Source organism: Nicotiana sylvestris, chromosome 6, assembly GCF_000393655.2.
Source record: "Nicotiana sylvestris chromosome 6, ASM39365v2, whole genome shotgun sequence".
Taxonomy (NCBI): Eukaryota; Viridiplantae; Streptophyta; class Magnoliopsida; order Solanales; family Solanaceae; genus Nicotiana; species Nicotiana sylvestris.
This window is the reverse complement of record NC_091062.1, coordinates 141,001,139-141,073,227: the sequence shown is the minus strand read 5'-3', so window position 1 is coordinate 141,073,227 and position 72,089 is coordinate 141,001,139. Positions and strand designations below refer to the sequence as shown.

The 72,089-nt window shown below is 40.9% G+C and overlaps 2 protein-coding genes across 5 annotated transcripts in view; both read left to right on the top strand.

Annotated features, from left to right (window-relative positions):
- The window catches only part of LOC104247051 (BAG-associated GRAM protein 1-like), an 18,065-nt gene extending 13,987 nt beyond the window's left edge, over positions 1–4,078 (top strand). For all 4 annotated transcript variants that reach the window (XM_009802985.2, XM_009802984.2, XM_009802986.2 and 1 more), the window contains 8 exons: positions 438–544; positions 1,691–1,834; positions 1,915–2,019; positions 2,370–2,516; positions 2,594–2,647; positions 2,773–2,836; positions 3,687–3,748; positions 3,838–4,078. In XM_009802985.2, coding sequence (XP_009801287.1) covers positions 438–544; positions 1,691–1,834; positions 1,915–2,019; positions 2,370–2,516; positions 2,594–2,647; positions 2,773–2,836; positions 3,687–3,748; positions 3,838–4,038 — 884 coding nt within the window. In that variant the 3' untranslated portion in view covers positions 4,039–4,078. The remainder of the gene's footprint in view (positions 1–437; positions 545–1,690; positions 1,835–1,914; positions 2,020–2,369; positions 2,517–2,593; positions 2,648–2,772; positions 2,837–3,686; positions 3,749–3,837) is intronic.
- Positions 4,079–38,407: 34,329 nt separating this feature from the next.
- Positions 38,408–45,815, top strand: LOC138871394 (replication protein A 70 kDa DNA-binding subunit A-like). The gene is made up of 11 exons (XM_070149268.1): positions 38,408–38,476; positions 39,447–39,475; positions 39,975–40,099; positions 40,176–40,260; positions 40,345–40,480; positions 41,098–41,261; positions 41,335–41,455; positions 41,595–41,714; positions 41,824–41,874; positions 42,162–42,287; positions 45,492–45,815. Exons 1-11 carry the CDS (start codon positions 38,408–38,410, stop codon positions 45,813–45,815), a joined length of 1,350 nt encoding a protein of 449 aa, XP_070005369.1.
- The last annotated feature ends 26,274 nt before the right edge of the window (positions 45,816–72,089 follow it).

Sequence of the window (72,089 nt, the reverse complement as noted above, 5' to 3'; positions counted from 1 at the left end):
AGATTCTATGATATCACCATTGGCACTGCTAGCATTATCATGCAAGACTAGAAATTCTACCTAAGTATTTTCTCCATCCCAAAATAAATGTTCTTCTTCCACCATTGACACAAAATAATGTATACTTCTCGAGAAACTAAGATTTTACCTTACACTATATAATACAAGTTGGGTCCCAGTTATTTTTTAACTTCCGAATATTCTCAATATGACATGTTCCTATTTCTGCTAAAGAAAGACTGGCTCAACCTATCAACCCATGTTTCTCCATTATCGAGAAACCACTTTCTTACAATCTTATCAACTGAAAACTAGACATCCAATTTGGAGACAAGGGAAGTGGTTTGTTTTGCTTATGTTAGATAGTTGAACTTGAAATTTAAATTCTGGATGTATTACGACCGATATGCTAATCACCTAGTTTTCTTCACTTTCAGGTAGAGTAAGATATAAATTCGCATCTTTTTGGAATAGGAATCATGCGTTAAGAGCCTTGCAACGTTCAGCAGATAACTATCATGAAATGCTAGAAGCTGAGAAGAAGGTTATATTTTATTTTCTTTCTGTGCTTTTAGTTGGTCCTTTTTCTGATTATTATCTGAGACAATAAGCACTCCTGGTTATCATATATCCATAGTGAATAGTGATACAACCACCCATGAATCAAATTGAATATTTAACCTTAGCTGTCTTAAAAACATTTATGTATTCAATAAAAGAGGTATTCTGAAAGCTGAGATGTACGACAGCGTTGAATGCATTAGCATTCATCACATATGGGTTTTCCTTCTGTCAATGAAATCCCTAGTTAATGGCACCACTGAGCATAAACAAAGATGTTTTTTGTGTTTATGGAACTTCCTTTTCTAATTCTTTTTATCAAAAAAGTTGCACGGCATGGTTACCATATTTATTTGTGCTCGAGGAAAGAACCTTCCATATGAAGATTAGTTTGATTACCATATCCAGTATTTCAAAGAGCTCTCTTTTGGTAGCATAAATTTATTGTAACAACGCTGAAGCATGTCAGTGTCCCTTCTGGGCACCAAAATCAGGAAAAAAAAGAAACAGCAAAGAAAGAGACTAGTATGAATGTATTGAGCTGGCATGGTCTGTCTTATTTCTTTGGGTTCCTTTTGTTCATAATGAATTCCCCAAAGCCTCCATATTAATTGCATCTCTATCATGGATTATAATCTTTATGCAAGTTATCCTGGACGTCTATGTTTAACAAGGGGAGAAGAAGCATGAGGCCTTTGATGTTATGAACAACTTGGCTTACTGAATTATCTCTGTTATGTGAAGGCTTTACATTTTAGTAGCTTTCTGTCATCGTTCTTTGCCTGTTTAGGCAGCATGCTAGTAATCATTTTGCAAAATAATACTGCTTTGTCTACTAGATATCCGTTTCCTGATTGCTTACTTCCATTCTACGTCAATGGTGCTATGTAGTTATATTTTATCTGTAAGCTTCTTGAAGCAACATGTTCTGCAGATTCTTTATTAATCTCGGCATGTTTTGTATTCACCGTTACAGCTAGAACATCAGAACATTTTCTTTACTTTAGCTTTAAGTTGTCTCTAACAGCATTTTTACTTTTTAGGTTTAAATTGTCTCTACCTTTTAGACTTTGGCTTTGCATGACTTTTCTTTTAATATATCTTAAATTTCCCTCTTTTCTCTCTGTAGGAGATGGAACAGTCGGCACTGCGTGCACATAGCAGCTCGGTCAAAGGATGTAAAAAGATGGAATTAAATCAGGAAGAAAGTGTGACCAAGATTCAGAAATGTCAACCATTTATTAAAGAAGAAGTCCTCTCTGGTATATATGATGTATGTAAGATATTTAATCTCTTACATTTTTGGGACTAGGACTTCTTTCCATGATTTATGACGCTCTTAAATTTTGCAAGGATGTTTTGCCATGCACAGCCGAGCAATTTTTTGACTTGCTATTGGCTGATGGTTCAAATTTCACTAATGAATACCGTGCAGCAGGGAAAGATTTCAATCTCAATGTAAGCCCCATATTCTATTTAGTATAAAAAATGTTTATGACTCATGCTTCTTTATACGTTTCTCATTTGAACTAGATTATGGAACTTTTTGTTAGAGAATATGCATTATTTTGGGTGGCATATGAAATATTGTTCCAGGAGTAAACTGTTCTGCACGCAATTTATGAAGTTTCGGGGTTATCTTTTGCCTGGAGATATTACTGTGTTTCATTTAGTTCTGCTCAGAGATTAGAATAAATACGAAAATAAATTACTTTAGCCTCATTATGCTTTTCACATCTCAACAGAAATTGCTTTACTTCAGTTGCTTTCGCTTGACTCAAAATATTGAATGTCTTTCTTCTCCGTAGATGGGTGAATGGAATTCTGCTGATGAATATGATGGTCAAATCAGAGAAATTACTTTCAGAACCATATGTAACAGCCCTATGTGCCCTCCAGATACAGCAGTGACAGAGTATCAACATGCTGTTTTATCACTGGATAAAAAAGCTCTTGTAATTATCATATCTCACCTTCAATGTTGTATGTTACTGGTCATGTTTATGCTTACCATTTTCGTATTTTCCCTTAGGTATTTGAGACTGTGCAACAGGCCCATGATGTGCCGTTTGGGTCATGCTTTGAGGTACTAATGACTTTGGGTGTCAGGCCATGATCTTTTCCCAGACTACTCTATGGAATTCCTTATACATTAACTCCATCCTAGACTGCTCCTCATCTTAATCCTGATTGGATTTGCTATTCAATCAGGTACACTGTAGGTGGTCGTTCGAAACAACTTCTGAATCATCCTGCACTTTGGACATAAAAGCCGGTAAGTTTCTTCCATCCGGGTTTCTTGTTCTTCTGGATGTGTACAAGCCACTATCCATTGATCACCTTTGCTTCTAGAAATGAATCTATTGTTCCTGGTCACTTTTCGAATGATGTGTATTTTTCACATTCTACAGCTGCATTGAAAAAGCAGTTTGGGGGGGGGGGGAGGCGCTCTTTGGCAATGAAGGATTCTTGCAATAAAAAGAGAGCCAGAATGTCGTTTCTAAATGGCTCAAGTAGTGATTTATCACCAGGAATATGTCTACAATTTGAGTAGTCGAACTAGCCTACCACTTAAAGGTATCTTTAGGGTATCTTCTAACTTATCATTTTGCTTATCATCTATTATGCTTTTGGGCAAATCATCTGCCTATCACTCTAATTTACATTCTCACTAGACTCTTACAGAGAATTGATACCCTCGTCATTCATCACACTTGGATTTAATTAGATAGGAAGCTATTTTCCTGGTGCAATGATGAGTTCAGGGCTTATGAGTGCTTTCACAGATGTTGTGCTTGACCAAGTTTCACCTTCCAAGCTTGTTTGATCTAACTTGCTGTTGGATTCTCTCTTTGAAACCCTAGAGATATCATATTTATGTTTTCGTTCGGACGGGTAACTACTGAATCTCTAGTACGTGACACTGTAATCTTCTTTCTCTTTATTCTATTTTTCTGGTGAGTGGCAAGCATGAAACAGTTGAATGCATAATTCGGAGCTGTGATTTTCTTGACCTAAATTTCTCTACTTGAATGATCCTGAAGATTAGTTTAAAAGTCAAATTTGCACATCCTTGAGAGTGCGGATGTGATGCGAAGTTAAGCTAACTTCAGCAATTTCAACAGGTGCACATTTCAAGAAATGGTGCATTATGCAGTCTAAAATTAAGTCAGGAGCTATTAACGAGGTATTATTTAGCGTCTGTTAGTTATTATGTTCATTCGTTTTGTTAATGTGATGACTTTCCCCCTTTACACTCTTCAATCACTTATGCAGTACAAGAAAGAGATGGCAATAATGTTGGAGGTGGCTCATTCATTGGTTAAACCAAGAGTATCAGTGAGCGAAATAGAAAATGTCAAACCAAGAGAATCAGTGAGTGAAATAGAAAATATCATCTCCACAACACAATCCTTGTATCAACATTGTAACCTATCTCCACCAAGGAGATCCAATGTCCGTCTTTGTAATACGTGAAGATGCAACTTTTTATTTAATGGAATACTATTTTATCTGATATCTGCAAATCTTGTTTTCCAAAGCTGCTCTCTTCAAGGGAAATATCAGTGCAAATCTTTTATTGTTACAGGCTTAGCAACTCAACTTTCATCTCATTTTCATTTTCATGTCTTCCTATAAACTATTTTAAGGCCCCAAAATTTTAGACACTTGTCGAGCATGTCCTATGAATTTCAAAAGGATAAGCTATGCCTAGCAAGGGAGTAAATTATCCATCTTTGTAAGTTGGGATATCAGGGAATTACTTTTTCTCCTCTACACTTTTTGATATATAATCTAGATTCTAGAACCTAAAGAATCTATTATAAACAGTGTGAAAGAATAAAGTGGAATGAAAGATGATGCAACAAATGGATATGAGCACTTTTTGGTCAATCTAATGGTATTCTAACGAATTAGCCAAATGAAGCAGAATTGAGCAATGATATCTGATGAACAAAAGCTCTGCTCAAATTATGAGACCGCTATATGTATATAGAATGCTTGTACGTAGATTACAAGTGTTAGGGATATATTAGATATGCCCTAGATCCAATCTCATGTTTGATGATTTGAACATATTTTTCATGAATGTTATTTCATATAAAATATATATGGCATTTAATATTCTTTTATCATTATTATTAATTGCTTGATTAATTTGATAAGGTCCTTGATTAAATTTGAGACTTGTCATTGTGATTGAGATCATGATAATGAGAGTGAAGTTTCTTATAATTTAATCTAAATTTTGTTCTTGATCATAAGTTTATTAATTTGGACATTAATAATCCGGTTGGATCAATATCTATGTGATCGTCTTTATGAGATAAAGATTAGTTGGTCTCATTAACTAAATCACATAGATAGATGATGCATATAGAGATATGATCATTGAACCGACTCATTGGATAATTCCTAATGGTTAGAATTACCATAAACTGTCAATGGGATATTCTCCGGAAGAATGTAATGTAAGAGCTTCCTTTGACCTGATATCATCATAGTAATTGACAAGTTATTTATTGTACTTTGATGCTAGACACCTATGGCCCTACGACGATAGTTGAAAGGATATTGGGTATGATTAAATACTTGAAGAATTAGTGATTGATCAAGATGGAATCTGTCAACTCTTGGTAATGAGTTTAAGCTTCATGTTATCATGAATCATAGCCGACCAAATCAAGACCTTGGCCAGGGCGATTGCATGAAAGAAGAAAAGAGTTTCTTAGGTCATTCAATGGTCGATTATATTTGACATGAACACATAGTTGGTCGCCTATTAGGATTTGACAGTTGAACCATATCCTAGGGTGGCCCAGAGCTATAAGGACAGAAGGAATTAATACATTATTTATTCTTCTACAGGTTCTTGAGAGTAAATTGTATACTTCATGTTATCCGGTCGTTAAGGAGTGTTGCTAGACGCCACCCTTGATTAGTATATTGATGTGATCAATTTACTACCGGCTTAGTATTGAACCTATGAGGTCGCACACTAACGGGTGTTCTGATCTTTGCTAAAGGATTAATTACTTTTTATTTGATAATTAAATTAAAGAATTAAATTAGTCAAATAAATTTAGTTATTAGTCCAAATGAAATATTTTATATTATTTGCTAGCATAGAGGATATAATCAATAATGTGGACAAATTAAAATTTTCTATTTGAAATAGAAAATTGAAATGATATCTCTTAGTTAATATATATATATATATATATATATAAATATATATAATAAATTGATATTGATCTATATAAAGGTTATCTATAATATTAGTTTATTCATATAATCCAATTTGAATGGTTTTAAAAGGACGTGAAAGTCAATTTTGGATTAACAAACGTGCAGCTATCACAATTGGACTAATTAGTATGGGATTGGATTCTTTTTCCAAAAAGGAGGTTTATGAGAAGTTCAATTTGAATGAACTCTAAAAGACAAAAAGTAGCCACAATTTTTGAAGCCTCCGTCTTGGACTTACCCATTAGAAAAATGTTTTCATTTTATATATATACACACATACTTGTGAACAATGAGAAGTAGTTAGAGTGAAAAATCACAAGCTGAATGCACCGTACGAAATTCTAAGAGAAATACGTTCTTGACAAGAAAATAATTTTCTTTGTTCTTCCTTGCTGAAATTTTTTAGAAAATTTTCAGTACATAATTTCGTTTAATTTGTTCACGGGTTTCATTGATCAAAGAGTTGATAGCAAGGATTGGTCTCGGTGTGGATACGCATAGGATCTTTGCACTATCGAAGAAATTTTGAAACAAGATTCTCTTCACCAGGTATGTCTTAGATCCGATCTTTGATATGTAAATAAATTTTAAACACGAAAAGTTCTACCGAGGATTGTTATTGTCTTCCATTGCGTGTTATGAACACCTCTATGCAATCCTACAGTGGTATCAGAGCCTTGGTTTCTCGTGTCTAAAATTTATTTACGAAATATTTTTGCATTTGAAAAGTTCAAACCACAATACATGTATCTTGTGCAATAGACAAATTATTTGAATACATTGATTGATATTATTTTATTGTGAATAAAATATGTATTTATATAAGTTAAACTACTAAGATAGTTCGTAACTTGAATTTAAAATTTCGTATAAGATACGACGGTAATCTGTAATAGGTTATTAGATTATACATTGTTTTAATTGTTATTAGTTTATAAGGTATTAACTAATAATAATTTTCTGGCATGTATTATTTTATGTGATATATTATATAAACATGTTAGAAATATGTTGAATTTCATTTATATGTGACATACTTGTTCGATATATAATTTTAAATTAGTTATTACATGTGATGTAAATTAATTTAAGACAAAGCATGCAGACAACTTAAGCCAAATTCATGTGCTATGAAAGATTTGATCATCATGTTATTAAAAGTTGTTTTAGTAACAATTCCCACTTACTAAAATTTGAGTTCTTGAATAATAAAATATACGATATTTTATTAGTAAAGCTATCCATCAAAATAAATAATTTTAGTTACTTCTTGTTTATAAGGAGTGGCCTGATAACCAGGAGACTTATAGTTCGAGAATATGTTAAAATTATTTATTGCATTAGGTGCATGGATTGAAAGAATTATTTAATTTTACACTAGACGCCTGGACTACCCGGGGAGTATAAAATTTAATAAGTTCTTTGCTATCATGATGATTGAACTCAACTATGCCAATAAGATTGACCCGACTACCAGGGGACTAATTGACATAGAGCTATTTAAGAAAATTGTATGGGGATACAATTGGTAAGTGTACCTACTTTTAAAATATATGTGAGAAACGACTTGACTTCCAAGTGGCTCATACATATTGTTGAAGGATTCCTTTACCCCACTAATAGAAATAAAGATTTCTTAAACTATAATGAGGGAAAACAATTTAAAATAATTAGTGGAAATATCATTTAAATAAAAGTTCATGTCTTTATAATATGTTTAATATGTTCTTATAATATTGCCTTTTCTTTTTTAATTTTAGATTTCTCAATATGTCTGTTATATCACTGCGTGGAATACTTGAGACCAACAAGTTGGTAGGACCAAACTTCGATGATTGGTACAGAAATTTGAGAATTGTTCTCATGCATGAAAAACTTATTGATGTGATCGATAAGCCTGCCAAAGAAGTCCCAGATGAGAATGATGATGATGCCACCAAGATTTATCAGAAATACTTGGAAGAATGTCTTACTACTAAATGCATCATTCTCGCTTCTATGAGTTCTGAGCTCCAGAGGAAACATTAGGATATGGATCCAACTACAATCATTGAACATCTTAAGAAGATGTTTGGTACACAAAGCAGGACAACAAGATACCAGCTATCTAAGGCTTTATTTGGATCCAAATTGATTGGAAACTTTCCAATTGGACCCCATGTCAATCGTATGATTGATCTTATTGAAGAACTTGAGTAGTTGGGGTGCAAACTAGGTAAAGAGCTTTCTCAAGAGTTGATCTTGCAGTCACTCTCTGAATCCTTTTTACAATTTGTTATTAATTTTAATATGCATAAAATGGATTGTGATCTTCATGAGATACTTAACATGCTGATTGATTATGAGAATCGACTTGCATCTGAGAAGAAGAAAGGAACTGTCATGTTGGTTGGAAACTCTTCTAAGAAGAAGGGTAAGGGTAAAAATAAATTATCACGACCCAAACCCGGACCCGGTCATGATGTCACCTCTCGTGAAGACAAGGCCAGCTAATTAAACCCAATTCACTTTTTAAACAGTTAAATAACATAAAAGCAGTCTGAAACATGATATAGCAATAATACTAAGTAGCGAATAATGCCAATAAAGTGCGAAAGTACAACCCAACAAAGCCCTAACCGGAGTGTCACAAGTCACGAGCATCTACTAGGATATAAATACAACTGAAAGTCTGAGTGTACAAATACAGACTAATGAATGAAGAGAGAGAGAAGCAGTGCTGCGAACGCCGACAGCTACCTTGCTAAACTCCGATGACTTTGCCTCCGATCAGCCAAAACCCACTACCGGGTGTATAAATACCTGAATCTGCACACAAGGTGCAGAGAGTAAAGTGAGTACTCCAACTCAGTGAGTAATAATCATAACAAAAGTCTGAATGGTAAGAAATCATGTAAATCATATCAAGGTGCCGTATAGAAGCAGTTCAAAAACCAGTAAGAAAGCACTGAAGCTGTAAAAAATCTCTTAAAACATCTTAGCTCGGTTTAAACTTCTTTGAAAATGACTTTTTTTTTCAACAGTTACGCAAATGAATACAAAACAGTTAGTGCAGATAAGCACAAAATCCGCCCCTCGGGCACAAATCCCATAGTTTAACAGGTAAATGACAAGTAAATATGAAAGATAAACACATAAAGGTTCGCCCTCGGGCACAATGTCAACAACTCCGCCCCTTGGGCAATATCTCAGAACAATAACAGCCCTTCGGGCAATCACATAGAACGGTACCAGCCCCTCGGGCAAATCACATAGAACAATACCAGCTCCTCGTGCTATCACATAGAACAATATCAGCCCCTCGGGCTATATCTCACATCACAATGGGTACCCGCACTCACTGGGGGTGAACAGACTCCGGGAGGGGCCCCTTACGGCCCAAGCACAATATCAAGCCATCTCGTGACATCATATATAGGCTCTCAGCCTCATATCAATATCAAGCCACCTCGTGGCGCACAATCTCAGGCCCTCGGCCTCATTATCATAATCAGTATCTCACTGCTGCGGTGTGTAGCCCGACCCAAAAGTATCCTCACAATATAGGCCCTCGGCCTTACTCTGTCAAAAATCACATAAGCCACTCGGGCAATAGTAAAACATAATGCTCAGCCCAAAATATTATTTAAAATATCATTTCAAGTGTTAAAGCAGAGTAAACATGGCTGAGTTTTGAAAATTGTGGAAAATAACATGACTGAGTTCAAGTATAAAGTCAAAACAGTGAGGAAATATCAACAAAAATCCCCGAAGGGTTCAGATAGATGGCACTAGACCCAGATATGGCTTTCAGCCCAAATAATGATGATAGCAAATAGTTTTCAATCAAATGCACGGTAAAATCATCAATCGAGACGGACCAAGTCAAAATCCCTAATAGTGCACGACTGCACGCTCATCATCAAGCGTGTGCCTCACCTCAATATAGCACAACGATGTGCAATCCGGGGTATCAAACCCTCAGAGCATCATTTACAATCATTACTCACCTCGAACCGGCTAAATCTCTAGCTTGCGATGCCTTTGCCCCTCAAATCGGCCTCCACGCGCGCCGAATCTATCCAAAATCAGAACGTGGACGTCAAAATATGCTAAGGGAACAAAGCCCAAGCGAAAACAATCAAAATATGACACAATTCCCGAAATTACCAAAACCTGAGCCCCGGGTCCACGTCTCGGAATCGGGTAAAATTTACATTTTCAAAATCCTCATACCCTCACGAGTCTAACCATACCAAAATTATCCAATTACGGTACCATTTGGTCCTTCAAATCATCATTTTATATTTTTGGAATATTCCACAAATTTTCTTCCCAAATTTCATCCCAAATCACGAATTAAATGATGAATTCAATGATAGATTCATGTACTCTAGCCAAATCTGAGTTAGAATCACTTACCCCGATGAATTTCTTGAAAAACCTTCGAAAAATCGCCAAAATTCGAGTTCTCTAGGTCAAAATATTAAATAAAACTCAAAACCTCATATTTATAGAGTACCCCACAGATTTCCACCGCTACGGACCGCACAAAAACGACTGCAGTCCGCACAAAAACGACTGCGGCCACATAGGTTTTCATCTGCAGTGACAAGCTTTAGTATTTTGGCCATAACGTTCGCTAAAAATGTCCAAATTGCAATATCTTTACCTTTCTGGAAACTAGACACGAAGGGCTACAACTTTAGTTTTTGAATCATCTCAAAATTCCTTGTTGATCAAAAGATATGAGCTTCCAAATAGGACTAGTGAAATATTCCCCACCGCGGCCGCACTGCCTTTTGTGCGGTCCGCACAACACCTACCGCGGACGCACTTCATTTTGTGCGGTCCACACAGCACCTACCGCGGAAGCACTTCTTTTTGTGCGGACCGTGTTGGTGGGTTCTGAGGCCTGCAACCCTTCTGGACCTGCTACAGCTATGATTTTCGGCCTAAAACATCCCGGAACCCCCGGGACTTCAAAGCAATTGTACCAACACATCCCGTGACATCGTTCAAACTTGTTCAAAACTTCGAAATGCTCACAACAACATCAAATCACCAATTTAATATAGGATTCAAGCCTAAGAACTCCAAGAACTCTTAAATTATGCTTTCGATCAAAAAGTCTATCAAATCTCGTCCGAATAACCTGAAATTTTGCACACACATCACAAATGACACAACAGACCTACTCCGATTTTTGGGATTCCATTCCGACCCCGATAGCAAAGTCTCACCTATCAACCGGAAAATGCTGAAATCTCAATTTTGCCAATTCAAGCCTAAACCTTCCACGGACTTCCAAAATGCATTCCGATTACGCTTCTAAGTACCAAATCACCTAACGGAGCTAACCAAACTATAAAAATTCTAATCTGAGATCAAATACACACAAGTCAAATCTTGGTCAAACCTTTTAAATTTTAAGCTTTCAACTGAGACTGTTCTTCCAAATTCATTCTGATTAACCTGAAACCCAACACCAACGATTTATATGTCATAATACACCACACGGGGAAAGTCATGCTCGAGAGCTGGCGAGCAAAGTGCAAAAGCTCAAAAAGACCGGTCGGGTCGTTACATCCTCCCCCACTTAAACACACGTTCGTCTTCGAACGTGCCCAGAGTTATTCCAGAAGCCAACCAATTGCTAAATAACTTTACCATGCATATACCCAGAGGTGATCCCACATCACCCTATCTCATATAGGTCCGATAACATAATGCAACTAACATTTCACAATCCAACCTAGCCCATAAACCTTAAAACCCCATTTCCACTTCCAAAATCATCCACAAGATCAGAATCTCACATCTATATTCAGAATAAACCCAAACCAGCTATAATAACCCATACCTGCAACCTCAGGTGCAATTACATGATAAACCACGTAACTCAAACTGTGACGACCCAAAGGGTCATCACCTATTTTCTTACCCATTATGTGCTTTCGAGGCCTTGAAAACCTCATTTAGAGTCGTTTCAATTTGCATAGGCAGTCCGGGTGCGTAGCTGGAAAGCTTAAATATGAAATTATGTGAAAAATGTTAAGTCTTGACTTTAAAATGAATAAATTTGACTTCGGTCAACATTATGGGTAAACAAACCCGGACCCATGATTTGACTATCCCGGAGGGTCCGTAGAAAAATATGGGACTTGGGCGTATGCCCGGAATCGGAATCCGAGGTCCCTAGCCCGAGAAATGAATTTTTAAGTGAAATTGTTTTCAGAAATTGTTTAAGGATATTTGAAGTGAAAACTGATTAGAAAGCAATGGTATCGGGCCCATATTTTGGTTTCGGCGCCCGGTACAGGTCTTATATATGACTTGAGTCATTCCTGTGAAATTTGGTTAAAAACGGATGGCGTTTGACGTGATCCGGACCTTAATTGAGAAATTTGATGTTTAAAAGAGTTTTGAGAAATTTTATTGATCTCGAGGTTTAATTCGATGCTCATGATGTTATTTTGGTAATTTGAGTACATAAATATGTCCGTAGGATGTTTTGAGGTTGTGTGTATACTTGGGTTGGAGTTTCGAGGGCTCGGGTGAGTTTCGAGTGGGCTCCGGAATGCCTTAGGCTTAGAAAGTCAGATGTTGCAGGTTCAGGAAATTGCTGTCTCTGAACCCTCTAGTGCGGTCCGCGAGAAATCGCGTGCAACCGCGGAGGGGCCAGCGCGGCTGCAGTCGCCTTTGTGCGGTCCGCGGTGGAAGTTGTGTGGCCGCAGTCGCCTTTGTGCGGTCCGTACAGGGTGCTCAACTGCAGGTCTTCAGGGAGGGGCCAGCGCGGCCGCGGTCGCCTTTGTGCGGTCTGCGGTGGAGGCTGTGCAGCCGCGGTCCATTTGATGCGGTCCGCACTGGGGGTCTGAGAGGGGTATAAATAAACGGGAATTTCAGTTATTTTTCACTTTTCAAAACCCCAAAACATAAGAGGCAATTTTTCAAATAACCTTTCTTCTCCAAAACGTTGGTAAGTGATTTCTAACTCATTTTCTTCACTCCTTAACATCTTTTAACATGATTTCAACTTCAAATCAAAGATTTTCATGGGGGAAATTGGGTGTTTTGATTAGAACCTAGGTTTTTCTAAAATTGGGGATTTGGACCTCAATTTGAGGTCTGATTTCAAAACAAAATATATATTTGGATTCGTGGGGGAATGGGTAATCAGGTTTTGGTCCGAACCTCGGGTTTCGACCACGTGGGCCCGGGGGGGGGGGGGGGGTGATTTCTGACTTTTGGGTAAAACTTTAGAAAATTCATTTTCATGCATTGGAGTTGATTCATTTAGCACTTATTGATGTAATTAAGGAACTTGTGACTAGATTCGAGAGGATTGGTGGTGGAATCAAGGAGTAAAGCTATAGTTGAGACTTGAGTGGTGATCAAGGCATCGAGGTAGGTGTTTGGTCTAACCCTAGCTTGAGGGATTAGGAGTTGAGTCATACTTGCTACTTGCTTCTTGTTGAGTACGACGTATAGGCCTGATGACGAGTATTTATACGTTGGTGTCAAGCATGACCGTGAGTCTTAAATTGAAAGTTGTTGTGTTCTTAAATGACATTTGGGTGCTTTACTTAATGATCTTCGATGATTGAGCATTTTCAATAATTGAACTGAGTACAAGTTGAGTTGAGATTGGTTATAGCTGATTCTCCCTTGCCGGGATGACTAATTCAATATTGTTGTTCCCTTGCCGGGAAAATTATAATATTGTTGTGTTCCCTTGCCGGGAAGTTATTATATTATTTATGTTCCCTTGCCGGGATTTCTTATGATTGTGTGATGAAATGTAAAAGGGAGCGGATGGTACGCCTACCACAAGATATAATGAAATGGGAGCAGGTGGTACGCCTACCACAAGATATAATGAAATGGGAGCGGGTGGTACGCCTACTACGAATGTAACGACCTGACCGGTCGTTTTGAACTTTTGCACTTTGATCTCCAGTTCCCCGGCATGACTTTCCCCGTGTAACGTATTATGACTGATGTAGATCGTTGGTTTTGGTTTTCAGGAAAAATCAGAATGAATTTGAAGGAACAGTCTCAGTTGAAAGCTTTGAATTTGAAAGGTTTGACTAAGAGTTGACTTATTTGTATATGAGCTCGGATCGGAAATTTTATGATTTGGATAGCTTCGTTGGGTGATTTATGACTTAGGAGCGCGATCGGAATGCATTTTGGAAGTCCGTGGAAGGATTTGGCTTGAATTGGCAAAGTTAATATTTTGGCGAATTCCGGTTGATAGGTGAGATTTTGATCCGAGGGTCAGAATGGAACTCCGAGAGTTGTTACAACTTCGTTATATCATTTGTGATGTGTTTGCAAAATTTCAGGTCATTTGGACGTCGTTTGGTCGACTTTTTGATCGAATTCGGATTTCGGAAGTTTTGGAATTCTTAGGCTTGAATCCGAGGGTGATTTGATGTTTTGATATTGTTTTGAGCGTTCCGAAGGCTAGAACAAGTTTGAATTATGTTATGGGGGTGTGTTGGCATGTTTGGTCGGGGTCCCATGAGGCTCAGATATGTTTTGGAAGAGTTTTTGGAAGATTTTGTCGTTTTGAGCATAAACATGTAATGATCCAAAGGTCCATTTTTAGTTTTAGAAATCGAAATTTGATTTCAAGACTTCCAGAATTTTGATAATGAATTATACGACTGATCTGAAAAGTTTGGTCTAATTTCATCAAGTCGCGATTGAGTTTTTGACACGAAACATGAGTTAATTGTTTAACGAGCGAAATGGGTATTTAACTGAGCAAATGAGCTCCGAATTGAGTTTTGTCTAAAGGGCTATGTTCGTATTATTATTTGTGACTCATAGGAACAAGAATCATCGAATTCCGAGTTCGTATGATGAAGTTAGAGCCTTTTTAGTGAAAAGAAAAGCTTCTGCAATTTTCTGGGCAGTTTTTGCATTTTTCGCACTTGTGAACAGTGACCCCACCTGCGTGAACAGTACCCATGTACAGTACACGTGAACACTGCATGAACAGTAAAATCGTATGAACAGTACCCCCGAAATTTTGGACAGTTTTAAGTCCAGCAGTCCGGTTTTTGGTCTTTTTTTGACTGCCAAGCTCGGGTTTTGGGCAATTTTGAGTGAGAAATCACGGGAATTCTTGGGGTAAGTGTTCTTGAATCCCTTGTGATTATATTTCATGAATAAATCTTCATTTTTGGCATTAGATTATTGATATTTGAAGAGAAATGGAGGAATTTTCTAAAATTCCATAAAGATGAATTTTTAAGATTTGAAAGCCAATCCGATGTCGGATTTTGGTAAAATTTGTTTGGTTGGACTCGTGGTTGGATGGGGGTTTATATTCCGTGACTTTTGTCATATTCCGAGATATGGGCCCCACGGGTAAATTTTGAGTGCAATTTCGGATTTTTAATGGAAATGTAGAATTTCATATGGAATTAATTCCTATAATTTTTATTAACTGAATCGAATTATTGTGGCTAGATTCGAGGCATTCGGAGGTCGATTTGAGAGACAAAGGCATCGCGAGCTAGAGGATTAGCCGGTTCGAGGTGAGTAATGATTGTAAATGATGTCCTGAAGGTTTGAAACCCCGGATTTGCACATCGTAGTGCTATATTGAGGTGAGACACGCACTGGATGATGAGCGCGGGGTCTTTTACCACCGGGGATTGTGACTTGGTCCATCCCGATTGATGATTTTACGCATATTTGATTGAAACTTATTTGATATCATCATGATTTGGGCTGATTGTCATACTTGGGCTTCGTGCCAATTATTTGAATCCTTCGAAAATTTTTATCACTATTTCCTCACTATTTTGACTTATATTTAAACTCAGTCCTGTTTATAATTATTGTTTTACAAACTCAGCCGCTTTTATGCAGATTTGAAAACTCAAATGATATTTCTAAATGGTATTTTGGGCTGAGAACTACTATTTTACAAATGCCCGAGGGGCTTATGATGATTTTTGGACTGAGTAAGGCCGAGGGCCATATGTGAGGATATGCCGAGTGATATGAGGTGAGATACTTTATATGCCATGTGGTGGCTTGAGAGATGTGAGGATATGCTAAGTGATGATGCCACGAGGTGGCTTGATATAGCGCTTGGGCCGTAAGGGGCCCCTCCGGAGTCTGCACACCCACAGTGAACGCGGGTACCCATTGTTCTGAGTGATTGATACTATGCCTGAGGGGCTGATATGAGTGATTGTGAGGTAGCCCGAGGGGCTGATACTATTCTGAGAGTGAGCTCGAGGGGCTGTTACTGTTCTGATATTGAGCCCGAGGGGCTGGCACTGTTCTGATATTGAGCCCGAGGGGCTGGTTCTATTGATATTATGCTCGAGGGGCGGTTTGTTGGACATGTTTTGCCCGAGGGGTTGTTTACATTTATATTATTTTCCTTACTCACTTGTAAACTACTTGCTTTACTTGTTGGGAAAAAAGGGATTTTCACTTGATTTCTCACTACTTTATTGTTTAAAGTGATTTTACTGCTTCAGTATGGAATACCTTGTGTTTTTGCGTGATTTCTTGCCTTCAGTCTTTATTTATTATTATTACTCACTGAGTCGGAGTACTCACATTACTCCTTGCACCTTCTGTGCAGATTCAAGTATGTTTTGGTTGATCGGAGACAGAGTCATCAGGGTTTAGCAAGGTAGCTGCCGGCGTTCGCAGCACTGCTTTTCTCTCTCCTCATTTTATTAGTCTGTATTTGTACACTCTAGGCTTTTAGTTGTATTTATACCCTAGTAGATGCTCGTGACTTGTGATACCCCAGTTAGGGCTGTGTCGGGTTGTGCTTCCGTTAATTATATCATTAAATCATATTTAAACTGTTTATTAATGTTTAACTATTTTTGAAAAGGCGATATGGGTTTGTTGGCTAGCCTTGTCTTTAGGAGAGGCGCCATCATGACCGGAGCGGGGTTTGGGTCGTGACAAGTTGGTATCAGAGCCTAGGTTACATAGGTCTCACGAGTCATGAGCAGGTTTAGTAGAGTCTTGCGGATCGGTACGGAGACGTCTGTATTTATTCTCGAGAGGCTGTAGAACTTTTAGGAAAACTTCACATTCTTGAATTCTTATCGTGCGTCCTTTGATTCAGCTTGAAATGTAACTCTTTGAATTCCTTCCACACGTTCGTATGCGCGCATGAGCGCTCAGTATCAGATGTGCCTTGATGGTTTGTGATTTCCCGATCGAGGGGCGATGTGTGATCTCTGTAAGTTGATGTTGGGCCAGTCTGAAGGACTTAAGGCCGGATATTTGCCTATGGCTTGAGCACCGAGGTGCTGATTGTGTGAGCAAGTGTTTTGAACTTATATGTTCGGTATTGTCCCTATTAGTGGAAGTGACGGTTGAGTAACTATGTGATGAGTATGTTAGTATTGCGAGATGTATTCATATGATTTGGAAACGACAAGAAGGATCTGCTGGAGGATAGAAGAACTATTAGGTGCTTGAATTCCATCTTGATTCGAGGTATAGCCCCGAGTTATAGGCGTGCGAAGAATCTTTTCATGTGTTCCCAGTTGTGAGTGAATTAAAAAAAAATTCATGTTGCGGTATGAGTTCAGACTCAGGAAGACTAAGTGACTGCGTACAGTTTATGATGGTGGAAGGTATACATAAATGTTAGTTAAGGCGAAGCAGGTGGGTTATCTCCTGCAAAGTGTTCTGGAGTTGTATGATCTTTATGTTGTCTGTTAGAAGATCCCATTTACAAGTGAAATATATATGTGAATTTAATTTGGGTCGCTTAAGAGAGTGAGTTTAATTGTTATGAGAGTAAATACGAGATTTGTAGAAGATATGAAGTACCAGATGGTCTGTGTTCCACGAGCTTATGAAGGATTGAGTTAATCTCACTATGGTATTATGGCAGCAATAAAGCGTATGTGTTATGAGTTATGGTGCGTGTTTGACCTATGGCTTTGAGCCAAGTGGGGGAGTCTGCTATTGAATAGTTGATTGCACGGTTATGTGCTCTAATGGTCCCAGTTCGAGGCGTATTTGTGAATCAGTTATGGCTTGAGTAAAGGAAATTTCAATAAAGGCTATGTTATGCTTTATAGGTGTACGAGAATAGGGGAATGACTTGAGTTGTGGTTGGTAACGAATGCTCGGTGCATAGAGCAGGAAGTTGCTTGGTTATATTGGAATGAGATCACATTCTGCAGTGTCGGAGTGCTAATGAAGCACAGGTTGTTCGGTTCGTTTAATCAATCTAACTACGGTTTGATCAGTGTGGATGACTCTAGAGAATGATTCTATTGTGTTCAAAACTCTACATGCAATAATTGGAGGCTTCTAAGTTGTACTTATGGATAGAAACTGAGTTTTCAGTGGAAGATGGCAAGACTTGTGGTATTTTCTATATTAATTATGGGATTCTATATATCAGTATCGAGAAGGTGAAAGTAATGGCTTTGGGGAACACTTAAAGAGTATTCAGCGGCTTAGGAGCCTTAGACGATGTAGCTTTATGCTTGGGTTTCGTGTGATAAGCCTAGGTTGAGGAATTTGTGGTGCTACAGCAAGAAGGAATATCAAGTTGAAGATGAATTAGAAGGAATTTAGATAGATGGGGTATCTTGATAGTAGACCAAATCGGTATGGTAAGGATATGATTAATTCCTTGTGTATGTTCGAGGTAATGAGTTCCTACAGCTATTTTGCAGCAATGCTCTTGGGTTTTGATGGCTTGCTTAGCTTGGTCTAGTTAGAAGGATTCAGTCCTGGCAGTTGAATTTGTGCAAATGGAATTGGGAGAGTTTTTATTGATTTCTACCGTGGTTGGAGAGGTGCAATTTCTCCGAGTGTGAGAAGCATAGGATATGTAATGATTTTTCTTCTAGATGGGATCAATGGAAGTTCTTGGCTAGATGAGTTACAGTTCAGTTCTGAAAGGAAGTTCATAAAATTCTTAGGTAGCGGGTAGCCTCAGATGATTAAGGAAATGGTACTGCTAATTGGAAATGATTTGACGAGAGTCTATGTTTTAGTAAAAAGGCAATGTTATTAAGTTGATAGCACTTCTGTAGTATTGCGACACCTTCTTTTTAGATCGACTGGTAATATTCGGGATTGCTTGGTGGCATAGGGAAATTTTAGAGTATCTATAGTGGAATGATTGGGTATTAGTGGTGTGGCATATATTCGGACGATGAAATTGGGATAGGATATGGTGATTCATATGCCGTATGGACGTGGAGACGGAATTTCTCATATTCAGGCTATGTTGTGATTGTAGATCGTGTGTATCAGCACTGTTTAGTGACTACCGAGATTTGGAGGCCCGAGTGGATCTTTCTTTGCTTGGTATGTTAGATTTTGGATGTGATATTGGGGATTTAGACTGATCGTCTCAGTGTTGGGTTATTCTGGACTATTGCGTTATGGGCTAGGTTGGAAATGCCAAAGGTTGAGTGGCGATGTGCGTCGGGTTATGTGCTAGTGGAGTGGTTTATATTTCATAGACCCAGCGCACGGCTGGGAAGGATTGCTTTTCTTAATTGGGCCTTCGTGATGGATGTCAGTGCAGAGGTTTCTACCATTGATTCAGTTCCGGTGTTGAGGGACATTCCGGAAGCATTTCTTGTGGTCGGGCATGTCGTCGGGCGAGGTTGCGGATTTTGGTCTTTATGTGATGTCGGGCACCGTATCGTATGGCTCCGGCAGGAGTTATAGTAGTTGAAGGAGCAGCTTTAGGCTTCCTTGGTAAGGAGTTCGTTGGCAGGCCAATGTGGATGCGTGTTCTAGCTCGAGTCGGCTTGGTTAGCCTCGAATTGTATTGTTGAGGGATAGGTTTATTCGACCATTATTGATCTTATTAGTGATCTGGGGAGATCTATGAGTTGCCTTTCTGTGTTGCGAGACATTATGATTTATTGGTTATGGGCACATATGGTGCGGTTCTAATAGGGTTCATAGTGGAAGTCGAGCGGGAAGAGTAATCGGGTGTTGCTTGGTGAATGGTGTATCGGTTACGTCCTATCGGGTTTGCGTGGTATATGTTACTTTTTTCACCGTTAGTGTAATGATTTCCTTTGGTTCTAGACGTCAAATTGTGCGTGGTTGTCAATTTTGAGCATAGTGACTTGAGGTGTCCCATGTGGAGCAGTGTTTGGATAGGATCGCGCATTGTAGCGAAGCTATGTGGAGATATGACCTTGCGGATTAGATTCGTGTGTCCTATTCTATGATGTGAGACGGGTTCTCAGCCCTGCGTTGTGGTGGTACTGGTGAGCTTGAGGTACAACTCTTTCATTTGAGTCATTTTCATGATTTGAGTATGTTCGGACCGTTGCTTATTGGTGCGCGTATTATGCTAGATGTGGCTTAGGCCTCTATTGGTGTGACATGTCACCAGGGTAGTGTGTTGGGTCAGAGGAGATCGTTGGGATCATTAATGAAAATAAACGGATTCGATTTCAGCATGTTTGATGGGTAAACATCGAGGTTCGATTCAAAAAAAAATTCTATGGTAATTTCCAGAGGAGAAATGGCTTCATGAATGGTTGATATGAGAAATGGCTATGGTTTATTGCGTGTTTCATTTATCGTTGGCAGTATATGAAAGTGTTGGAATGAGACTTTAGCTAATAAGAGGTTTTCTATCGGTATTTGGTTGTTATGGCAGCTGCTGTGAATAGAAGTTATTGCTGTGAACGTTAGAGTTATATGGTATATCATGGGATTGCTCCTGAGGTTGCAGGCATGGGTTACTATAGCTAGTTCGGGTCTATTCAAAGTATATGTGTGAGGTTTTGATCATATTGATGGTTTCAGAAGTGAAAATGTGGTTCTATGGTTTATGGGCTAGATTGGATTGTGTAATTTTAGTTAAACGGTGTTATCGGACCTATATGAGATAGGGTGACGTGGGATCACCCCCGGCTATATGCATGGTAAGGTTATTCAGCGATTGGTGGGCTTTTATAACAGCTCTGGGTACGTTCGAGGACGAACGTGTGTTTAACTGGGGGAGGATATAATGACCCGACCGGTCGTTTTGATCTTTTGCACTTTGATCGCCAGTTCCCGGGCATGACTTGCCCCGTGTAACGTATTATGACTGATATAGATCGTTGGTTTTGGTTTTCAGGAAAAATCAGAATGAATTTGAAGGAACAATCTCAGTTGAAAGCTTTGAATTTGAAAGGTTTGACTAAGAGTTGACTTATTTGTATATGAGCTCGGATCGAAAATTTTATGATTCGGATAGCTTCGTTGGGTGATTTATGACTTATTTGACTAAGAGTTGACTCATTTTTTTGACTGCCAAACTCGGGTTTTGGGAAATTTTGTGCGAGAAATCACGGGAATTCTTGGGGTAAGTGTTCTTGAATCCCTTGTGATTATATTTCATGAATAAATCTTCATTTTTGGCGTTAGATTATTGATATTTGAAGAAAAATGGAGGAATTTTCTAAAATTCCATAAAGATGAATTTTTAAGATTTGAAAGCCAATCTGATGTCGGATTTTGGTAAAATTTATTTGGTTGGACTCGTGGTTGGACGGGGGTTCATATTCCGTGACTTTTGTCATATTCCGAGATGTGGGCCCCACGGGTGAATTTTGAGTGCAATTTCGGATTTTTAATGGAAAATGTAGAATTTCATATGGAATTAATTTCTATAATTTTTATTAACTGAATCGAATTATTGTGGCTATATTCAAGGCATTCGGAGGTCGATTTGAGAGACAAAGGCATCGCGAGCTAGAGGATTAGCCAGTTCTAAGTGAGTAATGATTGTAAATGATGTCCTGAGGGTTTGAAACCCCGGATTTGCACATCGTAGTGCTATATTGAGGTGAGACACGCGCTGGATAATGAGCGCGGGGTCTTTTACTACCGGGGATTGTGACTTGGTCCATCCCGATTGATGATTTTACGCATATTTGATTGAAACTTATTTGTTATCATTATGATTTGGGCTGATTGTCATACTTGGGCTTCGTGCCAATTATTTGAATCCTTCGGGAATTTTTATCACTATTTCCTCACTGTTTTGACTTATATTTAAACTCAGTCCTGTTTATAATTATTGTTTTACAAACTCAGCCGCTTTTATGCAGATTTGAAAACTCAAATGATATTTCTAAATGGTATTTTGGGCTAAGAACTACTGTTTTACAAATGCCCGAGGGGCTTATGATGATTTCCGGATTGAGTAAGGCCGAGGGCCATATGTGAGGATATGCTGAGTAATATGAGGTCGAGGGCCTGAGATACTTTATATGCCACGCGGTGACTTGAGTGATGTGAGGCCGAGGGCCTGAGATACTTTATATGCCACGTGGTGGCTTGAGTGATGTGAGGATATGCTGAGTGATGATGCCACGAGGTTGCTTGATATAGCGCTTGGGCCGTAAGGGGCCCTCCGGAGTCTGCACACCCACAGTGAGCGCGGGTACCCATTGTTCTGAGTGATTGATACTATGCCCAGGGGCTGATATGAGTGATTGTGAGGTAGCCCGAGGGGCTGATATTATTCTGAGAGTGAGCCCGAGGGGCTGTTACTGTTCTGATATTGAGCCCGAGGGGCTGGCACTGTTTTGATATTGAGCCCGAGGGGCTGGTTCTGTTGATATTATGCCCGAGGGGCGGTTTGTTGTACATGTTTTGCCCGAGGGGCTGTTTACATTTCTATTATTTTCGTTACTCACTTGTAAACTACTTGTTTTACTTGTTGGAAAAAAGGGATTTTCACTTGATTTCTCATTGCTTTACTGTTTAAAGTAATTTTACTGCTTCAGTCACCTTGTGTTTTTGCATAATTTCTTGCCTTCAGTCTTTATTTATTATTATTACTCACTGAGTCGGAGTACTCACATTACTCCCTGCAACTTGTGTGTAGATTTAGGTATGTTTTGGCTGATCGGAGGCAGAGTCATCAGGGTTTAGCAAGGTAGCTGCCGGCGTTCGCAGCACTGCTTTTCTCTCTCCTCATTTCATTAGTCTGTATTTGTACACTCCAGGATTTCAGTTGTATTTATACCCTAGTAGATGCTTGTGACTTGTGACATACCGGTTAGGGTTGTGTCGGGTTGTGCTTCTATTAATTATATCATTAAATCATATTTAAACTGTTTATTAATGTTTAACTATTTTTGAAAAGGCGATATGGGTTTGTTGGCTGGCCTTGTCTTCACGAGAGGTGCCATCACAACCGGAGCGGGGTTTGGGTCGTGACAACGAAATATAATAAAATGGGAGCGGGTGGTACGCCTACTGCGAGATATAATGAAATGGGTGCGGGTGATACACCTACCACAAGATATAATAAAATGGGATCGGGTTGCACGCCTGCAACAAGATGAAACTGAAAGTGAAAGTTGCCTTATTTCTCTTTATCAGTGTTAGAAATTAAATTGTAGTTTCCTTACTATTCTTTGATATTATGTTTTATCTGCTACCCCCGGAGCATGTTTCCCCTTTCCCAGCTTTGATTGTTTATTACCTGTTTACTTTTCCTCCATATAGTATATAACTGCATAGGTTTATCTGGAGTCTAGTCCTAGCCTCGTCACTACCTCGCCGGGGTTAGGCCAGACACTTACCAGCACATGGGGTCGGTTGTGCTGATACTACACTCTGTGCTCTTTTGCACAAATCCAGGTCTTGGACAGCAGCAGTAGCGCGAGAGCCAGCTTTCAGTCCAGTGAGATACCGAGGTAGCCTTGCAAGCGTCCGCAGGCCCGACGTCTCCTCTATCTTTATTTCAGTCTGTTATCTCATGTATTCGAGACTAACAGTTTATATTTTTCTTTCAAACAGTTGTATTTAGTACTCTTAGAAGTTCGTGTGTAATGTGACACCAGTTCTTGGGTAGAGGCATATGATGATTTCTGCATTATTGTTCAGTTTCTTTAATTTAAGTCTTCCGTACATTTATTAAATTTTGCTATTTTCATGCTATCACTGATAATCGTTAAAAGAAGTGATTTGTTAATGAAGTAAGATGTTAAGGATTGGATTGCATAGCTCACATTAGTAGGCGCCATCACGACTCCCGAGGGCGGGAAATCCGGGTCGTGACAAGTTGGTATCAGAGCTCTAGGTTACATAGGTCTCACAACTCACGGACAAGCTCAATAGAGTCTGAGGGATTGGTACGGAGACATCTGTATTTATCCCCTAGAGGCTACAGAGTTAGGAAAATCTCACATTTGTTCTTTCTTGTCGTGCAGATTTGTTCCTCAAATGCTAACTGGATTTCTACTCTGTTCTCTCGCAGATGGTGAGAACACACCCTTCCTTATCTACCGCTCAGCAGCCCGAGCCCCTAGCAGCAACTCCCACTAGGGGTAGAGGCCGAGGCCGTGCTAGAGGCCGAGGTAGGGGCAGAGTTCAGCCCCGAGCAGCAGCACCAGTGGCGGAGCCTCAGGTTGATTTTGAGGAGGAGGTTCCGGCCCCAACAGTTCTGGTGGGCCTAGCTCAGGTCCCAGAGGGGTTTATTGCTACCCTAGTTCTTCAGGACGCTCTAGTCCGATTGGTGGGCCTCATGGAGAGTGTCACCCGAGCAGGTTTGCTTCCTGTAGCACCAGCCACTTCTCAGGCTGGAGGAGGGGCTCAGACTCCTACTACACTCACTCCGGAGCAGGTAGCTCCTCAGATTCAGACTCCAGCGGTTCAGCTAGTTGAAGCAGGTCAACCGGGTGTAGTAGCTCAGACCGGTGATGGAGCGGCTATGTCTACTGATGCTTTGTGAAGGCTGGATAGGTTCACCAATCTCTTCACTACTACTTTCAGTGGTGCTTCTTCTGAGGATCCCCAGGATTTTCTATATAGCTGTCACGAGGTTCTCAGGAACATGGGCATTGTTGAAACCAATGGGGTCAATTTTGCTACATTCCGCTTGTCTGGATCCGCCAAGACTTGGTGGAGGGATTATTGCTTATCTAGGCCAGTCGGGTCGCCATCTTTGACTTGGGAGCAGTTTACAGTATTGTTTCTGGAGACGTTTCTCCCTGTTACTCAGAGAGAGGCCTATCGGAGGCAGTTCGAGCACCTCCAGCAGGGTTCCATGTCGGTCACCCAGTATGAGACCAGGTTCATCGACTTAGCTCGCCATGCTCTTGTCATACTTCCTACCGAGAGAGAGGGTGAGGAGGTTTATCGATGGTCTTATTCAGCCGATTCGTCTTCAGATGGCCAAGGAGGCCGAGAGTGAGATCACTTTTCAGGAGGCGGCCAATGTGGCCCGCAAAGTTGAGATAGTTCTGACGCAGGGAGGTAGTCAGGGGTCGGATAAGAGGCCCCGTCATTCAGGCAGATTCAGTGGTACCTCATCTAGAGGTAGAGATTCATATGGTAGAGGCCATCCTCCTAGGCCCTTTCAGTCAGCTCTTCAGGCTTTTCACGGTGCTTCAGGTGGCCGTGGTCCTCCGATTCAGTATTCTGATCAGCAGTCCTTCAGTGCACCACCAACACTTATTATTGCACCGCCGCTTCAGAGTTTTCAGGGTCGTCAGCCCCAGCAGCCGAGGGCTTGTTTTACTTGTGGCGACATGAGGCACATTGCTAGGTATTGCCCTCAAACTTCAAGTAGTTCTACGCATCAGGGTTCCCGTGCTATGGTTCAGGCACCAGATGTTCCACAACCCGCCCAACTAGCTAGAGGTGGGGGTAGAGGTGCTATAGGTGGAGGTAGAGGTCCTAGAGGTGGATCTCTGGCCGCCAGAGGTGGAGGCCAGCCAACAGCAGGCCATCCCAAAGAGGTAGTTCAGGGTGGTGGGGCCCAGCCCCGATGTTATGCTCTCCCAGCCAGGCCCGAGGTTGAGGCTTCAGATGCAGTTATTATAGGTACGGTTCTGGTTTGTGATAGAGATGCTTTAGTGTTATTTGATACAGAGTCTACATACTCGTATGTGTCATCTTATTTTGCACTGTATCTGGTCATGCCTTGTGATTCGTTAAGTATTCCTATTTATGTGTCTATGCCGGTGGGTGATTCTATTGTGGTAGATCGAGTCTATCGCTCTTGTATAGTTGTGATTGGGGGTCTTGAGACTCATGTGGATTTGTTGCTTCTAAACATGGTCGATTTCGATGTCATATTGGGTATAGACTGGCTATCACCTTACCACGCTATCTTGGACTGTCACGCCAAGACTGTGACCTTAGCTTTACCGGGTATGCCTCGTTTAGAGTGGAGAGGGACTCCTGATCATTCTACCCGTAGCGTCATTTCTTATGTGAAGGCTCGACGTATGGTCGAGAAGGGGTGCTTGGCCTATTTAGCTTATGTTCATGATTCTAGTGTGGAGGTTTCCTCTATTGATTCTGTGCCCGTGGTTCGTGAGTTTCTGAGGTATTCCCTTCAGACCTGCTGGGTATGCCGCCCGACAGGGATATTGACTTTTGCATTGATTTGGCTCCTGGCACTCAGCTCATTTCTATTCCGCCGTATCGCATGGCCCCGCCTGAGTTGAAAGAGTTGAAGGAACAGTTGCAGGACTTGCTTGAGAAGGGTTTCATTAGACCCAGTATTTCGCCTTGGGGTGTGCCAGTGTTGTTTGTTAAGAAAAAGGATGGTTCGATGAGAATGTGCATTGATTACCGACAGTTGAACAAGGTCACCATCAAGAATAAGTATCCACTACCGAGGATTGATGATTTGTTCGATCAACTTCAGGGTGCCAAGGTATTTTCAAAGATCGACTTGAGATCTGGATACCATCAGTTGAGGATTAAGGCATCCGATGTCCCTAAGACATCTTTCCGCACTTGGTACGAGCATTATGAGTTCTTGGTCATGTCATTTTGGTTGACAAATTCTCCAGCGACTTTTATGGATTTGATGAACCGAGTGTTCAGGCCTTATTTGGACTCATTCGTGATTGTCTTCATTGATGATATTTTGATATATTCCTGCAGCCAGGAGGAGCATGAGCAGCATCTCAAAGTGGTTCTTCAGACTCTGAAGGATAGTCAGTTATATGCTAAGTTCTCGAAGTGTGAGTTCTGGCTGAGTTTAGTGGCATTTCTGGGTCATGTTGTATCAGTAGAGGGTATTCAGGTTGATCCGAAGAAGATTGAGGCAGTCAAGAACTGGCCTAGACCAACATCAGCTACAAAGATTCAGAGTTTCTTGGGATTGGCAGGCTACTATCGTCGGTTTGTGGAGGGGTTCTCATCTATTGCAGCCCCGATAACCAGGTTGACCCAGAAGGGTGCCCAATTCAGATGGTCGGACGAGTGTGATGCGAGCTTTCAGAAGCTTAAGTCAACTCTGACTACCACACCGGTGTTGGTTTTGCCCACAGGTTCAGGGCCTTACATAGTTTATTGTGATGCTTCCCATATTGGGTTTGGTGCAGTGTTGATGCAGGATGGCAAGGTCATTGCCTATGCTTCGAGGTAGTTGAAGATTCATGAGAAGAACTATCCGGTCCATGATTTAGAGTTGGCAGCCATTGTTCACGCATTGAAGATTTGGAGGCATTATCTATATGGCGTGGCATGTGAGGTGTTCACTGATCACAAGAGTCTTCAGTATTTGTTCAAGCAAAAGGAGTTGAATTTGAGGCAGAAGAGATGGTTGGAGTTGTTGAAGGATTATGATATCACTATCTTATATCACTCGGGAAAGGCCAATGTGGTGGCCGATGCTCTGAGTAGAAAGTCAGCCAGCATGGGCAGTCTTGCTTATATTCCGGTCGGTGAGAGGTCGCTTGCGTTGGATGTTCAGACTTTGGCCAATCGATTTGTGAGATTGGATATCTATGAGCCTAGCCGAGTATTAGCTTGCACGGTCGCTCGATCTTCATCATTGGAGCATATCCGTGATCGACAGTTTGATGATCCCCATTTTGTGTGTCCTTAGAGACACGGTGCATCGTGGAGATGCCAAGCAGGTTACCTTAGGTGATGATGGAGTTTTGAGATTGCATGGGCGAGTTTGTGTGCCTAATGTGGATGGGCTTCGAGAGTTGATTTTAGAGGAGGCCCATAGTTCCCGGTACTCTATTCATCCAGGCGCCGTGAAGATGTATCAGGATTTGCGGCAACATTATTGGTGGCGTAGAATGAAGAAAGATATTGTTGCATATGTATCTCGATGTTTGAATTACGCCATATTTGAAAATATACGAGGGGACCACGGACCCGGAGGATCACTTAATCCATTACATTACTGCAGTAAAAGGTAATGATCTATCAAAAGAACAGGTACCGTCAGTGTTGCTGAAAACGTTCGGCGAAACTCTGATGGGGGGAGAATTGACATGGTATTCCCAACTACCAGCACGATCGATATCGACATTCGAAGTGATAGCCGATAAGTTGATCACTGCTCACACGGGTGTGAAAAAGGCCGAGGCTAGGGTCAATGATATCTTTGCCTTCAGGCAAATGACGGGCGAGGGACTTCGGGATTTCCTAGCCCGATTCAACAGAGTGAGGATGAGTCTACTGAACGTGTCAGAAGGTCAATAGCAGCCTTTCAAAATGGGTTAAACAGAAGCGGATCAAAAGCGACCAAAAAACTACTCAGTAGACTCATGAAGTACCCCCTACCACGTAGGAAGAGATCCACAATGCCTATTGCGCTGAAGTGAGGGCAGACGAGGATGACCTGAATGGCCTGCTTCAGGGTTTAACATCAGTCCAGATCGAGACAAGGAGAGATCGGTGTAACGACGGGCGAAGGGATCAACTGCCACGTTTCAATCGAGAAAGGCATCAGCCCTATATCCGAACACCCAATCTGCCTCCTCCACGACATGCGGATGTCGCGCCCCGACACATCGCACCCCTCTGAAACGAAAAAGGTATGCCTCCATTGCTATCTGATCATAGTTTTTGTGTTTCCCATTCAGAGATAGTATACGCAATGGAAAAGCTTGGTACGAAGGTGCAGTGGCCGCAAAAGATGAAATCGGATCCGAGCACGAGGAGGTCAAACGTCCTGTGTGAATTTCACCAGGAGAGAGGACACAAAACCGAAGACTGCATAGGTCTACGACAAGAAGTAGTGAGGATGTTAAACCAAGGATACCTGAAAGAACTGCTGAGCGATAAAGGACGGGCCAACTTCGCTCGTGGGCGCGACCAACCTCAAGGACCTCCAAAGCCACCATCACCAGCTCGTACCATACAAATGATCATTGGCGGCGGCGACGATACAGTAATCAATCATGTGAAATTCACCACCACACATAAACTCAAGCGGACAGTTGCCCACGAACGGTATGACGACCTCAAAGACAGTATCATCTTCGATAAGTCGGATACCGATGGTTTGTCTTTCCCTCACTGTGATGCTTTGGTTATAACTTTACGCATCGCGGATACCGATGTAAAAAGAATAATGGTGGATGACGGAAGTGGCGCGTGTATTGTTCACCCACGAGTTCTCGTGCAAATGAGACTCGAGGATAAAATAATACTACGTTGCATAACACTAACGGGTTTTAATAATGCAGTGGAGAGACCATCTGGAGAAATAGTGCTACCCGTCCTGGATGGAGGGGTCACCTTGTAAATGACATTCCACGTCATGAATCAGGAAACAGCCTACAACGCCAACATAGGACGTCCATGGATACACGCCATACGGGTTGTCCCGTCAAGTTTTTACCAAGTAATCAAATTTCCCACCCCATGGGGGATATTCAGCATCCGAGGCGAGCCACGCACCGCCCAAGAATGCTACTGGATCGCCCAAGATTGCACACACACTAAACAATATAAAGGGGCAAGTGCGGAGGCATAACAATCAGCTATGTCGGGAACCAGACCCGACGTACAAGTAGAAGCCATCAAAGACCCGAATGTCATAGATGCCTGCAAGGCAACTGTAGAGGATCTCGATCCCATCTAGTTAGACAATATCGACAACACAAGAAAGGCTTATGTTAGACATAACCCCTCGGAAACAAGTAAATATCGTGAGTGTTTAACTAACAACGCTGATTTGTTTGCTTTTTCTCACTCAGATATGCCAGGAATCCCAAGGGAGATCGCCACAGACAGGCTGAATGTCGATCCACTTCATCCGCTGGTACGACAAATAAGGAGAAAGTTCAATGCCTCCATCAATAAGGCGGTCAGTGAGAAGGTTGATAAATTATTCGCTAATGGTTCCATCAGAGAGTCAAAATACCCCCAATGGGTCGCCAATGTGGTCATGGTCAAAACGAAGAACGGGAAATGGCAGATGTGTGTCGACTTCACCGATCTGAACAAAGCATGCCCGAAGGACTCCTTTCCGTTGCCCCACATCGACCAGCTCATCGATGCGACAGGGGGCACGGACTATTGAGCTTCTTGGACACCTACTCCGGTTATAACCAAATTCTAATGGCCGAAGAAGATCAAGAAAAGACAACCTTCATCACTCACCGAGGGACATATTGCTATAAGGTAATGCCGTTCGGGCTCAAGAACGTAGGGACCACATCTCAAAGACTAGTTACAAAGATGTTCAAAGAACAGCTCGGCAAGACCATGGAGGTTTACATCAACGACATGCTAGTAAAGTAGACAAAGAAAGAGGACCATAACGGCCATCTGAAGGAGGCCTTCGAGATATTAAGGCAATACAGAATGAAGCCGAATCCCGAAAAATGTGCCTTCGGCATAACTTCGGGAAAGTTCCTTGGTTTCCTAGTGTCATAAAGAGGTATCGAGGTCAATCCGGATCAGATCAGGGCCGTCAACGCAATACCGGAGATGCTGACCAGCAAAAAGCAGGTGTAGAAATCGACAGGACGAGTAGCCGCCCTGTTGAGGTTCATTTCACGGTCCTCGAATAGATGTCACAAATTCTTCAACGTGCTAAGGAATGCCACGGACTGCAATGGAATGAAGAATGTGTCGATGCCCTAAGAAAACTGAAATCATATCTATCTTCGCCACCACTACTCGTCAAAGAGGACCCAGGAGAATGTCTACTTGTGTATCTAGCAGTTTCCGAAGTTGCAGCAAGTGCAGTCTTGGTTCGTAAAAATGAAGGTACATAATCTCTGATTTACTATATTTGCAAGACTTTAATCGACGCCGAAACAAGGTACCCTCACCTTGAAAAACTAGCTTTGGCATTAGTCGTAGCTTCACGAAAGCTTGGACTGTAATTTCAATGTCACCCCATAAAGGTGGTGACAACCTTCCCCCTCAGAGGTATCCTACACAAATGCGAACTATCGGGTAGACTTGCTAAATGGGCCATAGAATTAAGCGAGCACGACATAACATACCAACCCTAAACTGCCATTAAGTCGCAGGTGCTCGCCGATTTTGTCGCTGATTTTAGCGCAGAAATATTGCCTGAAGTAGAACAAGAAGCACTCCGCGCTTCCACTCATACCGACCTCTAGGTCCTCTACACTTATGGCTCCTTTAACGCCTCGGGATCGGGACTGGGACTCGTCCTCGAAGTCCCTATAGGCGAAGTAATTTTCCAGTCCATACGATGCCCCGAGATGACTAACAACGAGGCCGAGTACGAAGTCGTGATTGCAGGTTTGAAGTTAGCCCTCAAATATGGCGCCCGACGGCTCGTCCTCCATTGTGACTCCCAACTCGTGGTGAACCAGGTCACTGAGACTTTCCAAATCAAAGAACAGAGACTACAGAAGTACCAGTCGGAAATTCACAAACTGCTGCCGAAATTCGATGAATACTGCCTTGACCAGATACCCAAGGCACAGAATATCGAAGCAAATGGCCTCACCAAACTAGCTGCGGCCACCAAAAATATCAACAGGGAAAACATGCTCACCCTCCTCCATTCCGCAATAGACTACGTCGAGGTACATTCTGTAAACTTAACTTGGGACTGGCGTAACCGCCTCGTAGCATATTTGTAGGATGGAACGCTCCCGCAAGATAAAAAAGAAGCCAAAAAACTCCAGGTACAGGCAGCCCGATACAGCCTCGTAGATGGTGATCTCTATAAAAGAACGTTCGACGACCCCCTAGCCACATGTCTTGGGCCAAATCAAACAAGGCGAGTACTGGAAGAAGTACACAAAGGGCACTGCGGTGCCCACATGGGAAACCTCACCCTCATCCGATGCCTCATCTGCGTCAGATACTACTGGCCCACCATGAAAAAAGAAGCTGCAGACTATGTCAGGAGATGTGAACAGTGTCAGAAGTACGCCCCTATGATACATCAAGCAGGGGAACTCCTTCATTCCGTCACTTCACCATGGCCATTCATAAAGTGGGGAATGGACATAGTCGGCCCCCTCCCAGCAGGACGAGGTAAGATACACTTCCTTTTGGTTTTAACTGATTACTTTTCTAAATGGGTGGAAGCAGGTGCATACACTCAGATACGTGAGCAAGAGGTCATCGCGTTCATATGGAAAAACATAATATGCCATTTTGGCATTCCCAAAGAAATAAGCTGCGAAAACGGACCTCAGTTTGTTGGAAAGAGAACGGTTGAGTTCTTCGAAAAATGGCACATCAAACGAATACTCTCCACGCCATATCACCCCGCTGCCAATGGTTAAGCCGAATCCTCCAATAAAGTAATACTGAATATATTGAAAAAGAAGCTTGAGGATGCTAAAGGGCTATGGCCTGAACTACTACCGGAAGTATTATGAGCATACCACACTACGCCAAAAACTAGAACAGGCGAGATGCCATATTCAATGGTTTACGGGACTAACGCAGTTATACCCGTTGAGGTCGGAGAACCCAGTTTGAGATACTCTAACGAGAGCGGACCAAGCAACGATGAAAGTAGGCTACAAGATATGGATGAAGTCGAAGAACGGAATGACATGGCCCACATAAGAATGGTAGCCCAGAAGCAGCAAGTGGAAAGGTACTACAACAAGAGGGCCAAGGTGCGACCACTCAAAGTCGGAGATTACGTCCTCAAGGATAAAACATAAGCAGCGAAATGGAAAACTGGGAACAAATTAGGACGGACCATACAAAATCACAGCCGCAACAAACAAAGGAGCATTCCAGTTAGAAACAATGGAGGGAAAACTACTCCAAAACAACTAGAATGTCGCTCATCTCAAGTACTTCCACTTCTAAAAGAAGGTGTCACCTAAGTCGTACCCTTTTTCCCTCACCTGGGTTTTGTCCCAATCGGGTTTTCCTAGGGAGATTTTTAATAAGGCGGCAAGGGAGACACCTCGAGGATCAAAGTGCTGTTCATTACCCCGACCCATCGACATGATCTCCGGAGCGAAGTAATGAAGGGACTGGATATAGATAATCATCTCCATTGTATGTACAGGGTCATGTGATTCTCACAAGAATTTAATCAAATATCCATTGTATGTGCAAAGTCGACATGTGATCCTTATAAGTATATAATCAAACATCCATTGCATGAATAAAGTCGACATGTCTTCCTACTGGAATACGATCAAATCTCCAACAAGAAATTGCCAAGGCCATCGACAAAAACATGAGTTCGACCTCGTTCGAACTACGACGGGATCCTACTTCGACGATAGTTCAAAGCAAAATCCAAATGGTCAAGCCATCGACAAAAACATGAGTGTGACCTCATTCAAACTACGACGGGATCCTACTTCGACGACAGTTCGAAGAAATATCCCAATGGCCAAGGCCATCGACAAAAACATGAGTTCGACCTCATTCGAACTACGACGGGATCCTACTTCGATGACAGTTCGAAGCAACATCCCAATGGCCAAGGCCATCGATAAAAACATGAGTTCGACCTCATTTGAACTACGACGGGATCCTACTTCGACAACAGTTCGGAGCAACATCCCAATGGCCAAGGCCATCAATAAAAACATTAGTTCGACCTCATTCGAACTACGACGGGGTCCTACTTCGACGTCAATTCGAAGCAACATCCCAATGGCCAAGGCCATCGACAAAAACATGAGTTCGACCTCGTTCGAACTACGATGGGACACTACTTCGGCGATAGTCCGAAGCAACATCCCAATGGCCAAGGTCATCGACTTAATAGCTTAATAGCTCGACAGGTATCAGGGAATCATAAACATTGCAAAGAAGAGCAAATCGACAAAATATATCTTACATTGCATCAAAATGTCATTTACACTTGTCTTTACAAACGGGCTCAAGTATGCCCCCCACAAAAACCCCAAAACAAAAGCAAGTACAAACAAAGACTACACATCATCCCCGGTGGGGTAAACATCTTCGTACCACGAGTCCGAAGCAAGACGGTTCGCATCATCTGAGTTGATGTCATCCCCGTCAGGTGTGAGGGGGTCATACCCGCATGCCTCACGAGTTGCACGAGCTTCGGTGTGCATGGCCTGAAGCTCTGCCTCAGTAGCCCTTCTCTCGGCGTGGAAAGCCTTATACATGTCAAGCCGAGCCTAAGCATGAACCCACAACTCATATAAACAGCGGGGCACGACCGGATCGGCTGAGGCACGAGACGTAGAAGGCTGAGAACGTCGACTCGCATTCTCCGCCCTCAGTAAGGCCACTTGTCCATTTAATGCAGACAGCTCCGCCTCCAGTTCTTTGACACGCCCTTCGAGCCCCGCAACCTTACGACTAGAGGCCTCCTTCTCTTCAACCAGCTCCGACCTACAAACGCGGAGGGCATTCTCCAAATATGCGGTTCCAGAAACAGTTGCCACCAACTTATTAGTACCAACGCTCAGCTCGCCCTTAAGCCCCTCCACCTCCACCGCCTTTGCACTCAACCTAGCGGTCAAATTGGCCACCTTTGCCTGCAAGTCGGCATTTTCGGCCATCACCCCCCTACTCAACTCAAGCTCGTGATCCTTCACCTTGAGGGAAGCCTCGAGTTCATTGTTACGAGCGACAGTCTTCATGAGCTCCTTGTCCCGCTCTTTCAACTCTTCGATCTTACGCTCTACTTGGTTCTCCCACTGTTTGAGCCCCTCGCAAAACAACTAAAACTCAGGGTCCTGATGATTAATGTCGGCCATCGCACGATGCTTAGCACGATACTGTTCATATTTGGATGACATATTATCATAGAGGCCCATCCTTCTCATCTTCTTACGCTCTCTCTCAATCTCCATGACGAGGGTCTGACAAAAAAAGGGAGAAGTTAGAAACAAAATGCAGAACGATGATTACCACACAAACCCAACGACGAAAAGGGAAGGAAAGACACCTACCTCCAAGGCCATACCGGCAACCTTATGAGACAACTCCAAGTCGCTCATCGCCCTAAGCACCTCATTTTCAAGGGCATCACATAGAGGAGCTAGAGCAGACGCCACATGCTCGCAGTTCAGTAGCAAGTTGTAGTCCCCCGGGACGACTATGTGACGATCAGACCCTTCTGTTCTGACCTCCACACGAGTAGACCTACGAACTCATTGACATTCCCTGGGTCGACATCTGAACCTGAGCCGTCACCCTCAACATGACGTCCTCCGACGTTGGACGACGCACCACCCTCAGCAGAGCGCACTGAGCCAGCTCATGGGTAAACTCCCTGCACTTGGGGATATCTCCCCAATAAAATGGCGTCATCCATAAATACGGGTATGGGATCCGTCTGCAATGCCCTGCTTCTATCAGCATCCATGGCCACGTCCTTCCCAAGTTCCAGCCTTCTGCTTTTTCTCTATAACGGCTCGTCCCCGTTAGAGGATTAGTCCAAAGGGTGTGGGGCCGGTACTAAAGAAGCCTCCTCCCTCACGACCACGACTCGAGAGGACCTTCTAATTGAATAGGTTGAGGATTACCCTCTCGAACAGACTCGCTCAAAACAAACTGCGTGTCTGCGGCAGCAACGGCCTGCCAAAACTGCAGGGACTGGCACCCTCCGCTTGGAAGCTTCTCGACCTGTCATCACGAAGGGTCGTAGTAATAAACAAGGTCATACGACCAATGAAGTGGTAAAGAAACATTTACAAGAGGGAACTTTAGGGTCATAACACTTCACGAAGGCGGGCCAATCTCGGGTTTCTGTTGCATAAGGCAATAGACGGGCTACCCAATCCCTGATATCTGTAATAGGGCGAGGTGGACGTCCCATAGCTGCAAATGGAAAGTGGACAAACTTTATAAGGAATACAGATGAAAGAAAAGTAAAACGAGTGGCGACACTTACGAGTCTCATTCCATCGCTCCGGGAACCTGGCGGAGTCAGAAACGACATGCTCGGTTTTGACAAAGAAATACTTATGCCAAAACTTGCGACTTGCCCGGTCATCTGTCCCAACCACCAGCCATTTCGTACCACAGAGCTTCAAATGCACCATGGTACCCCTGTGGAAGCCAGGCGTGAACAGGTGCAAAAGGTGGTGGATAGAAACGTTACACTCCGCCAACTCTGCGTATTTGGTCAGCAACAGAAGTATCTTGAGTGTATACGGCGAAAGTTGCGTCGGACAAACTTGGTAGAACTTACAGAATTCTTCCGCTAAGGGGAACAGAGGAAGAGTATAGCCAATCATGAAAGTTTACTCATAGAAAGCGCAGTACCCAGGTCTGTGGATATCTACGAAATCTCTCCCCGCCGGAACCATATCTACATGAGCGGAAATGCCGTACTTTACACGAAGAGCATCAATATAAACTTGCTCCATCTCAGAGAACACGGGGTCCGGAGTAGGAGGGGGATCTTTGAGGAAGTCACTTCGAGATAAGGGATGCCTCGGCAGTAGCTCCTCCCCCGTAGGAAGGCTGTCACCCTCCTCCCCCATCGTATCTCCACCGCCATAAGGGGGTGCCACAGACAATGGGGTGGCCTCAGGAACCTCTTCATGAGAACGACGAGACCTTGGCATAATATTGTTCAAAGGGGTATCAACATAAAAAGAAGAAGAAGGAGGAAGAAGTTTCAAATGAAGAACGTAAGAAGAAGCAGAAGGGTATGAGGGCAAGCTCGGAAGAATGAAGGAGGTTATCAAGAGTGGAATGGCCAAAAACTTTTGAAAAAATAAACCCTTCACCTATTTATAGGGTTGGGTGGTGCCAGAATCGAAGGGAGAGCCACAAAATAACGCTAAAACCGAAGTATCAAGCCATCAACTCTTGCCTCGAAAACATGTGTGGTGATGACGCACGTGAAAATGACATCATTCCCTCATTGGCCATTTCGTAACGTCACAATGGCTCAAATTTGTCCATAGGAATGCATGGTGTCCGCTCATCAAGGATGCACCCAGTTGCGACCCCGACAAGTGGAGGGACTAACTGTATGGGTCCAAATTTGACCGACCACGACCGACTACGAGTACGACGATTAACGGAGTCTCCTCGAATTGACGCCCTGAGGGAGACGACCCTGAGACAAACCAGAGACGGGACGACCCTTGTAATAATGTATGGCTATCATGGGACATTGGGAATATTCCTTCGAATATTCCTTGTATTTTGTCCTTTACAGTTTAGAAGAATTTCTCTCTTAGTATAAAAGGAGGACAATAACCTTGTAACTGGTATTAAAAACTCTGGAGACATTACTATTTTTATGAATGAAAAGAAACCTCGTGACCTATCTTCTCCTTATTTATCGATCTTTCTAGAGATTATTATCCTCAACTAAAATTTACCTCTTCATCTTTGATTGATTTGTTCAAAAAGGTTTTAATATCTTTTGAGTCAAACACATACGGCAACATGATAGATACGCTTTGTAAACTAAACATTTATATTGACAATGTATAGAAAGTAATCGTTTTACTCATTTCTTTATTGGGAAATTTTCGGGCAAAAAAATTACAAATGATACCCAAAAAAACAACCAAATGTCACCTTGAAATTTTAAACATCACTTAACTGGATACTAATTTTTTCGTTTGATATATAGACGAATTAGCAAATTAAGCCAACAATTTTTTTTTTTTTAATCAAGGTTTGAAATACGAGTTTGGAGTTTTTTTCCTCCACTAGCTTGAAGTTTAGTTAGAGCATAGGAAGTTTACAGTCTCTCCTCATATTTGTTTTTTTGAGTAAGCAATATGAACCTCAAATACAAGGAGAAAGTAAAAGAAAAGTTCGATGAGAATCAAACTTAATATTTTTTTCCATAATCTAATTTTCCTTATACTATTGAAGGAAATATCATCATTTTTTGACCATTTAATTAGACGTTTTTGGTATGACAAAAGTCATTTTCACATATATTTTTCATGCGTTTTTATTTTTTATTTTTAATAGAAATAGTTTTCAAGAACAATATCTATCTATAATTAAAAGCAGAAGAAAAACTCCTACCATTAAGCCAAGTGGCATTATCCCAAACTGCCACTTGGCATTCTAAGACATTGCTCCAACTAATTAGGAACTAAAATTTTATTTGGAATAAAACTGCCGTACAATTTTATTTGGAACACAACTGCCGTACAAAATTCAGTAAAACTTTCAGAATATTTTAATTTTTTTTTAAGTATTATTAAATGATTTTACATGTGAAAACCGGTTAATCCATAAATATTAGTTAAAAACTTTTTACTTTCCACTTACTCTAAATTATCTCTGCAAAATCACGATAGTCAGAGTGTCCTCAACTATCTAAACCACGATTGAAAGTCACGATTGAAATCTACTATACCAGGTAACAACTGCTCAAAACTGCAAACTTATATTTCTTTCACTAATACACGGTACTTCAATTCTAATCTTCCTACTGCTATCAAGATTTCAAGAAAACTTACGGCTTATGCAAAAGATGGCTACTCACATTGATTTCATCAAGGATATAACAATTTCGAAGATGCAATGGAAGTTGAAAGTTCGGGTTGTCTGTCTGGGGGAAGTACCAGATCGTTTTAATCTAGGCACTCTTGATTGAATTGGTTCTACAAGATGAAAAAGTATTTTAAATATGTTTATTGCCTTGCTAATTCGTTTTGCTCTCTCTTTCAAAATCAGAAGACAGATCTAATCCTATTTATATTGTGTTGTAAACCATTAAAACACACCAAAACCCAACTTCAATATTATTGTATCTGGAAAAAGAAAAGACTGGGATTTAGAAACTGTTTTTTAAGTTGCAGAAGATACAAAATCCGTTCAAATATATTATTGAAAAGTAGAAACTGATTCCTTTTGTTCTCTGCTTTTTAAGTTGCAAATTGCTAATTATAGAAATCTAAATCTATTTTTCTGTATCTTTGACTTACAAATTCGTTCAAATATATTGTTGAAAAGTAGAAACTAACTCTTTTTGTTCTCTGCTTCTTACACTGCTCTATTTCTACAGTTGAAAAGTAGTATTAGTATGAATTAAGTTGCAATGTGGAGTTGTTGCTCTATTTATTTTACTTATTAATTTGTTCAACATTACTGTTGAAAAGTAGTATTAATATAAATTTGTTCAAATATTTTATGAAAAGTAGAAACTAATTCCTTTTGTTCTCTGTTTCTTTAGTTGCAAATATGAATTTGTTGCTATGTGTCTTTGACTTGCTAATTCTTTCAAATCTACTGTTGAAAAGTAGTATTTGAAATGCAACCCAGTTTTAAGAAAATAGTGAACAAATAAATCATCCTCAAAACAGTTGTAGAAATATAAAATAGGGGACAAAAGGGGTTTAAAAAAGGTTTTGGAATTAGCAAAAACAGTTAAAGTTGCAAATCTGGAGTTTTTGCTCTATTTCTGTCACTTATTAATTTGTTCAACTCTACTATTGAAAAGTAGAGTTAATATAAATTAGTATTACTACAAAAATTTGTAATCTCTGTTATTTAATGTAATTTCTTTGCAGGGCCATCAGATACATGCTTCTATTGACAAGTCAGTTTTGCATCTTTTCAAAACACAAATTAATGAGCTTGGATTATATTTTATGACGAACTTTATCGTTTGCCAAAACAAGGAGAGGTTCAACACCACAAAACATAGATTGAGGCTGACATTTACTCAACGGACAACAGTGGCTGAAATAATTGATCCACTTTTTCCCATGAATATCTTTGATCTACGACCATATCATCAATTGATAAATAAAGTTGATGTGAATGAGAGTGAATTATTTTGTAATAATAACTTTTACCTTAATAATCTAATTATTAACTTTAATGCTATTTATTTTAACATCTTTTTTTCCTTTAGATGCGATCAGAGAAATTGTCAATTTAAGTGAGGTACACACGCAAAAATAAGGTGGAATTTTTAGGAAGTTTATGGGTATCGAACTAGAAGATGATGAGTAAGAATAAACAGGCATCCATGGATTAAGGATAGATTTGATAATTACATATGCTAAATATTATATACTATTTCTATTTGACAGGAGAAACAAGTTATCTGCTACATTCTGGGGCGAATTTGTTGATCAAGTTATACCTCACCTGCTAAGTTCTAACAACCAGCCTATTATTGTTGTTATGCAGCTCATAAAAGCCCATAAATTTCAAGGTAAAATGTAACTATACAATTTGACATTACTTTGTGAAAGTTATTCATTACATCTTACACGTACTTTTTTTTGCAGATTCATATTCTGTGCACAATACTTGGAATGCACCAAAGTTGTGGATTAATCCTACTTTTCCTCAATCTGACGAGTTTAAAACGCGGTTTAATATATTTTTTCCCTGTATCTACACTCATATCTATTTTTCAAGTATAGTTCCAACTGTTTTGCTCATTTATAAATATAGATTACTTTCTGTTTGGGATAGTTACTCTGAGAGGCTGACTCAAACCATCTCTCAACAAAGTTACTCTGTTTCGGATGAGTTAGAGAAGGACATTGTTGAAGTTAAAACAGTTGGCCAATTAGTAGAATTCATGCAAGTGAGTTAACTATTTTTATCTTCTTTCTTTGAAATTTCGAAAGACCATCTTTTCTATTTGTTTTCTTCTCATCTTTTAGCCTTTGGTTCTCCTATTTTATGGCATTAAAATGTGATTAAACATTTAGAATATGATAAGTTTTTATACGACAGTTACTCTATTTGCATAAATATGTAGAGTTTAACTAGTGTAATTTGGTATAATATTGGATGGAGGACATGGCAGCTCTGCTTATTTACTGAAATCGTCGGGGGCTGATGCTTTTTCTTTGCTTATATGAATGCACAAAAGGGAAATATAGTAAGAACTCTTATCATATCAATAATCTACTGCAAACTTAATATGTTACAAACATAACACTACCTTTAAACACAAAATCTTATAGTTATGCAAATTGACCTATCTTTAATCTCTGTAATAAGAAAGTTGTATGTAAGATATGTTTTACCACAAATCATACTTTATATCTTCACCTCTCAGATGACATATTGATTACTAATGGATGACAACCATAATTTTTCTAATATAAAGTATGCCTGTCTTATATCATTCATGATTTGCACATATACGCTCTCTCTCAACCTCACTATTTAAAGTAATATCATTTTATTAAACAGGAAAGTCCCTGTTGGATTGTTGCAAGTATTGGAAATTTAGAACTTGGAAAAGGATGGTTGTATGTCAGTTGCAAGAAGTGTCAAAAAAAGGTGGATAAACTAGAAAATATTTATCAATGCCCAAAGCCCAAATGTAAAAATGAAGATTACTCATCAGTTATTAGGTAAAAGCAGCAGTTCTATTTTCTTAATCCATCAAAAACGTACATTTATATCTCAAATCAAGTCTGCATTTAGGTACAAGCTTCAGGTTAGGGTAATGGATACTACTGGTTCTGTTTCCCTATTGCTCTGGAACCGCGAAGCCATGTTTCTCATAGGCAAATTCGTAAAAGAATTGAAGGAAGGATTTCTTGAGGTATATCAACTAATTAAATTCATATTTGTTGTTTGAAAAATTCTAACGCAAAATTTCATTCTAAAATACTAGCACTGTTGATAAGTATCCCTATCCAGTAGAGCTGAACAATATTCTCCAAAGAAAATTCATGTTTAAGGTTATTGTCAAGAGCTCGAACATTCAACTGCAACATGAAGTTTATAGTGTTGTTAAGCTTACGGATGAGGAGAAACTGATAAAGAAATATAGTCCTGATCCACCTTCAGATGACTTAACTGTATGTCATATTTGCTCACAAACTTCATAACATATTTAAATTGCAAATTCTTTTAAATTGCATAATTTGAATCATAATTTCAAACTCATTTATTATTAATTTTTGATAGGACCCTGACTTCAATAATAATCAAGTCTTTAATGGAGAGAAGGAATGCGAGGTAAATACATCGCTCACTTTTAATTGGTCCTTTAAGATGAAACAGACTTATATATCTAGAAGGATATGTTTCTGAATAAATTTTCAGATCTGGAGATTTTTTTATAACTTTAAAAGTTGTGAATGTTCACTTTGTCTATTCTATAGGAAGCTGCAAACTCATTATTAATATTTTTTTTATATTATTGATTCTTCTAAATAAAAAATTTTCAGGGTATAAATTAATAAAGCTATAGGAACTGTAAGTTCACTACTTATTTTCACAATTTTTGTATTTTATATATGCAGGATTCTACTGAAGAGAACGAGTTAATCAATAATGCAAATACACCTGCCAAGATAAGTTTAACTAACACCGCAACAGTGGTTCAAGAAGATCCGAATACACAGTTGTCAAGAAATAAAATCAAGAGAGTATTTAAGAAGAAGAAAACTGTGACGACCCGGCCAGTCGTCTCATGAGATACCGCTCCATTTTCCCCATTTTTGCTTCTTTATGCTTTGTTTATCTGTGTTATGTGGTATCGGGTTGGTCGGATCGAGTTCGGAAAGGATTTGGTAAAGTTTGAGACACTTAGTCTCTTTAGAGTGAGTTTAAGTTGGAAAAGTCAACCGGATGTTGACTTATGTGTTAGAGGGGTCGGATGTGAGTTTTGATGGTTCGATTAGCTTCGGGAGGTGATTTGGGACTTAGGAGCACGATCAGAAAGAGTTTTGGAGGTTCGGAGTAGATTTAGGCTTGACTTGGCGAAGTTGATATTTTGGCGATTTCCGGTTGGTAGGTGAGATTTTGATATAGAGGTCGGAATGGAATTCCGAGAGTTGCAGCAGTCCCACTGTGTCATTTGGGACGTGTGTACAAAAATTTTAGGTCATTTGGACGTGGTTTGGTTGGGTTTTTGATCAAAAGCGAAATTCGGAAGATTTTGGAAACTTAGGCTTGAATCCGATGTGTTTTGATTGATTTGATGTTGTTTGAGGTGTTTGGAAGATTGGTACAAGTTCGAATAAGGTTTTGGGATATGTTGGTGCCTTTGGTTGAGGTCCCGGGGGCCTCGGGGTGATTTCGGATGGTTGACGGGGAGTTTGAAACTTTGTTGCAGCTGCTAAAATTTGCCGCTTCTGGTACTTCCGCACCTGCGGATTGGGGACCGCAGGTGCGATAAGGGAGGCCGCAGAAGTGGAATCTGGAGATGTTGGCAGGGACCACAGATGCGGTTATGGGACCGCACCTCCGAAAGCGCAGGTGCGGAAGGTTGATCGCAGATGCGAGTTTTGGCCGGGTAAGTGATTTCCGCAAAAGCGGACGAATGACGTCAAATGCGGTACCGCAGAAGCGGGTAAAGGGGCCGCAGATGCGAAAATGTCTGGGAAGAAGGTATAAATTGTGCCCTTCACGATTTTGAGCTATTTTTACCATTTCTAATTCGGCTTGGGAGCTTTTTGGACGATTTTGAAGAGGGATTTCAAGAGAACTTCATTGAGGTAAGGAATTTGGACCTAAAACTCATTCCTATGCTATTATTTCCGGATTAGAGCGATCATTAATGGAATTTAAGGGCTAAAATTGGGGAAACTAGGGCTTGGAAACTTAGACCATTGCTTGAGGATTTGAAGGACCATTTGAGGTCGGATTTCAGAACTTTTGATATGTATGAACTCGTGGAGAGATGAGGAATCTATTGATGTAAAAATTATCGAATTTCAAGGCATGGGCCCGGGGGTCGGGTTTGGCCAATATGGGATTTTTGGTATTATTTGATTGTTTTCGCTTGGGCTTCGTTCCCTTAGCATATTTTGACTCCGTGATTCTGATTTTGGATAGATTCGACGCGAGTGGAGGCTGATTCAAGGGGCAAAGGCGTCGCGGAGTAGTATTTTCACCGATTTGAGGTAAGTAACCATTGTAAATCTGGAATCGAGGGGACAAACCCCGGTATTTGACTTGTTTAATGCGGTGATGTACATGCTAGGTGATGAGCATGTGGGCGTGCACCAGTAGGGATTGTGACTTGGTCCGTCCCGTAGCGACTATTAAGTCACGTATTTGATTTGGACCTTATGATATTCCGTACTTTAGCTATTTATACTATATTATGGGTTGTATGCCATGTTTGGGGCCTTGTGCCGACCTGTTGAGACCCTTAGGGGCATTTTTACTGTTTTTTCTCACTCTACTTGTTGAAAACATATCCTCAGTCATGTTTTACCTGTTTAAATGTTTAAAACTGGTTTTATCACTCTACTTTAAAAGGTGAGGATTGTTTGGGCTGAGTTCCCTAATTTCTATTGTTGTGCCCGAGAGGCTGTGAGATTAATGACTGAGAGAGGTTGAGAACCTAATAGTGAGGATATTATATGTATATATTATGGATCGGGCTGCACGCCGCAGCGATACTTATATGGATCGGGATGCACACCACAACGATATATATATTGGATCGCGTTGCACGCCGCAGCGATATATATCTTGGATCGGGCTGCACGCCGCAATGATATGTATATTAGATCGGGCTGCGCGCCGCAACGATATGATGTTTGGGTTGTAGGAGCCCCTCCAGAGTTTGTACACCCCCAGTGAGCGTAGTCGACTATAAATTACGGATCGGGCTGCACGCCGCAGTAGTTACTATGATTTCTATTACTATGAGATATTAATGAGCCTGAGTGCTGAGAGTGAGTATTGAGTGACGAGAGGTGAGTCACGAGTGACTGAGAGGCTACCCGAGGGGCCATATTCTGAGTGATACCTTGCCCAAGGGGCCAAGTTATGTTATTTTCACTAATTTCACTCTTCTTTTAAAATAAGCCTCTATTGGAAAAATTGCTAAGTATATGATTTCAAGTGTTTAAACTGAAATTTGATGATTTTTGATGAAACTGGTTTTAAAATGTGGAGTTGACCTGTTATCCTGTTGTTTATTCAGTTATATGATTTTTAACTGCTCGTCACGGCTTTTAGACCTTATTTACTTTAGTTATTTACTGAGTTGGCGTACTCACGTTACTCCCTGCACCTTGTGTGCAGATCCAAGTGCCCGAGTGGCAGAGTGAGGGTCCTCAGCTGATCCAGAGCTAGCCGAAGATTTCAAGGTAGCTGCATGGCGTCCACAACCCTGTTTTCTCCTTCTTATCTTGTTCTTTCCACATTTTCTAGACTTATGTTGTATCAGACAGTCAGTTATGTAGTAGAGGCTCTAGACTCGTGACACCAGATACTTGGGGGCTGTGTAGTTTTCATGTTTATTTGACTTCCGCATATGTAATTGTGTTTTAAACGCTTATTATGAAAATTTGGTATTTAAAAATCTGTGTTAGAAAATGGCTTACTGTAAGGAAAAAGGATTGTGATTAGATGAATGAGTTGGCTTGCCTAGTAATGTGATAGGCACCATCACGACTGGTATTTGGGGTCGTGACAAGTTGGTATCAGAGTCTAGGTTGCATAGGTCTCGCGAGTCATGAGCCGGTTTAGTAGAGTCTCGCGGATCAGTACAGAGACGTATTTATCCTCGAGGGGCTGCAGAACCTTTAGGAAAATTTTCATATTCTTGAAATTCTTGTCGTGCGAACTTGTTGATCTGAATGCTAAACTTCTGTTTTTCCACTCTCTCACAGATGGTGAGGACATGTGCTATCGGGCAGGGTAGACGACCACCAGTTCCACTAGTTGGGGCCACCAGAGGCCGAGGACGCGGTCGAGGCCGTGGTAGGGGCAGAGCAGCTAGGGCAGCACCCGCAGATCCACCAGATGCCCTAGTTCAAGATCAGGTTCCAGTTGTGGACGCTACAACAGCACCAGCTCAGGCACCAGGTGCTCCCATTATGATTCTAGGCCTTCAGGAGGCTTTAGCTCAGATCTTATCAGTGTGTACCGGTTTGGCTCAGGCCGTTTCAGTTACTACGGCCACAGCTACTTCCCAGGCCGGGAAAGGCACCTAGACTCCCGTTGCTCACACGCCTGAGTAGGTTGTGCAGGGACTCTAGACACCGGGGGCACCTCCAGCCCAGCCGGTTGCACCAGCTCAGGAGTTTGTGGTACCAGTTTTGCCGGACGATGAGCAGCGTTGACTAGAGAGGTTTGGTAGACTCAAGCCTCTGACTTTTAGCGGTTTAGAGGGCGAGGATCCCCAATGTTTCTTATATAATTGCCAGAGGATGCTTCGTACAACGGGGATTCCAGAGACCAGTGGTGTAGCTTTTACCACCTTTCAGTTTTCTGGGGCTACCTTCACTTGGTGGGAGGCGTATGAGAGGCATAGGCCTGTTGGTGCAGCGCCCCTTACTTGGAAGCAGTTCTCTATTCTCTTTCTGGAGAAGTATGTGGCACAGTCTTGCCGAGAGGAGCTGCGTAGGCATTTTGAGCAGTTGCATTAGGGAGAGATGACTGTGACGCAGCATGAGATGTGGTTCTCTAAGTTAGCCCGTTATGCAGTTTGGTTGGTTCCCACAGATCGAGAGAGGATTATGAGGTTTGTTGATGATCTCACATATCAGCTTCAGATTCTCATGACTAGGGAGAGGGTGATAGGTGCTACTTTCGAGGAGGTTGTGGATATTGCCCATGAGATTGAGTCTGTATGTCGCTAGGAGCGAGAATAAAGGGAGGCCAAGAGGCCTCGAGGATCTGGTAGCTTTAGTGGTGCTCCTTCGAGGGGTTTAGTTCCAGCAGGGCAGAGGTCGCTCATTTAGGCAGGCTCATTCAGCTCACCCAGGGTATCGTGGGGCATCATCAGGTCATGGTTCTCACAGTTCTCATTAGGCCCACTCATCACTTAGTGCCCTTCCAGCCTAGAGTTCGTCCCGTGCTCTATTAGTTCAGGGTTCTTCCATGCCAGGTCCTTCTACTGGTCATTCCGGTGCTAGGGGTTCCTTTCAGTCCCTATCTCCAACACCGGGGAGTTGTTATGAGTGTGGAGAGTTTGGGCATATGAGGAGGCAGTGTCCTCGTCTTCATGATGGTCAGTCTTAGTAGAGGGGTCAGCCTTCGACTTCTGCTCCAATTACTTCACCACCCGCGTAGCTAGCTAGGGGTGGAGGTTAGGCAGCTAGGGGTCGCCCTAGAGGGGGAGATCGATCAGGTGGTGGTCAGGCCCGTTTCTATGCTCTTTCGGGTAGACCAGATGTTGCTACTTCAGATGCCGTGATTTCATGTATTGTTTCAGTCTGCCATAGAGATGCCTTTGTATTATTTGATCCCGGTTCCACCTTTTCTTATGTGTCATCATACTTTGCCCGTTATCTGGATACGCCCGTGAGTCTCTTGTTTCACCTGTTCATATATCTACTCTAGTGGGCGATACTGTTATTGTAGACCATGTGTATCAGTCGTGTGTGGTGACTATTGGGGGTCTGGAGACTCGAGTGGATCTTTTATTACTGTGTATGGTGGATTTCGATATCATTTTGGGCATGGACTGGTTATCTCCGTGTCGTGCAATTCTGGACTGTCATGCCAAGATAGTCACATTGGCTTTACCGGTGTGCCACGGATTGAGTGGCGAGGTTTGACTGACTATGTTCCCAGTAGAGTGATCTCATTCTTGAAGGCTCAGCGTATAGTTGGGAAGGGATGTCTTTCGTATCTAGCCCTCGTGAGGGATGTCAGTGTTGAGACTCCCGGTATTGATTCTGTTCCAATTGTGAGGGATTTTCCCGATGTGTTTCCTGCAGAACTATCGGGCACGCCACCGAACAAGGACATTGATTTTGGTATTGATTTGGTGCCGGGCACTCAGCCCATTTCTATTCTGCCATATCGTATGGCACCAGCGGAGATGAAGGAATTAAAAGGATAGCCTCAGGAACTCCTCGATAAGGGGTTCATTCGGCCTAGTATGTCACCATGGGGTGCGCCGGTTCTATTTATGAAGAAGAAGGATGGCACTATGAGGATGTGCATTAATTACAGGCAATTAAACAAAGTAATAATTAAGAACAAGTATTCTTTGCCTCGCATTAATGATTTATTCGACCAGCTTCAAGGAGTGAGAGTGTTCTCCAAGATTGATCTTCGTTCAGGTTATCACCAGTTGAAGATCAGGGACTCGAATATTCTTAAGACAACATTCAAGACCCGATATGGTCATTATGAGTTCTTGGTGATGTCTTTTGGGCTGACTAATGCCCCAGCAGCATTCATGCATTTCATTGATGATATTCTGGTGTATTCGCATAGTCAGGAGGAGCACGCGGAGCATGTGAGAGTTGTGTTGTAGAGATTGAGGGAGGAGAAGCTTTATGCAAAATTTTCCAAGTGTGAGTTTTGGCTTAGTTCAGTGGCTTTCTTGGGGCACGTGGTGTCCAGCGAGGGTATTCAAGTTGATCCGAAGAAAATAGAGGCGGTCCAGAGTTGGCCTAGACCATTCTCAGCCACAGAGATTCGTAACTTTCTTGGTTTGGCGGGTTATTATCGTCGGTTTGTTCAGGGATTCTCATATATCGCATCGCCCTTGACCAAGTTGACTCAGAAGGGTGCTTCATTTGTATGGTCGGACGAGTGCGAGGAGATCTTTCAAAAGCTCAAGACAACTTTGACCACAACTCCAGCGTTAGTTTTGCCATCAGCTTCAGGGTCATATATCGTGTATTGTGATGCTTCAAGAGTGAGTATTAGGTGTGTTTTGATACAGGAGGGTAGAGTTATTGCTTATGCTTCTCGTCAGTTGAAGCTCCATGAGAATAACTACCCCGTTCATGATTTGGAGTTGGCTGCCATAGTTCTCCCGTTGAAGATTTGGAGGCACTACCTGTATGGTGTGTCTTGTGAGGTGTTTACTGATCATCGTAGCCTCCAACACTTGTTCAAACTGAAGGATCTCAATTTGAGGCAGCGGAGGTGGTTGGAGTTGCTTAAGGATTATGATATTACTATAATGTACCATCTGGGGAAGGCCAATGTGGTGGCCGATGCTTTGAGCCGAAAGGCGGTGAGTATGGGGAGTTTGGCATATATCCCAGTTGGGGAGAGACCTCTTGCAGTTGATGTTCAGGCCTTGGCCAATCGGTTCGTAAGGTTAGATGTTTCGGAGCCTAATCGGGTATTGGCTTATGTGGTTTCTCGATTTTCCTTTAGTGAGCGCCAGTATGATGATCCGGATTTGCTTGTCCTAAAGGACAGAGTTCAGCATGATGATGCCAGAGATATGACCATTGGTGATGATGGGGTGTTGAGGATGCAAGGTCGAATATGCATGCCCAATGTGGATAAGCTTCGGGAGTTGATTCTGGAGGAGGCCCATAGCTCGTGGTATTTCATTCATCCGAGTGCCGCGAAGATGTATCAGGATTTGAGACATCATTATTGGTGGAGAAGAATGAAGAAAGACATTGTGGGATTTGTAGCTCGGTGTCTCAATTGTCGGCAGGTGAAATATGAGCATCAGAGACCGGTTGGCTTGCTTCAGCAGATAGATATTCCAGAGTAGAAGTGGGAGAGGATCACTCTGGACTTTGTTGTTGGACTTCCACGGACTTTGAGGAAGTTCGATGCTATTTGGGTGATTGTGGATCGGCTGACCAAGTCCGCGCACTTCATTCCTGTGTGTACTACCTATTCTTCAGAGCGGTTGACAGAGATCTATATCCGGGAGATTGTTCGTTTGCATGGTGTCCCAGTTTCCATCATTTTAGATAGGGACACTTAGTTTACTTTGCAGTTTTGGAGGTCTGTGCAGCGAGAGTTGGGTATTCATGTTGAGTTGAGCACAGGTTTTCACCCTCAGACGGACGGGCAGTCCGAGTGCACTATTCAGATATTTGGAAGACATGTTGTGTGCTTGTGTCATTGATTTTGGAGTGTCATGGGACTAGTTTCTACCGCTTGTAGAGTTTGCTTATAACAACAGCTACCAGTCGAGTATTCAGATGGCTCCATATGAGGCTTTGTATGGGAGGTAGTGTAGATCTCTAGTTGGTTGGTTCGAGGCCGGTGAGGCTAGGCTATTGGTGATAGACTTGGTATAGGATGCTTTAGAAAAGGCGAAGGTAATTCAGGAGAGGCTTCGTACAGCGCAGTCGAGGCAGAAGAGCTATGCTGATAGGAAGGTTCGGGATGTGTCCTACATGGTTGGCGAGAAGGTTCTGTTGAAGGTTTCACCTATGAAGGGTGTTATGAGATTTGGGAAGAAAGGGAAATTGAGTCCTCGGTTCATTAGGCCTTTTGAGGTGCTTCGAAGGATTGGGGAGGTGGATTATGAGCTTGCTTTGCCACCTAGCTTGTCGAGTGTGCATCCGGTATTTCATGTTTCTATGCTCCGGAAGTGTATTGGAGATCCGTCTCATGTTTTGGATTTTAGCACGGTTCAGTTGGATGGTGATTTGACTTATGATATGGAGCCAGTAACTATTTTGGGTCGTCAGGTTCAAATGTTGAGGTCAAAGGATATAGCTTCATTGAAAGTGCAGTGGAGAGGTTGGCCCGTGGAGGAGGCTACCTAGGAGACCGAGCGGGAGATGCGGCTTCAAGTATGTTTCTTGACTCATTCGAGGACGAACGTTTGTTTAAGTTGGGGAGAATGTGATGACCGGACCAGTCATCTCATGAGTTACCGCTTCATTTTCCCCATTTCTACTTCTTTATGCTTTGTTTATCCTTGTTATGTGGTATCGGGTTAGTCGGATCGAGTTCGGAAAGGATTTGTTAGGGTTTGAGACACTTAGCCTCTTTAGAGTGAGTTTAAGTTGGAAAAGTCAACCGGATATTGACATGTGTGTTAGAGGGCTTGGATGTGAGTTTCGATGGTTCAGTTAGCTTTGGGGGGAGATTTGGGACTTAGGAGCGCGATCAAAATGAGTTTTGGAGGTTCGGAGTAGATTTAGGCTTGAATTGGCGAAGTTGATATTTTGGCGATTTCCGGTTGGTAGGCGAGATTTTGATATAGGGGTCAAAATGGAATTTTGAGAGTTGCAGTAGTCCCGTTGTGTTATTTGGGACGTGTGTGCAAAATTTTTAGGTCATTCGGACGTGGTTTGGTTGGGTTTTTGATCAAAAGCGAAATTCGGAAGATTTTGGAAACTTAGGCTTGAATCCAATGTGTTTTGATTTATTTGACATTGTTTAAGGTGTTTGGAAGATTGGTACATGTTCGAATAAGGTTTTGGGATATGTTGGTCCCTTTGGTTGAGGTCCCGGGGGCCTCGGGGTGATTTCGGATGGTTGACGGGGAGTTTGAAACTTTGTTGCAGTTGCTGAATTGGCTGCTTCTGGTATTTCCGCACCTGCGAATTGGGGACCGCATGTGCAATAAGGGAGGTCGCAGAAGTGGAATCTGGAGATGTTGGCAGGGACCGTAGATGCGGTTGTGGGACCGCACTTATGAATGTGTAGGTGCGGAAGGTTGATTGCAGATTCGAGTTTTGGCCGGGTAAGTGATTTTCACAGAAACGGATGAATGACCACAAATGTTGTACCGCAGAAGCGGGTAAAGGGGCCGCAGATGCGAAAATGTCTGGGCAAAAGATATAAATTGTGCCCTTCGCGATTTTGAGCTATTTTCACCATTTCTAATTCGGCTTGGAAGCTTTTTGGACGATTTTGAAGAGGGATTTCAAGGGAACTTCATTGAGGTAAGGAATTTGGACCTAAAACTCATTCCTATGCTATTATTTCACGAATTAGAGCGATGATTAATGGAATTTAAGGGCTAAAATTGGGGAAACTAGGGCTTGGAAACTTTGACCATTGCTTGAGGATTTGAAGGACCATTTGAGGTCGGATTTTAGAACTTTTGATATGTATGAACTCGTGGGGAGATGAGGAATCTATTCATGTAAAAATTATTGAATTTCGAGGCGTGGGCCTGATGGTCGGGTTTGGCCAATTTCAGGATTTTTGGTATTATTTGATTGTTTTCGCTTGGACTTCGTTCACTTAGCATTAAATGACACTTGGGTGCTTTACTTAATGATCTTCGATGATTAAGCATTTTCAATAATTGAACTGAGTACAAGTTGAGTTGAGATTGGTTATAGCTGATTCTCCCTTGCCGGGATGACTAATTCAATATTGTTGTTCCCTTGCCGGGAAAATTATAATATTGTTGTGTTCCCTTGCCGGGAAGTTATTATATTATTTATGTTCACTTGTTGGGATTTCTTGTGATTGTGTGATGAAATGTAAATGGGAGCAGGTGGTACGCCTACCACAAGATATAATAAAATGGGAGCGGGTGGTACGCCTACCACGAGATATAATGAAATGGGAGCGGGTGGTACGCCTACCACGAGATATAATGAAATGGGAGCGGGTGGTACGCCTACCACGAGATATAATGAAATGGGAGCGGGTGGTACGCCTACCACGAGATATAATGAAATGGGAGCGGGTGGTACGCCTACCACAAGATATAATGAAATGGGATCGGGTTGCACGCCTGCAACAAGATGAAACTGAAAGTGAAAGTTGCCTTATTTCTCTTTATCCATGTTTGAAATTAAGTTGTAGTTTCCTTACTATTCTTTGATATTCTGTTTTATCTGCTACCCCCGGAGCATGTTTCCCCTTTCCCAGCTTTGATTGCTTATTACCTGTTTACTTTTCTGCCATATAGTATATAACTGCACAGGTTTATCTGGAGTCTGGTCCTAGCCTCATCACTACCTCGCCGGGGTTAGGCCAGACACTTACCAGCGCATGTGGTCGGTTGTGCTGATACTACACTCTGTCCTCTTTTTCACAGATCCAGGTCTTAGACAGCAGCAGTAGCCAGCTTTCAGTCCAGTGAGACACCGAGGTAGCCTTGCAAGCGTCCGCAGGCCCGGCGTTTCCTCTATCTTTATTTCAGTCTGTTATCTCATGTATTCGAGACAAATAATTTATATTTTTCTTTCAAACGGTTGTATTTAGTACTCTTAGAAGTTCGTGAGTAATGTGACACCAGTTCTTGGATAGAGGCATATGATGATTTCCGTATTATTGTTCAGTTTCCTTAATTTAAGTCTTCCGTACATTTATTAAATTCCGTTGTTTTCATGTTATCACTGATAATCGTTAAAAGAAGTGATTTGTTAATGAAGTAAGCTGTTAAGGATTGGCTTGCCTAGCTCACATTAGTAGGCGCCATCACGACTCCTGAGGGTGGAAAATCCGGATCGTGACACAAACGCTCGTAGCGATAACTTCTATTCACAGCAGCTGCCCACAACAACCGAATACTGGTAGAAAACCTCTAATCAACTAAAGTCTCATTCCAACACTTTCATATACTTCCAACGATAAATGAAATACGCACTAAACCATAACCATTTCTCAGATCAATCATTCATGAAGCCACTTCTCCTTATGCAAATACCAAAGCAAATTTCCGAGCCGAACCTCGATATTATCCTTCCAACATGCTGAAATCGAATCCGTTCATATTCATTAATGATTCTAACGATCTCCTCTAATCCAACACACCACTCTGGTGACATGACACATCAATATAGGCCTAAGCCACAACTTGCATAATACGCGCACCAATAAGCAACGGTCCGAACATACTCAAATCATGAAAATGACTCAAATGAAAGAGCTGTACCTCAAGCTCACTAGTACCACCACAACACAAGGCTGAGAACCCGTCTCACATCACTGGAACATAACACACGAATCCAACCCGCAAGGTCATACCTCCACATAACTTCGCTGCAACGCGCGATCCTATCCAAACACTGCTCCACATGAAACACCTCAAGTCACTCTGCTCGAAATTGACGACCAGCGCAATTGATGTCTAGAACCAAAGTAAATCATCATAACCATGGTAAAGCAAATACATAAAACCGCATAACCCGAAAGGACATAACCGATACGCCATCCACTGCGTAGTACCCAGTTACTCTCCTCGCTCGACTTCCATTATGAAACCCCAATAGAACCGCACCATATGTGCCTATAACCAACAAATCATAATGCCTCACAACACGGAAAGGTAACTCATAGATCTCCCCGGATTACTAATATTCTCAATAACAATTGAATCAACACATACCTTAACAATACATTTCGGAGCCAACCAAGACGACTCAAGTTAGAACACACATCCACATTGGCCTGCCAACGAACTCCTTATCAAGGAAATCTTAAAGATGCTCCTTCCACTCCTTTAACTCTGTCGGTGCCATACGATATGGTGCCCGGCATCAAATCAATACCGAAATCAATCACCTTACCCGGCGACATGCCCGGCCACAAGAAACACATCCGAAAAGTCCATCACCACCAGAACTGAATCGATGGTGGAAGCCTTTACACTGACATTCATCATGAAAGCCCAAATAAGAAGGACAATCCTTCCTAGCCATCCGTTGGGTCTTCGAAATATGAAACCACTCTACTAGGACATAATCCGTCGAACCTCGCACTCAATCCGTGGCATTCCCGACATAGCCACCAGCGCCGCCTTAGCGCAATAGTCCAAGATGACACAACACAGAGACAACGAGTCTGAACCTAATATCACATCCAAATCTAACATACAAGCAACAAAAGATCTGCTCGGGTCTCCAAACCCCGATAGTCACTAAACAGTGCTGATACACATGACTCACAACCATAACATAGCCTGAATGTGATAACTTCCCTATCTCCAAATCCATATGGCACATGAATCACCCAATTTCGCCGTCTGAATGCATACTGCACCTCAATTACCCAATTATTCCACGAAAGATACTCTATAATTCCCCTGTGTTACCAAGCAAACTCGAATATCAACAGTCGATCTAACAAGAAAGCACCGCAATTCTACCGAAGTACCATCAACATAATCGCATTGCCTTTTCTGAAACATATACCCTCGTCAAATAACTCCTATTTAGCAATACCATTTCCTTAATCATCTGGAGATCATCCCCCTAATCATCTGAAGCTCATTTCTCTAATCATCTGAAACTGCCCGTGCTGCCTAAGAATTTTATGACTTTCCGTTCAAAACTGAACCGTAACCTTACACATGCAAATCTCTATCCTCCACAACATACCGCATATACCATAACATCATAGGATAACATGAGAAATTCATCTCCCTTCCGAGCCACAAACATCTACGTACTCCACTAGTCAAGAACTTTCCATTGATCCCATCTAGAAAGAAATCACTATGCATCTCATGCTCCTCATGCCCATAGAAAATATACATCTCCAACCGAGGTAGAAACTATCAAGAACTCTCCGAGTTCCCCTTGCACAAACCAGACCTGCCAGGACTGAATCCTTCTAAGTCGACCAAGCTACGCAAGCCATCAAAACCTAAGAGCATTGCCACGAAATACCTGTAGGAACTCATTACCCCATACACACCCAAGGAACCAATCATATCCTTACCATAACGATCCGGCCTACTACCTAGCTATCCCATCTATTCGAGTTTCCTTCTGATTTACCTTCAACTTGATATCCCTTCTTGCTGTAGTGCCACAATTCCTCAACCCAGACTTACCACACAAGACCCAAGCATAAAACCACATTGTCTAAGGCTTATAAGCCACTGAGTACTCTCATAAATGTTTCCTAAAGCACCACGTTCAAAATACCTACCCCGAAGGGACTTCATGCGAATCTGGAACCATTACCTTCCTAATACTGATACATAGAATCCCACAATTAATATAGAAAACACCATAAGTCTTGACATCTTCCAATGAAAACTCAGTCTCTAACCACATATACAACTTTAACTTACCCTATTGTTACATGTAGAATCTTGAACACATTAGAACCACTCCCACGAGTTATTCACTCTACTCAAACTACAATTAGTCTGATCAAACGAACCAATCAACCTGTGCCTCATTAGCACTCCGACACCGCGGAATGTGACATCATTCCATTACAACCAAGCAACTTCATGCTCTATGCACCAAGCATCCTTTACCAACAACAACTCAAGACATTCCGTGATTCTCACACACCTATGAAGCATATTATGTCCTTTGTTAAGAATTTTTCCTTTACTCGAGCCATCCTCGGTCTCAATCTCTGTAGGCCATAACTGATTCGCCCGAACGCCTCGAACTGGGACCAACATAGCACATAAACGTGAAATCAACTAATCAATAGCAGACTCTCCCACTTGGCCCGAAGCCATAGATCAAAACACACTCAATAACTCATAACGCATATACTCTATTGCTGCCATAATACCATAGTGAGGTTAAACTCAAATCCTTTGTAAGCTTGGGAAAACAAAGATCATCAGGTACCTTAAATCTTCTGCAAATCTCGCATTTACTCTCGCAATAGTTAAACTCACTCTCTTAAGCGACCCAATATAAATTACAGCACATATCTTTCACTTGCAAATGAGATCTTCTATCATACAACATAAAGATCGCACAAACTTCCGAACACTCCGTAGGAGATAACCCACCTGCTTCGCCTCGAACTAACTTTTCCGCATACCTTTCACCGTCATAAACTTTACGCAGTCACTTAGTCTTACTAAGTCTGAACTCATAGCGCAACATGAAATTTACTTCACTCCCAACTGGGAAACATGAAAAGATTCTTCACAGGCCCATAACTCGGGGCTATACCTCGAATCAAGATGGAAATCAAGCACCTAATAGTTCTTCTATCCTCCAGCAGACCTTCTCGTCTCTTCTAATCATATGGATACATCTCACAGTACTAACATACTCATCACATAGCCATCCAGCTGTCACTTCCACTAATAGGGACATACCCAACATATAAGTTCAAACACACTTGCTCACACAATTAGTACCTCAGTGCTCAAGCTATAGGCAAAGATCCGGCCTCAAGTCCGCCAGACTGGCCCAACATCAATTCACAAAGATCACGTCTCACCCCTTGATCGGGGAATCACAAGCCATCGATGCACATCTGATACTGAGCGCTCATGCACGCACATGAACGCGTGGAAGGAATTCAAAGAGTTACATTTCAAGATTAATCAAAGGGCGCACGATAATAATTCAAGAATGTGAAGTTTTCCTAAAGGTTCTGCAACCTCTCAAGGATAAATACAGACGTCTCCATACCGATCCATGAGACTCTACTAAACCTGCTCATGACTCGTGAGACCTATGTAACCTAGGCTTTGATACCAACTTGTCATGACCCAAACTCGGACCCGGTCGTGATGGCGTCTCTCGTGAATACAAGGCCAGCCAATTAAACCCAATTCACTTTTTAAACAGTTAAATAACATAAAAGCAGTCTGAAACATGATATAGCAATACTAAGTAGCGAATAATGTCAATAAAGTGTGGAAGTACAACCCAACACAGCCCTAATCGGGGTGTCACAAGTCACGAGCAACTACTAGGGTATAAATACAACTGAAAGTTTGAGTGTACAAATACAGACTAATGAATGAAGAGAGAGAAAAGCAGTGCTGCGAACGCCGGCAGCTACATTACTAAACTCCGATGACTCTGCCTCCGATCTGCCAAAACCCACTACCGGGTGTATAAATACCTAAATCTGCACACAAGGTGCAGGGAATAAAGTGAGTACTCCAACTTAGTGAGTAATAATCATAACTAAAGTCTGAATGGTAAGAAATCACGTAAAGCATATCAAGGTGTCGTATAGAAGCAGTTCAAAAACCAGTAAGAAAGCACTAAAGTTGTAAAACAAATCTCTTAAAACATCTTAGCTCGGTTTAAACTTCTTTGAAAATGACTTTTTTTTTTCAACAGTTACGCAAATGAATGCAAAACAGTTAGTGCAGATAAGCACAAAATCCGCCCCTCGGGCTCCCATAGTTTAACAGGTAAATGACAAGTACATATGAAAGATAAACACATAAAGGTTCGCCCCTCGGGCACAATGTCAACAACTCCGCCCCTTGGGCAATATCTCGGAACAATAACAACCCCTCGAGCAATCACATAGAACGGTACTAGCCTCTCGAGCAAATCACATAGAACAATACCAGCCTCTCGGGCTATCACATAGAACAATATCAGCCCCTCGGGCTATATCTCACATCACAATGGGTACCCGCACTCACTGGGGGTGAATAGACTCCGGGAGGGGCCCCTTACGACCCAAGCACAATATCAAGCCATCTCGTGGCATCATAAATAGGCTCTCGGCCTCATATCAATATCAAGCCATCTCGTGGAGCACAATCTCAGGTCCTCGGCCTCATTATCATAATCAGTATCGCACTGCTGCGACGTGCAGCCCGACCCAAAAGTATCCTCACAATACAGGCCCTCGGCCTTACTCAGTCAAAAATCACATAAGCCACTCGAGCAACAGTAAAACATAATACTCAGCCCAAAAAATTATTTAAAATATCATTTCAAGTGTTAAAGTAGAGTAAACATGGCTGAGTTTGGAAAACAGTGGAAAATAACATGACTGAGTTCAAGTATAAAGTTAAAATAGTGAGGAAATATCAACAAAAATCCTCGAAGGGTTCAAATAGCTGGCACTAGCGCCAAATATGGCTTTCAGCCCAAATAATGATGATAGCAAATAGTTTTCAATCAAATGCACGGTAAAATTATCAATTTGGACGGACCAAGTCAAAATTCCCAATAGTGCACGACCCCACGCTCGTCATCAAGCGTGTGCCTCACCTCAATATAGCACAACAATGTACAATACATGATTTTAAACCCTCAGAGCGTCATTTACAATCATTACTCATCTCAAACCGGCTAAATCTCTAGCTCGCGACGCCTTTGCCCCTCAAATCAGCCTCCACGCACGTCGAATCTATCCAAAATCAGAACGTGGACGTCAAAATATGCTAAGGGAACAAAGTCCAAGCGAAAACAATCAAAATATAACACAATTCTCGAAATTACCAAATCCCGAGCCCCGGGCCCACGTCTCGGAATCAGTTAAAATTTAGATTTTCAAAATTCTCATACCCTCACGAGTCTAACCATACCAAAATTATCCAATTCTGGTACCATTTGGTCCTTCAAATCATCATTTTATATTTTTGGAAGATTCCACAAATTTTCTTCCCAAATTCCATCCCAAATCACGAATTAAATGATGAATTCAATGATAGATTCATGTACTCTAGCCAAATCTGAGTTAGAATCACTTATCCCGATGAATTTCTTGAAAAACCTTCGAAAAATTACCAAAATCCGAGCTCTCTAGGTCAAAATATTAAATAAAATCCAAAACCTTGTATTTATAGAGTACCTCACAGATTTTCACCTCTGCGGACCGCACAAAAACGACCGCGGTCCGCACAAAACCAGTGTGGTTCGCACAAAAACGATTGCGGCCGCACAAGTTTTCATCTGCAGTGATAGGCTTTAGTATTTTGGCCATAACATTTGCTACAGATGTCCAAATTGCGATATCTTCATCTTTCTGAAAACTAGACACGAAGGTCTACAACTTTCATTCTTGAATCATCTCAAAATTATTTGTAGATCAAAAGATATAAGCTTACGAAATAGGACCAGTGAAATGTTCCCCACCGCGGCCGCACTGCATTTTGTGCGGTCCGCATAGCACCTACCACGGACGCACTTCATTTTGTGTGGTCCGCGCAGCACCTACCGCGGATGCACTTCTTTTTTTTGCGTACCGCGCTGGTGGGTTCCGAGGCCTGCAACCCTTCTAGACCTGCTACAACTATGATTTTCGGCCTAAAATATCTCGGAACCTACCCGGTAACCCCGGGACTTCAAACCATTTGTACCAACACATCCCATGATATCGTTCAAACTTGTTAAAAACTTCGGAACTCTCACAACAACATCAAATCACCAATTTAACATAGGATTCAAGCCTAAGAACTTCAAGAACTCTTAAATTATGCTTTCGATCAAAAAGTCTATCAAATCTCGTCCGAATGACCTGAAATTTTGCACACACATCACAAATGTCACAACAGACATACTCCCATTTCTGGAATTCCATTCTGACCCCGATATCAAAATCTCACCTATCCACCGGAAAACGTCGAAATCTCAATTTCGCCAATTCAAGCCTAAACCTTCCACGGACTTCCAAAATCCATTCCGATCACGCTCCTAAGTACCAAATCACCTAAAGGAGCTAACCAAACCATAAAAATTCCAATCTAAGATCAAATACACACAAGTCAAATCTTGGTCAAACCTTTCAAATTTTAAGCTTTCAATTGAGACTGTTCTTCCAAATTCATTCTAATTAACCTGAAACCCAATACCAACGATTTACCTGTCATAATACACCACACGGGGCAAGTCATGCCCGAGAACTGGCGAGTGAAGTGCAGAAGCTCAAAACGATTGGTCGTGTCGTTATATAAACCCAAGAAGAAATCTACTACGCCTAAGGGTGGTGTGACCAAACCCAAAGGCAAGACAGGCAAAACTGACCAATCTGATGCTGAATGTTTTCATTGTAAGAAGATAGGACATTGGAAGAGAAACTACCCGGAGTATCTTGCAACTCTAAATGATAAGAAACAAGGTAAGACTCAATTGGAAAATGTTTTCAAAGTTTCTTTAACTACTACTGATGTTTCATTGTGGGTATTAGATACTGGCAGTGGTTATAACATCTGCAATATGTTGTAAGGGTTCCAAATAAGTAGAAGGTTGAAGAAAGGAGAAACTAATCTACAAGTTGAAAATGGTGCAAAAGTTGCGGTCATAGTTGTAGGGTATGTTGTAAGGGTTCCAAATAAGTAGAAGGTTGAAGAAAGGAGAAACTAATCTACAAGTTGAAAATGGTGCAAAAGTTGCGGTCATAGTTGTAGGGTCAATTTCTTTAATAATCCTACGGGCAAAGTACTTATGTTGGATGATTGTTATTACGTTCCTAAATTTGTTTCGAACATAATTTCAGCTTCTATGTTAGATAAATGTGGTTTTCACATAAATATAGGTAATGGTATTTGCTCTATTTATTATGGTGATAATTTATATGTGAATGGCTATCTCCAACATGATGTTTATGTCTTACCTAATGTGAATGCTAATTCAATTATGCATGTTTCAAGTCTTAAGAGAAAAAGAGATGATCAAGTAAATCATACATACCTTTGGCATTGTACGCTTGGTCGTATTGGAGAGAAAAGAATTAACAAGTTGTACAAGGAAGGGTACCTTGATAAATATGATTTTGAATCATATCCAACTTGTGAATCTTGTCTCAAAGGAAAAATGACCAAATCTCCATTTACTGGAAGTGGAGAAAGAGCTACTGAATTATTGGGACTAATTCATACAGATGTTTGTGGGCCCATGAAAATTCAAGCTAGAGGTGGATATTCTTACTTCATCACTTTCACTAATGATATGTCAAGATATGGATTTGTGTATCTTATGAAATACAAATCTGAATCTTTTGAAATGTTCAAAAGGTTTCGTAGTGAAGTTGAGAAACAGACAGGTAAAAGTATCAAGGTACTAAGATCTGATAGAAGTGGAGAATATATTAGTGAAGATTTTACCAAGTATCTCAAAGAGAATGGAATTCTCTCACAGTGGACACCTCCAGGAACACCACAACATAATGGTGTGTCTGAAAGGAGAAATCAAACCTTATTAGATATGGTGAGATCTATGATGAGGTTCACTGATCTTCCAATAAATTTATGGGGATATGCTTTGGAAGCAACAACATACTTACTAAATAAAGTTCCCACTAAGTCAGTCTCTACAACACCATATGAGATATGGAAAGGATGTAAGCCTAACCTTAAACATATTAAAGTTTGGGGTTGTCCAGCTTATGTTAAGAGAATGCAGTCTGATAAGCTTGACTCAAGATCTGATAAGTGTAGGCTCGTTGGGTATCCCAAAGAAACAATGGGATATTATTTCTATCACCCCTCTGACCATAAAGTGTTTGTGGCTAGAGGAGCAACCTTTTTGGAAAGGGAATTTCTTTTGGAAGGAAATTATAGTGGAGAAATAGAATTTGATGAAGTTCAAGAAGCTAATGAACCAACAAATAAAGATCAAGAGACCCAAGTTGAAGAACCTTTATTGGATATTTTGAAGTTGCCAAGGAAGTTGTCATCTTCAATGGATGAAGTTCAAAAACTAAATGTAGTTGAAGAACAGGTTAATGAACCGGTTCCAAACCAAATTGAACAACAATTAAATCCAGCACAAGGGGAACAAGTTGTACATGTACCTCTTAGAAGGTCTACCCGAGAACATCATGTACCAACTAGATTAAATCTAATGGTACAAGATGATGCATCAAGTATGGCTAATCATAATGATGATGACCCTAAGACCTATGAAGAGGCTATACAAAGTTCTGACTATCAGAGATGGCAAAAGGCCATGGAATCCGAAATAGAATCTATGAAGGAAAATAAAGTATGGACTTTAGTTGAACCTTCAAAGGATATAAAACCTATAGGTTGTAAATGAGTTTTTTAGAAAAAGATTGGAGCAGACGGAAAGGTGGAGACCTACAAAGCTCGTCTTGTTGCCAATGGATATCGTCAAAAGGAAGGCATCGACTATGATGAGATTTTCTCTCCCGTGGCAATGCTCAAATCAATTCGGATTCTACTTGCTATAGCGGCATACTATGATTATGAAATATGGCAAATGGATGTGAAAACAACTTTCCTTAATGGTGAGCTAGAAGAGGATGTGTCTATGACACAACCTGAAGGTTTCACATCTCTGTCTGATCATAATAAAATTTGCAAGCTATAAATATCCATTTATGGACTAAAGCAAGCTTCTCGAAGTTGGAGTATTCGCTTTAACAAGACAATTGAAAAGTTCAATTTTGTTAGATGCGAAGAAGAACCTTGTGTGTACAAAAAGGTTAGTGGGAGCACAATTATATTCTTAGTGTTATATGTTGATGATATATTTCTCATAGGGAATGATATACCAGCACTGCAAAGTACCAAGATTTGGCTATCTGAACAGTTCTCCATGAAAGACTTGGGAGAAGCAGCTTATATATTGGGAATAAAGATCTATAGAGATAGATCTAGGAAGCTACTTGGACTTTCCCAGTCTTTGTAAATTGATACCATTTTGAAAAGGTATAACATAGATAATTCCAAAATAGGGTATCTACCGATAGACACTGGAATTACTTTCAGTAGGGAGGATTGTCCTAAAACACCTGAAGAGCGAGAACGCATGAGTAGGGTTCCATACGCTAGTGCAGTGGGAGCTATCATGTATACCATGACATGTACACATCCCGATGTGGCTTATGCACTAGGAGTGACTAGCCGATATCAGGCAAATCCTGGTGAGGAACATTGGAAGGTGGTCAAGACCATTCTTAAGTACTTAAGAAGAACTAAAGACCAATTCCTCATGTATGGAGATTTTGAGTTGAAACTTGAAGGTTATACTGATGCAAGCTTCTCTTCAAATAGAGATTATAGCAAATTTATTTCTGGTTATGTATTCACCTTAAATGGTGGTGCAGTGAGTTGGAAAAGTTCCAAACAAGCTACAGTAGCTAATTTAGTGACTGAAGCAGAATATAGAGCAGCTAGTGAAGCAGCTAAGGAAGCTGTATGGATGAAAAAGTTCTTAACTGAACTTGGTGTGGTTCCTTCAATAGAGGGTGCAGTTCCATTATTGTGTGACAATACTGGAGCCATTGCTCAACCAAAAGAACCAAGATCACACCAAAAATCCAAACACGTTCTGCGAAGGTATCACTTAATAAGAGAAATCATTGAACGTGGCGATGTCAAGATTCAAAAAGTTGATGAAAAGGAAAATGTTGCAGACCCATTCACTAAAGCTCTTGGAGCAAAGGAGTTTGACAAGCACAAGTGGAAATTGGGAATGAAGTACAAGAGCAATTGGCTCTAGTGCAAGTGAGATATTGTTAAGGATATATTAGATATGCCCTAGATCTAATCATGATTTGAACATATTTTTCATGAATGTTATTTCATATAAAATATATATGGAATTTAATATTCTTTTATCATTATTATTAATTGCTTGATTAATTTGATAAGGTCCTTGATTAAATTTGAGACTTGTCATTGTGATTGAGATCATGATAATGAGAGTGAAGTTTCTTATATTTAATCTAAATTTTATTCTTGATCATAGGATTATTAATTTGGACATTAATAATCCGGTTGGATCAATATCTATGTGATTGTCTTTATGGGATAAAGATTAGTTGATCTCATTAAATAAATCACATAGATAGATGATGCATATAGAGATATGATCATTGAACCGACTCATTGGATAATTCCTAATGGTTAGAATTACCATAAACTGTCAATGAAATATTCTCTGGAAGAATGTAATGTAAGAGCTTCCTTTGACCTGATATCATCATAGTAATTGATAAGTTATTTATTGTACTTTGATGCTAGACACCTATGGCCCTACGACGATAGTTGAAAGGATATTGGGTATGATTAAATACTTGAAGAATTAGTGATTGATGAAGATGGAATCTGTCAACTCTTGGTAATGAGTTTAAGCTCCATATTATCATGAATCATAGCCGACCAAATCAAGACCTTGGCCAGGGCGATTGCATGAAAGAAGAAAAGAGTTTCTTAGGTTATTCAATGGTTGATTATATTTGACATGAACACAAAGTTGGTCGCCTATTAGGATTTGACAGTTGAACCATATCCTAGGTGGCCCAGAGCTATAAGGACAGAAGGAATTAATATATCATTCTTCTCCAGGTTCTTGAGAGTAAATTGTATACTTCATGTTATCCGGTCGTTACGGAGTGTTGCTAGACGCCACCTTTGATTAGTATATTGATGTGATCAATTTACTACCGGCTTAGTATTGAACCTATGGGGTCACACACTAACGAGTGTTCTGATCTTTGCTAAAGGATTAATTACTTTATTATTTGATAATTAAATTAAAGAATTTAATTAGTCAAATAAATTTAGTTATTAGTCCAAATGAAATACTATTATATTCTTTGCTAGCGTAGAGGATATAATCAATAATGTGGACAAATTAAAATTTTCTATTTGGAATAGAAAATTGAAATGATATCTCTTAGTTAAAATATATATATATAGGTGGTATATATAATAAATTGATATTGATCTATATAAAGGTTATAATATTAGTTTATTCATATAATCCAATTTGAATGGTTTCAAAGGGACGTGAAAGTCAATTTTGGATTAACAAACGTGCAGCTATCACAATTGGACTAATTAGTATGGGATTTGATTCTTTTTCCAAAAAGGAGGCTTCTGAGAAGTTCAATTTGAATGAACTCTGAAAGACAAAAAGTAGCCACAATTTTTGAAGCCTCCGTCTTGGACATACCCATTAGAAAAATGTTTACGTTTTATATATATACACACATACTTGTGAACAATGAGAAGTAGTTAGAGTCAAAAATCACAAGTTGATTGCACCGTACGAAATTCTAAGAGAAATACTTTCTTGACAAGAAAATAGTTTTCTTTGTTCTTCCTTGCTGAAATTTTTTAGAAAATGTTCAGTACATAATTTCTTTCAATTTGTTCCTAGGTTTCGTTGATCAAAGAGTTGATAGCAAGGATTGGTCTCGGTGTGGATACGCATAGGATCTTCGCACTATTGAATAAATTTTGAAACAAGATTCTCTTCACCAAGTATGTCTTAGATCCGATCTTTGATATGTAAATAAATTTTAAACACGAAAAGTTCTACCGAGGATTGCTATTGTCTTCCGCTGCGTGTTATGAACACCTCTATGCAATCCTACAACAAGAACTAGCTATTAATTTTTAAAACACAAAAAAACATAATACAAAATATAATAAGGTGAAGAATATGTGTTTAATTGCCACGAACTACAAGATTAATCAAGAACAACTACAAAGTTATTTGTATAGGGTAAAATATGTTCATATTTAATGATCTCATGAAAAAGCAACACGTGGAGCCGAAAATAGAAGACAGTCGGGTCTGAAGGCAACGATCTTGTTTGTTATTGGAGAGAATGATATTCATAAAGGCAAAATAAATGTCTGCCACCCGGTAGTATTTAGTGGAGAATATTCTACAGCATTAAGTATATGGTCCGTTACAGAGAATATGGCATTTACTGCATACCGTTATACATTCTTCAATGGCCCTCATAATTGTCATTAAAGAGGGGCTTGATCCTAAGATCTTGTTCCTTAGGTGCAAGTATAAATAGTGAGCTCTATAATCATTGTAAAGGACTCGAATTTTCTTACAAACGTATACTATACTCTGTTCAAAGCTCAATAAAATTTTACCTTCTTGCTTATTTGTATTGTTATTACTGTCCCCGGAAGCTCTACTCTCGGAATCAAGATTTTTGCTATTTTATCTCAACTTCAAGACTAAGTCTTACATTTTTATCTATTTATTTTTTATTTTGGGATCAAATCAATTCACTTGTCTATAAACCACATATAAATTCAATTGTATCGTTTTACGGGTAAATGATTTGGCGCCCTTTGTGTGGCTTAGGCAGTTGTATAATTGAGTTGATCCTTGCATCTATTACTAACTCGTTTAATTATTTGTTCTTAGCAAAAATCATATAAAATAGCATATAACGGTGTCAACATCGCACACAACGTTGAGGCTTACGAAAATCAGCCTTAGCATGAGAATTCAATAAGTGATACCCGCAACGAGGGGAACGAAGCCATGCCGGTCCATGGCGGGCGATATCCGTAACATGTTCGAGAGACGACTCCTGATGATGCTGAAGACGAGCACGTTGTTGAAATAGTAAGGATCTTGAGAGAGCAACAAGAGGCCATTATAGGTCATCTCACACGACAGGATCACGTCATGATGGAGTTGAAGCAGGCATTGTCGGGTGCTTCCAACAACATGAATGGACGAGGTCTAGTTCCTCCCGGTGCTCCCGCAAATCAAGTAACATAGAGGGTTGACAACAACACCCCGAGGGGAAAGGTCGGCTTTGATGGGGACGGGGGGAACGGTAGCAGATCCGGTCATAATAATGAGAGTGATCCCTTTAAATCGAATTCATGCGGTTTATGAGGGAAATAAACACTCAAATGGATCAAATTCTAGCACACCACCAGTGCTGAAAGGACCGGACTCAAAGAAGTATACTCAGTTGTCGTTCAAACCAAGTGCGACACCAGAATTGATCCTGAAACGGTTCAAAATGCTAGACGTGTCGAAGTATGATGGGTCTTCAGATTTTCAAGACACATCACCACCTATACAACGGCAGTGAAAGGGAACAATTTATCTCCCCACGAGATTGAGTCAGTCTTATTGAAGAAATTTAGGGAGACCCTTACAAAGGGAGCCCTGACATGGTATTCGTTTTTGCCCGAGCACTCCATAGACTTCTTCGAGATGCTTGCGGACTCTTTCATCAAGGCCTATGCCGAGGATAGAAAGGTACAGGCCTGAAAGGCCGACATATTCAAGATTGCACAAGGAGAGTCCGAATTGCTACAGGAGTTCATGACCAAATTCGAGAAGGAAAGGATGTTGTTACCGGCTGTACCGGACAAATGGGCAGCTAAAGCATTCACCAAAGATCTGAATCCGAGAAGTTTCAACACTTTCCAAAAATTAAAAGAAAGTTTTCTCGAGTTCCAGGCAACAACTTGGGCGGATGTTTACAATCGGTACGAGTTAAAGATAAAATTTGAGGATGATCAGTTCGGTTTCCCGACGTCGGCCAAGGGTCAGGACCGAGAGAAGAATAAAGAGAAATCAAAAAATGATTTTGACATAGAGCGACAGTCTTCAGGAGGATGATTTTTTCCCTATGAATAGACTGAAGGACGCGGCAGAGGTTTCCGGTCGGTGGATAGATTCGACATCGGTAGAAGAGCTGATCGCGACTGAAATAATAGGTCATTGTAGGACAAGAGACATCGGGTTCTTGAGATTCTTCTTATCCCAAGCTTTCTGAATACAACTTCAATGTCAACATAGTGGAGCTTGTTCCGGCTGTGAGGAACATTAAAGAAGCACGGTTTTTAAAGCTAATGAGATCCGATCCTGGCCAAAGGGATCCTAATTTATGGTGTGAATACCATGGAACAAGGTCACCGGACTGGGGAATGTCGGCATCTGCGTGAAGAGGTGGCGACATTGCTAAAAATGACCATCTTAGAGAATTCTTGAGTGATCGGGCTAAAGGCGGCAATCGCGATAATGCGAAGCCTTCGAAAGTAGGAGAGGATCCTCCACGGTTGATGATCAATATGATTTTCGGGGGGGGGGGGGGGGACGACATTAATGGTGTGATGTTTTTGGCGGAAAAAAAGACAAAGGTGTCGGTAACCCACAGTAAGAGGCTCTAGGAAGTCGCTGAGGACAACATTACTTTCACAGAGGAAGACGCAGATGGACTACTGCTACCGCATAATGGTGACTTGGTAATCTCTCTAAATATCTTAGATTTTAAAATTAAACGTGTTTTGGTGGACCCAGGAAGTTCGGCCAATATTATCCAGTGGAGAGTGCTAGAACAAACCAAACTGACCGGAAGTATCATTCTGGCCACAAAACTCCTTGCCGGATTCGATCTAGCACGTGTTACAACTGAAGGAGAGATCTTGCTGCCCACGAATAATGAGGGGGTGATGAAGATGACCCTTTTTGAGGTAGTGGACGGTGATATGGGTTACAATATTATCTTGGGGAGACCATGGTTGCATGAGATGAAAGTCGTACCGTCAACATATCATCAGTTGTTGAAGTTCCCAACTCCTAAGGAAATTAAACAAATAAGAGGAGACCAATAAGCGGCAAGGGAGATGAATGCAATCTCAGCTTCCAATATCAAAGGGAAAGAACGTGCAGCATTGAAATTACAGGAGCCGGCACTTGCTCCCGAGCCAGGTGAAGTCAACCAGGGGAAGGAGTCATCACAATCCTATCAGGTACCAGAAGAAACGGAAGCAACAAAATCCACGGCGAAGGAACTTGAACAAGTTGCATTGTTCGAGAAGTTCTTGGATAGGAAGTTCCACTTGGGGATGGGACTAAACCCCGAGCTCAGGTCTGGATTTATTGAATTCCTTAAATTTTATGTTGGCTACTTTGTGTGGTCGCATGCGGTATGACAGGTATCCCACCAGAGTTAGTCGTGCACTAACTAAGCTTGGATCCCAATATCCCTCCAATAAGACATAAAAAATGTCTTATTGCCGAGGTTAGAAATAAATTCGTCAAAGAAGAGGTAACTCGTTTGCTTGATATCGGTTTAATCCGAGAGGTAAAGTATCTTGACTGGTTAGCTAACATAGTAGTAGTTCTGAAGAAGAATAATAAATTTTACATGTGCGTAGACAATAAGGATTTAAATAAGGCGTGCCCAAAAGACTCGTTCTCATTGCCAAACATTGATCAAATGATTGATACGACGGTCGGGCATGAGTTAATAAGTTTCCTCGATACTTATTTCGGGTATAACTATATCAAGATGAACCTGGAGGATCAGGAAAAAACTTCGTTCATAACAAACTTCGGCACATATTGCTACAATGTGATGCCCTTCGGGCTTAAGAACACCGAAGCCACTTATCTGGGGCTCGTGAACAAAATGTTTGAGAAACAAATAGGGAAAACAATGGAGGTTTACATAGATGATATACAGGGAGACTGGCCGCTTTAAGCAAGTTCATTTCCTGGTCTTCGGAGAAATGTCATCATTTCTTTTCACTACTCAAAAAGAAGAACAACTTCGAATAGACTCCGGAATATCAACAGACTTTAAGGGATTTGAAAAGGTATTGTCAAGTCCTCCATTAATGGCAAAACCGGGGAAAGGCGAACAACTGTTGATCTACTTAGCAATCTCAGAGGTAGCGGTAAGTGTTGTTTTAGTCTGTAAGGACAAAGGTACGCAATCTCCTATTTATTACATTAGTAAAATTTTAACGGGAGCAGAAACTCGCTACCCACATCTAGAAAAATTGGCCTTAGCTCTCGTAGTTGCCGCTCGAAAACTTAGGCCTTATTTACAGTGTCATTTGATAGCCGTAGTGACCACTTTTTCCCTACGGAATATTCTTCATATAAACCTAAAATTTCAGTAGGCTGACCAAGTGGGCTAATGAAATGAGTGAATTTAACATAGAATATAATCCTAGGACTGCGATTAAGTCACAAGTTTTGGCTGACTTTGTGGTCGATTTTAGTCCGGGATTGTTGCTTTTGGCTACCAAAAAAGCAGTTATGGTGTCAGAATCAACATCAGGAGTTTGGACCTTATTCACAGACAGAGCTTCCAATATGAAAGGGTCCGGGCTCGGCAAAGTGCTAACCACGCCCTCGGGAGAAACTCTAAGGCACGTCATAAGAACCGTTCCTTTTACTAACAATGAAGCAGAGTATGAAGCTTTGATTGCAGGACTCGAGCTGGCCTGGGGACTAGATGTCACACCCCATATTTTCATACGTGAAAGTACGTCATAATAAATAGATGAAAGCTCGGAAATGAGATATTACATCTAGCATTTTTTGTACGTTAAAGTTTTGTCGTAAGTTAATAGACGTAAGTTCGGGAAAGAGATTATTTTGGGATTATAAGTATTATGCTATTTAAAACAAGGGATAAATAAATTCGGGAAGGCGAGAGGGTAAGCAAATCGAATAAAATGAGTTTCATCAAAGTTTGACAATTTGAGATAAAATACGGTCCGAGCTATAATACCCTGTATTTATGGATTAGTGCCATACAAGGTAACACATGACCATAATAGTGAGGTGTACAAAGTGTGTTAAAAGTGAGTAGTATTTTAAGTAATTTGAGATAATTTTTAATTATGTGCATAATTAGATAATTATAGATTTTTAGTGGGAGATTAATTAATTAATTAGGCTAATTGAATAATTAAGCATAAAATGGATAAGACTAAGTGCCTTAATGTGCCAGCCCAAGGCTGTCTTGATCAAGCCAATAAATGACTCTTAAGTCATGTAAAAAGGTGGCACATTTTAAGAAAAGTTTTATGGCTTAGTCATCCTAAAAGTGGGGCCCACTCTCTTTGATAAAGACTCCAACAAAAGTCATTAAAATGCATATGTATTAGAAGGTAACGGATGAAGCTTTAATATGGATTTGAAATTCTAAGAGATTTGCAACGAAGTTATACCGTGTAATCGCAACAGGATTTTGCGATTTTAGAGAGCATGGTACAATCTTTCTCAAGAATATCATATGAATTTTTTTCTACTTCGATCCGCCGTTATATGATTTTTTGCAATTGACGTGTGTTAGAGGGATTGTCAAGAGAATCGGCTAAGGTATGTTAAGGATATACCTTCTTTCCTTTTGGCATGGCCCATACGATACAAACGAAATAAGAGAAAGCACAACTTCCATAAATGACTCTATTCACAGAAATGCTAGAGATGCTTATATTCTTGATTCCCCATGTGTCCTATTGTTCTATCATTTGTTCATAGGTCTCAGAAAAATACATAAGTTGAAAAAGGTTTACTTCATGATATTACTCAAAGGCATAATAGTCTTATAACATTCCAAGAGATTTTATTGACGTACTTCTCATGCATTGTATTCATTTATACATATACACCCATGACCAAATGACATTATATATGGGTATATATGTGTATTATATGTAAATGGGATATGAAAAAAAGTTACGGCATTATATACGCACCATCACCTGATCAGATGGTTACGTTGATGATTTTGCCACAGTGGCCGAGATGATATGTTGAGATTCCCTCGGCTTGATGATGTTATGATGTGACGACCCAGCCGGTCATCTTAAGAATTAATGCCCCGATCCTCTATTAACTACTTTCCCTAAGTTTATTTCTGCTATTTCGATTTGTCGGGATGTTCGGTTTTGAGTTTCGGAGAGTTTTGGGACACTTAGTCCCTAAATGAGAGCTTAAGTGTTGGAAATTGACCGTAGTCAGAAAAGTATGAAGACGGCCTCAGAATGGAAATCTGATGGTTCCGTTAGCTCCGTTGGGTGATTTCAGGGTTAGGAGCGTGTTCGGATTGTGTTATAGAGGCCCGTAGCTAATTTAGACTTGAAATGCCGAAAGTTGAATTTTTAAAATTTTCGGTCTGATAGTGAGATTTTGATCCGAAGGTCGGAATGGAATTTCGGAGGTTGGAGTAGCTCAGTAGTGTTGAATGTGACGTGTGTGCAAAATTTCGGTCATTCGGACGCGTTGTGATAGATTTTTTGATCAAAAGCGGAATTTGGAAGATTTTAGAAACTTAGGCTTGAATCCGATGTGTTTTGGTTGTTTTGAGATTGTTTGAAGTGTTTTGAAGATTGGTACAAGTTTGAATGAGGTTTTTGGATATGTTGATGCCTTTGGTTGAGGTCCCGGGGGCCT

Bases quoted from the DNA above. Each gene is read 5' to 3' on its own strand.
- LOC138871394 (XM_070149268.1), top strand. From the start codon at position 38,408: ATGGCTACTCACATTGATTTCATCAAGGATATAACAATTTCGAAGATG. The intron at 40,100-40,175 runs GTAAAATGTAAC...TTTTTTTTGCAG, and splicing joins AAAAGCCCATAAATTTCAAG to ATTCATATTCTGTGCACAAT. The intron at 40,481-41,097 runs GTGAGTTAACTA...TTTATTAAACAG, and splicing joins AATTAGTAGAATTCATGCAA to GAAAGTCCCTGTTGGATTGT.